This window comes from Anopheles moucheti, chromosome 2, assembly GCF_943734755.1.
Source record: "Anopheles moucheti chromosome 2, idAnoMoucSN_F20_07, whole genome shotgun sequence".
In the NCBI taxonomy this organism is placed as follows: Eukaryota; Metazoa; Arthropoda; class Insecta; order Diptera; family Culicidae; genus Anopheles; species Anopheles moucheti.
Genome location: NC_069140.1, coordinates 32,529,279 through 32,596,129, shown reverse-complemented (window position 1 = coordinate 32,596,129; position 66,851 = coordinate 32,529,279). Strand labels below are relative to the sequence as shown.

Here is a 66,851-nt window from a genome sequence, read left to right as displayed (position 1 = left end):
ACAGCAGACAAGGTTTCTAACCATCTTTTAGAACCTTCTACCATACCTCGATCGCGGCATTGATCGCAATATGAGCATAGTTTCGTACAAAGCAAAACATAAACGCCTCATAAAACCATCATCACGTTAATTGCGTCGAGGATCGTCTACATCGCTCGATATAAAACCATCAATTCCCTCTGCCTGCCAGCCTAACCAAAGCCTTCCCAAATAGGGGTGCCTTACATCACGCGCACTTCAATCAATCCTTTAAACGGTTCTACAATTAACAAGCAGTTCGTTTGTCGAGCGGATTCGCAAAACAGGCTAACAGTGAACCGAACAGTGAACGCACCATAAAACGCACCTTAACGACACCTACGACTTGACAGCTCATCACACCGTGTCCCAAAACGGCGCTTCCAGCTCGATTACTCCTCACCAGACACGGTTACACTCCATCGAACTCCCATTGCTGTCCGTGTGTTCGATGGCCTGCCGGTACATAAATTTCCCGAAAATATTGTCCCATAAATCGTGACATTTCGGTACCGCACTGTGTGGTTTGCCGTTTTGCCTATCGCCAACATCGCATACAGCAGCATCTTCATCCGTGCGGGTTTTGCGGCCACTACGGGGCGAGAAGTTTGCCAACAACCAGCAAGGGTCGTAAATGCGATTAGACGGTACAAATGTCAGATCGGTTTACGGGTGGACTGCACCCTAACGGCTTGGTGCAGTTACGGTGCAAACTGACCCGACCCGGATCCCGGTGGACAGTGGGGTTTTTCTACCGGTCGACCGGAAATAGAAAATGCAATGCATCCCGATGCCGATGGGAACCCAGATGGACGAAGCGCCCGCTTCGCAACATCGGTACAAGCGACGCCATGTTCACGGAACATGGTCTAAATTGGCTCATAAATTTCACCCAACAAGTCATCCTCTCGTCGGGTCAGTACGGGACACCCGGCAGCGGCAAGGGTTGGGGATGAACGCTAGCGCAGCGACCTCCGGCCATGCAACGTTCTTACATTCTTACAACCGCCCGGGACAGCATTACCGTTCCGATCGATGATACGCGGCGAAGTGCACCGTACACGGCACATGAAACTGGCCGTACCTAAATGTGCCTATGCAAATTGCACAATGCGCAATCATGTCTGCGTCTGCAATGCGATCCTCCGGCACGAACAAAGTATGCGCGGTGCGCTCATCTTCAGCGCTGCCCGAGCACAACATGGCACATAATAAAATGTCACCCCTCCTCCGAACGGTCCTGCAGCTGTTCTAGGCCGTAAAACTGTCGCGTGAGAGCATAAACTATGCCGAGGATATTGGCGGCAGGGTACCTATTTAACACAAAATAGCTACAAACTGCAGCTATCACTAGATGTAAATCACGACCGCCACATCGGCTGCAAGCAACGTCAGGTATGGTTAAGATCTTTCTTCCCCAAAAAACTGTATTTGATTGAAGCCCCTTTGAATTGTTCGTACACCTTTACGTTGACAAACTCACCCTTAGTCTAATCCCCTGGTGACATTTTCCAAGACCCTTACTCTCTCCCAGACCGGACCAATGGGCCAGGTGGGCGCGAGCGCTGTTTCAAAAATGCTAGCAATGCGCAAAAGCGATCCCTTCCATCGATCGAGCGCAAACAACAGTGACTCGCACCACACCCCGTCGTCCTCACACGGCGCCAGTCCCGACCGTCCCGAACGGATGGTGCATGATTTATGAACCACAACCGAGGACCGCGCGAGTGTGGGATTGGTGGCTAAAAGCCAATTCCTGCCTGCACGAGAGGCCGAAGCTGATTGGGGTCAACCTTCGAACCCGTGGATGAGCGCGCGTCCTAATCACCATCCGAAAAACCCACCCCAAAATACGAACAAAACTAGAGCACAACATCAAAGCTCCAAATAACAGTAACGCCTTTTTCTGTGGGTGGAACGTACGGAAAATGGGCGCTTGATTGTGTTGTTGCAAAATGTGATGTGTTTTGCGCAACAACCTTAGCACTCGCGCACTTAACCACCCGATGGACAACGGTCACGATCGGTGTGTGATAAGGTTGTATGGGCAGAAAAGCGCACGATCGATGCTTGTTTCTACCGAAATTCCAGCATGGGCACATTAAAAAAACAAACAAACACACACGCAAGATCTCCAGAGGACGCATCTTCTTCTGTGAAGGTCCGCCTTTAATTACTGACCATCAATAACGCGCCATTTTGGGCGGAATGGGGTAAGGCACATGGATGCGGCAGGTGAATTTTTATTATTTTACCATTCTACACGACACCACCATTATTATATGTCGAAAGTGATGAAGCAATCGAACGCCTCCGGGCTAGATCGCGGTTAGGTCTTCTTCCTAAACTCCTCTCGGTGGTTCAACCACTAGCCTAGCCGTTTTGCTATCCCACACAAAACCGAGGGGCAAAAACAAAACCAAAATAGCTTCTCACATGTAAGGGGAAATTGATTACATATCCTTTCGGCTTTCATTGCTTTGGCCACTTGGTTTGGGAAAACCTTGAGAATTTATTGTGCAAAGCATTTGGTACGGGATGGGTTCTTTCGAACGAACCCGTTCCCCCGTAGCGTAAGCGGTGAGGTCACGCGGGCTAAACACGCCGCATGCTCACAACCCACCGAAAATGCCAAAGGCCACCGTGAACCAGGAAATTGATAGTGATTGATTAGCCTGCTGATCGGCACGATCGGGTAAGGGCGGGGGTGAGATCGCTTGCCGAAAGGCTCACAAGTGCATTAGGTGACGAACCCGTTGAAGTCTTTCGTGTGTGCTTAATTAGAAGTGTCTATAGATGTGTGAATTGGCGACACTATTTGCGACATGATGCAGCCCAAACAGCAGTCAGGTGTTCCGCGAGTAAACAACACATTAAAACCGTCTGCTTTATGATCGCAAGTGTTTGTTCGATGGCTAAATGAGGCTTCCAAACACACAGGAGGTACCATTGATCGGGCGACCTAGCCTTTCCCCGCCAGTGTCTAACACTGACCTGCCAAAAAATGCACAACACAACACAAGACAGTGTTCGACAGCAGACAGCATTCCGTTCCTGCCAAACGACACTGAGCCCCGAAACCGTTTCGATGCAATAAAACAACATGATGGTAATAAATTGTTTTATGATTTATGTGTATCATAGGTCATGATACCGTGTGCCGAACGTCTTTTCCTCTCTTCGAAGGGCTCACCGTCTCTCGCTCTTTCCTACACACACACAAGATCACTCTACATTACCGTAAGATCTTGACATTTCTGTGGCGAAAATTTCCCACCCAAACAATGTCAACCATTTACGATCATCATCCGACAAGCGGGTAAAGGTTGCCGGTGCCCAATGCAACAAACGCAAAATTAACAACACTGAAAGCGCTACTTCAATTGGCATCAATCTAATGTAATGCAGCAGCATCCACACACACACACACACAAACAAACCAAAAAAAGACGCTCCTCGTGTAAATGTCAATGCCTGGGTGCTTTCGCCTCCCCCTTCTTTTTCCGAGAGACCTTCCGCCGTGTGCCCGTGGTGTGCTCTTAAAATTCTAGCATCACATTACCCAACACCATTCCATCGCCCCCCGGGGGGGCACACCAGGCCGACTCATCATTGTGCGCTGCACCGAGGTCAAGGAAACTGACCAAAGGGTGCTGCTTTTGGTTCCGTGCCAACAACAACAGGCACCAAATGATATCGCACGGTATATTAAAACATTCCACAAATACGACGCTGTCCTGCCGATCCATTCATTATAGACGGCGCAAGCTTGAACCTTTTGAACCCACACCCATAGACACTTTGGTGGCTTTTCGGTCGGGTTACGTTGGGTTTCGGGGGAACCATCCAGTTCTGCATGTTTTGCTAAACGCCCGTTCGGCGCGATATCTTCTGCTCGAACTATCGTAAATCTCACTGCACACTAACCCGGAGTCGAGTGGAGTCCCGGTAAAGTTCATCTCACTTACAAACTTTCATCCGTCTTCGTCCGTCGCACGGTCGTGATGTTATGTAACCGGGCCCGCCGTATCGCCGCAGTTCATCGTACTTTCCTTTCGATCTGCTCGTCTGCTACAGTGACGCACGCAACCCGTGTGTGTGTCTGGGGGGGGGGGGGGGGGGGGGGGGATCGCGGGGGAGGCCATTCTGCTCATCCCAACTGGCAGCATCTTACGCCGGTGGTACATCGAATTCACACCTGACCGGGAGTGCTGAAATGGTGGCTCTTCCATGCTACTTTCATGATCACTGTGCCACTGGGACACATCGAGAGACACACACCGTGCCACCTTGACATTATCGGCTGTCCTGCTGCCGGAGTTTTAGCACGATGGAAACATCACCGAAGCAAAGCACCGCAGCAAAAAAAAAATGGCCAACTCGACCCCTTTGAAGCCATCTTCATGCTTTTTCCCATGCTTATGCTGCGCACTGCACTGCACTACGCTTTCTTCGTCCGCTTCGAAAGTTCATTCAACGGGTCGCCCCTGCTGTGCTTGTAGGGAAAATTTGCATTGACCTCTTCAAACCGACTCGTCTCCATTCGTCGGTCGTGCAGCAGCAGATGGGTACGCATGTCATGCTCGCACCATCACATTAACGCATCAACGAAAGCAATTAATTTGTCTGGCCAGTTAAATGAGCTGCGCATTGCTTAAGATGCGGTTCTAATTAGGAAACACCAGATGTTTCCATTCGGGTTGCGCATTCACGATAAGCGCGCACCGTGCGTGACATGTGCAGCATCATTACAATATTCACGATGCTTCACGCGAAAGAAAAAAACAATTACAAAATCAAGCACTATTTTGGTAATAAATCAAGTAAAACCCCTCCGGATTGACTAATTTTTCCAATCGTGCGATCAGTTTTTAAATGCAGCTAACTGTGGACAGAAGGCGGACAACCTTGCCATCTCGCTATCTACCACATTATTCCTCCTGTCGCATGGCTGCAAATCCATTAATTGATTGCCCTTAGGGCATACACAGTGTGCCTAGTTGCGCAATCACATTCGAAACACTATGGATTGTTGTTCCTTTGAATATTGAAGAAGCTCCCCAAACGGAGCGTGATGTGATGTGTATGGCCGTACACTAAAACAAACAATGTCAAGCAAAGGGAACCAACCAAAAAAAAAACTCAAGCAAGATGAGACAATAATGATCATCAGTCGCTGAACTTCACCGAGGACCTCTGCTTATCTGATCCCGTATCAACCACGCGATCGGCGGAACTTCGTTCGTTCGACCGGGGGTGCGCCAAGAACACAGCGACGAAGGTACCATCTACCACCTAGCCGCTTCATTCTCAACGCGGCGCAATTCGCAAAACATTTACGATCCTTCGTACGGGCTGCGACGACTTTTGGTCGCGAGATTTATCGATCAACAGTCCTCGCAATCGTGAAGTTCCCAATCTTGGTACAGACACCCGCCCTGCCCCCCTGTTTTCGGGGCAGATGAGTCGGGTCGGGCCTCACTTGTTCCGTGGGGCGCTGTTGACACCCGGTGGTACCACCGCTGTGGCGGCCCAAGGGCGAGGCGAACGTTTCTGTCACGCGCTCACCCGTCCCCGGCAGAAGCGCTCACAATTAATTTGTGCCGCTCGATTGAAGTTTATCGCTTCGTCATTCGGATGCTCCCTAGCTGGCTTTTTCGTGCATTAAGTGATGTTCCTTCAACAGGCACGGTGGCGCTGGTCAGCTGCACTTACGCGAGACACTTGACCAGAAGGATTTTTAAATTATACACAAACGAACAGCAAACAGAAAAAAACGCCAAGCTTAATTGTATTTTCTCAAAACACTACTGGTTGTTTCGGTTTGAAGTGGACGTTTTTTTTTTCTCGCGTGAATTTTGTGATAATTTCAAACAACGATTTATCACATTGCGCACTTGTCAAATAAATTGTACGGGTTCGTCGCTTGATCTGTCACACTATCGCGTTGAAGTCTTTTGATCTAAGAGATATATTTGCGCATGTTTTATGTGTACAAATAAGCATTTTTCTACTAATTTTTCCTCAATCCGATTCATCTTCTTTTTTTGTTTGTTTATGAACAAACTTCCTCATATCCGACTTATCTAATTAATGCAAATAATCACCCCATTTGGCTACTAATTAATAGCCGATGCAAAATCTGAGTTCCAAAAACCACCGAAAGCAGCCGTTCCGGTTGTGCTGCAGATATAAAGCAAACGAAATGTAAACGGCTTCATCCTGACGGCGAGTATACAACTCTTCCTTCTGCAACCACGTGCAGCTCCCTGAATCGCCGGAACGGATGCCACTTTAAAAAAAATCGATTAATTACACCACATGAGCGGTGAGTTTAAATTTCCCACCATTTAATTGCACGAAGCGCCAATCTAGCCGATGACTGTAGCGAATGATGCCACAGCCGTGTACCGACCGGGCCCGATGCAAAGCAATCCAGCAGCTACGGTTACGCACTGTCAGCACCGTTCTAGCGATCGGTGCGAAAAAAGAACTCCGCAAGCAGACGCGCTCTTCCTGTTTTTGTGCCACCATTTCCGTGCGGTGGTGTTACTGGGCACGATGCCAAAGCCTGCCGACCGGCGGTTGGTGGGAAGGAACGATAAAGGAAAACCGAAAAACTAACGTCACTTCCAAGTGGCTGCGCGCCCAAACCCCTGGCTGGGGCAATGGACTGGGGCCGAAATGACAGTGAAGAATATTCGTTTCCATCTGGGCGGTTATTGGAAGCGTGAGAACTTGCGCAAGCATTGGAATTGCGTCTTAAGCCGATCGTAAGTACACAATCGAAGCGATTCCACAGTAGGGTCGGTTCTAAGCTTCGAGAAAAATATAAAGCATTAATGTTATGCACTTCAAATTTAGCGGTTAGTCGCAATTCGTTATCGAAAATTAACAGACTATTTTGTCATTAAGCATTTTTATTTCATTCCCCGGCAACGCCACATCCGTAAATCTTTACACGTGCTGCTTTAAATGTTTAATTTGTAATTGCACCAAAAGCAACGATCATCTACCCCATCGTGGATCGCTATCTGCATCTCGATCGTCCTTACCGGTCGTATATGCCTAGGCACGCTCGACAGCAAACAACCTGCTCCACCCGTTTGCCAACACACTAATCATTTAATGGGGCAAATTAATTCCAATTCAAGAATAATTATTTTTCATTCTTCGATCCCACAATCTGATCGGTGCGATCTGTTACACTACACGCACACACACACACACCGGTAGACCGGTTGAAAGATCGTCCGATACCGTGTACTTGATCATGGAAGATCGCTGGACCGGGCCTCCCCTCGTACCACAAGGACAGTTTTAGACGGAAAATCTACATGTACCGTTAGCGCCCATTTTCCACCCCTTCCCGATGGTTTTTACCATCCCCCACGCCCCTTCCCGCACAATTCAATGTCATCGAACTGGTCCGTTACATTGATCAGCAGACATTTTAGAAAAAAAAAACACTCCACTTGTGAGTTGAAGAGCCCAGGAGGTCGTGGGTGAACTATCACTTAAGTGGAGCAAAGCTAAACCGCTTCAGACCCGAAACAAGGTGCTCGACAATTAAGGGCAAAACAAGCGCACAAACATTGCGCCTCTTTCACAAGGTCATAACACTACCGTGGAGAATTTTCGTCGTCTGGTTGCTTCTTTAATCGGAACCGTGTGTGTGCGTGATTTTTTTGGCAACCGATCAATGTTGATGCAACGGACGGTCGGGGTTTAATTCACACCAGGGTGGCAGTGGTCGAGGGATATGATGATTTAATAAGTGGATAAAAGTACATTCCTCTTGTCCGGTGCGCGTTAGGGTACACCCACCCCGGGGCGCCCAGGTGTGTTCGATGGGGCGCAGCGGTGTTGGCCCGGAGTTGGCCTCAATCTTTACACACTAACGAGTGTGGTTTTGTCCAAATGTCAGCCCTATCGCGATCGTTGGCACGCGTCATCGTCGGGTGAAAACATGCGTTCTTTCGGTTGCTACATTCATTTATCATCAGCTTCCAACCCGGGTCAGCAAAGCATCTGCCATGCGCGAGAGAGATTATGCTTAGCACGCAGATAAGGACCGATGCGTTTATAGATGGAGCGGCAAGGCTTTTTAGCATTGATTTTTTTTTTTGTTTTTTGTCGAGCTTTGTGACCCACATTGAAGATTTCTTCACATTTTGCTAAAATGAGGGTAAAGAAAACGTTTAACTATCAGCTCTGTTACACTAACAAATCCTTCCATAAAACAATCCTTTTCTTGCGTTAGGATTTAAGTTTTGCCACCGCTTGTGCTGCGTTTTAATCACCATGTGAGGAAATCTTTGCAAGTTCGCGTCACATAGTGCCGCTTGATATTTTACATATGACAGTAACAGCAAAAAAACCTAAAACACCAATGCCTTCCAGTGTGGCATTTTATTTAATGCTTTTTCCTCATCGAAATCTATCAAACAATCAAACGACCCATCAAAAAACGGCAACAGAACAGGTTGGTGCACGGGTTCATCCCACCCCACCCCGGAGGTCGAACCGGAGCTTCAAGTGTGTGGCCAATTAGATCCATCCATATGGAGAGGTGTATTTTTTGTTTTGTTTGTTACACACGAGTTCGATAACGACGCGTAAACTTCTATCCATCGCCACAATCCGAACCATCGTCGATCGTACAGGGTGGTGTTGCAAACGGAAACGCATATCACGCCGAAGATGTGTGAGACCTTCAATCAACACAGCATCACCATCTGCAATGGGAGCTTTCAGGAACGGTGGAGGAGGAGGAAGGGGGAAGGAGGAAGGGGCGAGAGGAGTTTCATAATCATAAAACATCACTTGATCATCCCCCTTTGCCAGCAAAGTGTCTGCGTATCATCACAAAACTGACCTCGTTGGATTGGCTTTTAAAGGCACCGAAGTGTTCACCGTGCGCGTACGGAATGCAATTGTCACGACAGCCACCCAAACACCATCCGCAACGATTCTCAACTCAACCGTCAACATTAAGCAATCCGGCCACAGATGATCCCGAACAGCCAGGGATGCGACACCACCAGCATTGACACCGACAGACCCCAAAGTGTTCATCGAAATTAATTACATAATTTAACTGATCGAAAGATCGAGCATCGAGGGGGGGTGTGGGGGATTGTTTGGATCTCACGGTCCTTTTTTTTTGGCTGTTGCTTGGTGATGGACGGAAAATGGGTTGGGAAAAACAGCAAGCGGGAAGATGATCCTTCGCATTGCAACGATCGGTGGCATGCACACGATGTTCTCGGCAACATCAACTTGTGCGCGCGACAACGATTAATGTGTGTGTTCAAAACCAATCCACAACGATGGCACCGTTCCTTGCCGTGTCTGCAAACACACACGGGTTGAAAGGTTCACGGTGCGAAGGTTAGTGTGATTGTTGCGCGGTTACTCCTACGGTGGAACCGAACCGGGTGAATCGAACCCGATCCATGCTTTGCGCGAATCCACGCGCGTCTTAATTAATATTCGGATCGGTCGGACTGATAGTGGAACGTGAAAAGGAACAATAAGCATCGAAGCGGATATGTCGCACGGCAGAATGGGGAGACGAAGATTGACATTTTTATCACACAGCTCACAACAGGCCGATTGACGGTTGCGTAATCAATGCCCCCCCTCGCGCGGGTGGAACATTACGCGAATGGGAAAGCAAAGTGATGCGATGATTCTACGATACCCACCCACCAAATCCGTCCTACGAACCCCCCCCCCCCCCCCCCCCCCACCCCCGTGTTAGGGATCTCCGTTTGCATCCAGCCTCCACCGATGATCCAGAGTTCCTTTTGCACAATCTGTCAAAATACGGTCCCGCAACACCAAGCGGTGAAGTTACCGCAGATGGCAATAATGCCGATGATATAATCTCGCTCACTGTACACTGCTCACAGCTCGCAGTATAGCGACATTTCGTTGTCGCCCGGGATGTCGTCCCCAAACGCCAAAAAAGAACGCATCGCAGTGCATTGCGCGAGCGATCTATAACGATCGCGGGGCTTTGAATGTTTGATGTGCGGGTCCGGGGTTTGGAAGGGGAGATTGTGTACGGGTTTTTTTTTTAATGGAAAACCCATTGGCCAACCAAATGCGCCCTGCGTCTGGTCGATCTATTGTAGCTGCGTATCTATCACCGGATTGTAGTCTTGCAACAGGAGAGTAGTAAGCGGGAATACCATTACCGAGATGATCACACACCTTTTTTCACCCTCTTCGCCCGATTGAAGCACGAACCACTTTCTATTACTCTAACTCTGCACCACTTGTGGCTTGTGGCAGCAAGGGCAGGATGGCAGTTGGTACGATTGTCCAGGTTGATTCGAGGGGATGAATTAAATAATGCGCGCTGTATCCCGCACAATTGCCGCTCAAAAATCCCTTTCGAACGGCTATCAAAATGTCATTGCCCAATGTTTCCTGCCATTCCACTGACGTCACACCGTCATTTCCATCTGACGCGGGACTTGATTTTGCATATTACACCCTCGTCCCAATTGACGCACGTTTTGGGGCGCGGTTGACGGTTCAATTGGCCCACTTAAATGGCGCACTTTACGAACAAAAAAACGGAATTTTCCACCGAGCGGAAATTATCATATTTCGGGGGACATTTTCATGCTTAGGGGGGTGTGCCCAACACCCCCCGAAAAATCATCACGCACCACGGCCACGGCGTGGTGTCCACGGGTGACATTGCTTTGTTCTTGGTATTATGGTGCCTCATCCGTACGCAAAACGGCAGTCACAGCCTTCCCATCTCGGTGTGTGACCTCCGGCAACAGGTAACGCGCGTTGATGCGCGTTACTGTCAGCGAGCAACGGGCCTAGCCGCTTTCCATCCGCTGCGCCCGGTACCGCCCACATGGGGAGAAGGCGCTTGCTTAATTATGTGGTCGATTTCATTTTCTTGCCCTTGACTTTTTGCTGCGCCCGGTTCGCTTCTGTCTGGCCCGTGGACACCTTTAGGGCATTTGTGCTGCACTGACAGGAGCTTGATTAAGTCCGAGCCTTCGTACACTCGGTGGGATTCGATGGTTGCAGATGGACAACGAAATTTCCAACGAATGATTAACGTACCGTAGAAGCTACGATCTTACTCACCCGGCCACATCAAAGATCAATGACCAGCCAGCACACTGTCTCAGGGCATCGCTTTGTGGCACCCGGAAAAGGAAACCATAGACCCGCGTACGAGCTTCCATTGCGTTTTGGGTATAGTAACAGATAGCTAACAACAGCAAATTATCACCAACGATTCTCATCTTTTTCTCCATCTAGCCACCGTTTTTGCGATCACTTTGCACCTACGCCAATGATCGCAAGAATCATCACCATTGTTCTTTGGGGGGGTGGTGGTTTATGGGAACGCGGAACGAACGACGACACAAACAGGCGAACACAGCCCACCAAGAAAAGAAATGGCACAACATAAAACGATCAGCCCGCCGGGGAAGTTGTAACAAAAATTGACCATTTTCAAACGATACGATCGGTCCCGCACCTCATCAACACACTGCCGCCACGTGCTTGACGTTTTTTTCTGCCAGCGATGGGTTATTGTTTTTCGGGAACGGGCGTGTCACTACTGAGTGACCTATTTCGGGTTTATATTTTTCATTATTCCGCCTTCCAACAAAAATTAAACAGTGTGATCCACTTCCCAACCGCACTTCTGTGCTTTTCGGTATGAATTTGTATTTTTAAGGGTAATTTAAGATATGAAACACGTCTGATAGTTATGTAAATTGGTAGGTAGCAGCGTAGCCCGGTTGAGTAACACTTTGTAAAACACCTCAAAACACAGATAATTGTTTCGTTCGTGTTAGATACATCTAAATGTTTCATTGGTCAAGAGGAAGAAGTTACCTTATAATTATCTCACCGTAGCGCACATTAATATTATGTCAAAAATTTGTGTGAACCCTTATCAGCAATACACTTCATAAAGGTAAACTGTGTCACACGCACTAAATAAGGGTCTTTTTTATCAGATCCTCTTTGTCTGAGGCCTCACCTAGACGCTCCTACACTCCTATCCTTTATCAATTTTTATACTCCTTCTCGCTTCCTACGCCCCCGCTAACGATTCGCACTACGCGCTCCGCGGTTAGTCGTAACGACCCTTTAAATCATGCTATTACTTGCTTTAATCTTAAATTTCATAACTTTGATTTTAATTCATCTTTAACTTCCTTCCGGTCTAGGTTTACTTCCCAACGATACGGTTTAGTTGTTATATTATTAGCCATTAACTTAGTAGTTGTGTAGCCTTGTGGCAGAAGTAATTAAATTAATAAATAAATAAAAAAGGGTTGAATCCTCATTTCTCTTGGGTACTAGGTTAGCTTCCTTAATTACTTATAACCTTGCATTTCAGCACGTACTATCAAGAATTATTTGTATATTTGTATTTCACTAGTTCGCCTCATTGGGCCCCACAAGTCAGTTTCTTATATAGTAATATAGCGCAATGTTTCGCTCAAATCCAATGTCGGTAAATTAAAATCTTTTACTAAACAAAATTGTACAAACTGCAAATACTTGCTCAGTAAGATTCGTTAGCCGCATATGACGTATTGTGTATGGGCACAGAAAGCAAGCTTTTAGAGCGCAAATTCACATTTTTCGCAGCACTTTTCCAGAGATTCTAAACCTAACAATAAGCAACTAGTTGTGTAAGGCAAATCATTACCTGTTGACCATCTAAGTTTACTAATTGCGGACCGGGACATTTTTCTTTGGATGGACTCAATACGTTCTATCCAGCAATCGATGTAGCGACACCAAACAATCGTTCAATACTCTAACGTAGATCTTTAAGAGCTTTAATACTCAAAGGATCACGAAACTCGATTGTCATCTTACGAACCAAACCTAAAGTCCTATTGCCACTGCTTGACCTTCTCAGCGTGTTTGGTGTAAGACATTTTGTCGTCAAGTAAGATGCCACGATTATGTTTTCTTTGGAGTACTTCTGGTAACGAATGGACTAAACAAACGACAAACTTCAACGATTTTCCACCGAGAGTTGTTTTCCACTATTTTGTAACGTTAATATATAACGGCCGCTACTAAACCAGTAAGGCAATTGCTTTCAATGTTTTGTTGAAACTGCATGCGCCTCAACGAATGTCGATCTGACTTCTTTTATGCCTACTCCTTTCTTAAGAGAGGCTAGAAATGCCAGACTTGTCAGGTTACGGTGATAACAGCATGATCAGAAATTCTAGCTTCTAGAGGCGTTTGTGCCAAATTGAGATAAAATCATCCATCGTATCTTCCAGACTACCTAAGCATAATATTTGGAATTCTTTGCTTTTGAATTCCCGGCACGTTTCTTCATTTTCCCACGCACCTTTCGGAACTGTCGTCTTTTACGAAACATCCCTACCAACAAGCTCTGTACTACCTCCACTACGAACACACCAAACGATACCACCCAACCAATGCTAGCACAGATCCACACCGACATCAAATGGCCAAACTCTAACGAACTTTCCGTTCCGACGTGTGAGTTCTTGCTCGGTTGCAAATATTGCTCGTACTGTCGATAATACAGCCGCATCAGGCCAGCCTCATACATGCGCTGCAGATACACCGCAACCAAATCGGTCAAAGTTGAGCCACGTGCAAAACTGTACGCCAGATAGTTATAACTTGCTAGCATTTCCGGTACAATGTATGACCCCTTTCTACCACTAACGGTATCGACGTTAACGTTTTCATTTATCATGTAAGAAGCGTGTGCAAAACTGTCCAAATGAGCACACCGGCTGGTGAACTCGGCACACACCGCACTGTTTACGCCCCGCTCGACGATACGATCCCTAATGCGCGGTTCAAGGCCTGCTAGAAATTGGCTGTTTCCCTCCTCCAGCCGAATTGGAGTGTTCGTAGCGAAAAAGTCGTCTAACGTACGCGCATCCGGCAGAAAACGGTGCGTTAGAAAGAAGGACGTCACCTTCGCGAGATATGCCTCGATCAGAACGAAACACATTACCGCGAAACTAATGCGGTAGAACGATCGGATGGGGCTGTTGAAGCTAAGCTGCCGCATCAATGCCCCAACTAGGGGACAGCATTTCAATGCTTCTTTCGAAAGGTTTATCAACACCGCACACGCGATGATAAACCACCATACGTCGGACGAGAAGGGACGCAGCAGCGATTGCGTCAAATCAATGCGGGCAGAGCGCGGAGCAACCAAACAGTAGTACGTGTAGTCGGGAATGTACACAACCGGTAAGGTGCCGACAACCACGTGCCTGCGTGTGAGCATCGTGTCCAGCTTCATCCGGTGCAAACGACTCATAATATTCGCTATGTCTCTCTCGCTATCTACCGTTTGCTCCACGATGTGCACCTTCAGAACACACCCGATTCTCTCCATTACAGTGTGAAAGATGCTGATATCCACACCACGGAACTGTCCTCCACCTTCGCGGTGGGTGTACGGGAAGGCATGTATTGCCTGTCCGTAGATTTCGAATGTGTTATTACGCAGCAGTCCACGATTCCACTCAAATGCTGGCCCGTGGGTAAGTGGACTGGTCATGTAGTAAACTTTCGACGCGAAATACAACGTGTAGTGCAGTTCTTCCGTATGACGAATTCCAGTCACGCCCCAGTATACGATGTTGTGCGTAGCGAAAAATGAACCAAGGTTGACGGAAATGGCCACATTTCCCTGCGACAGGTAAGCATCATCAACCAGCACGAGATATTTGCCGTTTCGGATGATTCTGGTAAAGTCGCGCATCATCCTCTTCAGTGCAGTGAACATAGAGTCCTGAAAAGGAACAGAAGAAAAACGGACTGTGTTGATCAAGGGCTTTGCTAACACATACTCCCATCCAACCACTTACCTGTGTGCTACAATCTACGTATACAACCAGCAAACATGTCTCGGCTGGTGTGCCGATGGAAACGCCACTCTGTAGGATCACTTTGGGATAAGGCAGCTCGAGGTACCACCGATAGGGAGCGAGCCTTTCCATCCCAACTATGTACAATGTTCTCGAATTGTGCATAAAGCATTCGTGGATGAAGGAAACGATCGATTCTGGTGCTGGAGGAACGTGCGATGGAAGGCTTATCGTAGCTTTCGCTACAACTGCACCGACTAACCATGCCAGTAAAATGTTAATCCACCGCATTATGCGCTCCTGATACAACTGAGTCGTATTGAGAAACAACCCCAGGTACCCGTTACACCTGGGTGGTTACATGCAGCTAATTAATTCTACGGGGAATTTCTAATTGCTCTATCCAGTCTATTGACTTTATGAATTGCAGACATTTCGGAAGAAGATAATTTTACACAAACGATATTTAATAACCCTTCTGCTGTATTATGTATACCAGAGAGGTGAAAAATTGTAAGTGCAGTTCTTTTATCGTTGACAAAAAGGAAACACAATCGCCAGCTGTAGAAACTCATTTCCCTAACGCCCTCCACGCTCCAAAAGCTCCAACGAGCGGGGATGCTAATTGCAGCTGTTACCTGAATCCGTCTATTATTATGCCTTAGGATGTATAAAAACGAGGTGTTGATGTTGTAGGCGTGGGTGATAATGTATGTATGTAACAAACGCACAATCAAGCGATACAAATCTTGCTGTTGTAAGGATATTTGGCGGCGACACTTGATCGGTAAACGTAACGCTCAACAACAGGTCTAATCTGACATGCCTGATATACAAGTACTCCGCGCCGGAACCAACGGAGTTGTAGACAACGTATGTGCAACAGAGTAAATGTTCTGAGACACGGCCCTTGATATACGATAGTTATTAAGCCACTAAAGAAGAAGAGTAAAATGTACGATAGCTGCATCAAACTAGCTACCCCGATCGAATGAGAGTTGCTTTGGCTTTAATGAACGCTTTTTCCACAAGCAAAGCGATGGCAGTATCGTTTCAGCAACTCGATAAAAACCGGCAAAAGCAGACCGTCTTCTAGTTTGACGCACCCATCATGCGTACGGTAATGCTGAGGTAAGACGTTACGAGATTTGTAAGCAATAGGAACAGAAAATAAATGGCAACAAATAAAGAAATAATAACAAACCTGAAGAGGTTTGCAACATAGTGGAAAGCTGGATGTCAGTAGTCTACCAACTTCTTCAGCGGTTTCGGCGAACGATTCGACTGCCGGGTGGAAGCTACATTCCCGGACCCACTGCTACCACCATTCCCTCGGGTCGTTGGCCGCTCCGAGGATCGCGATCGACGTCCGCGTGATCCAGAGCGTGAACTTCGACCACGGTAGCGACTTCCACCACCGTAACCCGACTGCTGTCCCTGTCCGCCCCCACCGTAACCACCCTGGTAGCGATCGTAATCACCCCTCGTACGGCTGTAATCCGTTCGACGGCCTCTACCACTCGCGCCCGGATTTTGTCCCGTATCGCGCGATGTCAAACGGTCGCGTGATTTCGATCGCGTTCGTTCGTATCGCGATGCTGGTGGCGATCTTCGTCGATTACGATCATCAAACCGACTACCGGTCGACGTGGCACCTGCACCACCGCGGCGTAGATTCATCGACGGCGACATCCCGCCAGCCGCACCACCGTATCCTCTCGATGTCGATGTGCTACCAACGCTCTGTGCCGGTGAATCACGACGCCTCAACCGCCCACTAATGTCGCCACCGTACGAGCCAGGGCCGGTATGGTCGCCCGATTGTGTGCCGAAATTAGACGCACTGCGCAGCACCGGTTTTCGCTCGATGACGACACTGTTCCTGTAACCACCGGAACCCACGGGCGGACCACCGCCACCAGCCGGTAATGATGGTGGAGGCCGGGAATGCAATGCCATCTTCGGTGGTGGAACCGACGTTAAGGGAGGAACTAACAATGGCAGTCTTCGTGGTGATGTGGCACCATCCTCGCCGGGTGGCTGATCAAACCGTTGCTTTTGCTGCGGCTGTTGTGGCTTGCTGCCCGCATCTTCGCCCTCGTCCGAGCTGCGTTCTTCCTGTGAGCTGTGCGATTTGCTATGTTCACTCTCCGGTGTACCGTACTTGTGACGCAGCTCACGTTGCCGACGCCTCAGCTTCAGTGCTAGTTCGCGCATCTCATCGTCACGTTCCTGCTGCTGCTGAATCTGCCGCTCCACTTTCTCGGTTTCAGCCTTCTTGTCCGCTTTGTCTGCAGGAAGAAAGGCACATATTCCCATGATTATAAGGCAGTCGCAACTATGCACGTACGTCCAGCGATCGGTATCTCTGGGGAAGACGCAAACGATGTAATCTGCTGCTCTCGATACGAACTCACATTGTTTGTTCAGCAGGATCTGCATTTTGCGCTTCAGGCGATCGCGAGGGTTAATCGACTTCGATGTAAGACCGGCGGTGCTACCAGTGGTACTAACCCCCGTACCGACCTATAATGGGTTAGAGAGCGCGAATTTTTGCAACGCGTTCGTGTGGAGAAAGAAAATAAAACGATAGAATAGTTAAACGGCCACTGTACAATCGGGTGGTGTAGCGGGTTATGCGATGACATGATATAATGTGGTGACTTATGAGGAATCATTAAAATCTGTGTGGATGATGGGAAGTTGTGTAATGTGTGTGTATGTGTGTGAGTGTATGTGATTGAGTGTGTGTGTGTGAGTGTATTTGGTGTGTATGAGGTGGACATAAGGTTTCATGTGTGATGGAATGCATGATATACCACTTTTCACTACTTCGGATGATGAGAAAAGCCCTTTTTAGAGGTTTACCACTTAAAATGGATAATAAACAGCCACTAGCTCATCACCTAGATCTACATTATCTTAATTGCTATTTAGACTACGATTAAGTCTTTCTATATCAGGATAGATAAGATTTGGAATAGAATTTTCGACTAGGATCGTTTTATGGTCGACGATCACTTAAAACATATCTCATGCTTTGGGGAAGTTTAACCATTCCACAGATCGAGTTGGCATCAACTATGGGTAACTCAAGTCACAAATAGTCGAACATAGCGTTTGGGCTGATCTACAGCGTCATGCTTAAGTGTTCGGTCACGGAATTCACGAAAGGTTAAAACCGGAATGTCAGCTCGACTAGCCACCATTAACAAGGGTTCCTCCTTTACACTTAAAATACTTATTAAGCTCAGAAGCAGAAGTCTCCTTAGAAGATATAAGGAGGGGGCAAATCAGCAGTTTAAAAAATTATTGCCAAATAAACACCTACGAACAAATTAACCTAACACTTTGACAACGCTACGGGATACATTCCAGAGCCACCAAGGCATGCGCGTATCCGACGATTTCCCCGTCTTTCACCCACTCTCCCTCTTTCTCTCTCTCTCACTCTAGCCAGACAACGCCATACGATACGCCGCCAAAAAAAAACAATCACACACACACGCACGCACGCATCTGGTGGAGGCAGGCGGAAGGCAGTTTTGGTGGTGGTATTCGGAACGATTCGGATTATTGCGGTATCGATTTGAGTTATTCTTACTGACTTTGGATTCGGGAACGCTGGTGCCACCAGTGACCGTTTTACCAAACCTTAACGATGTGCTACCACCGCCAGCACCGGTCGGCGGTACACCGGATTGTTCTACAGGGTCCGGTTTTTCCTGCTTAATCTGCACCGTCGTGTCGAAGGTGGATCTGAAGAAAGATAATGGATTGTTTGTAAGAGTAAGCGCAACCAGGAGGACAGTCATAAAAGGTATGCAAAATGACAAACAAAATGAACGAATACGCTACACGTTACACTCACTTAATGACGCTTCCCGTGCTCGGCGTATCATCTGCTCTGGTAGAATCGGTAATTTGTAGCGCAGGTACGATTGTTGGTTTTCGATCGTCACCATTCGTATCCTCCCCAGATGTGCTCGCTTCATCGCTTGAGCTTTCATCGCCCCTTCTTCGCCCGTAGTACCGTTTAATAGGCACTTCCGGTTCCGGTTCAATCAGCGCCAGTACCGGAATAGGTTTCTTTTCATCCACCGTACTTTCCGTAGCTACCGGAAGCGGAGGAGGTGGTGGAGGCGGAAGTGATCCTAGAAGTGACGGCGGCACAACAAGCGATGGCTTTTCCTGTGCAACTATCGTAGCAGTCGGCATCAGGGGTATTGGCTTTTTGGCTTTACGCGAAGAATCGCTGTCCGATTCGGGGCCTGATCTTCGTTTCGCACGCGACGCTTGGGAACGCCGTACTGGCGTTCGGGAGCGTGATCGCGACGATGAGGTAGATGATGAAGTAGAAGATGAAGATCGGGAGGGTGTGTTCTTGCGTCGGTTTGATGATTGCCCAACCGGATACCTTCGTCTCGGACTCCAGCGAGATGCTTTCGAACGAGTGCGCGATCGAGACCTTGATCGCGAGCGTGACCGTGATTTCGAGCGCCTCCGGTATCGAGAATAAGTAGACCGAGCTGTACCACGGCCACCGCTTCTGGATCGCGATCGGCTTCTACCAGCTGCGGCACTTCTCAAGCGTCTTCGACTTCTGCTACGACTACGATTACGACTTCGACTACGACTGCGGCTACTGCTGGAGCTCCGTCGCCGGCGCCGACTTCTGCCCCGGCTGCGACTGCTGCTTCTGCTGCTACTTCTGCTACTTCGACCCCCCCGTCCCCCACTGGCCGCCGATCGCTGATACTGCACCGGTGGCTTACGATCGCTCTCCTTCGTTTGCTGTGTTTTCAACTTTTCCAAATTCTGTTTCACCTTGTCCGCGTAGCTCAACGGGCCACTCGCTTCCGCACCGGCAGTTCCCGCACGCAATCGAGCCGCCTTGGACGTGCCAGCAATTCCACCCAGCGTGCTCATTTCACGCGTAAACCCGAACGAAATCTTCCCATGCGGCTGCAGCTCTTCTTCCCCACCGAACGAGGTGATGTACGTTATCTTGCCCGAATTTACCGGCGAAGGTGACCGCGAGCTATCGTTCGCTTCAACAAATGTGCGCGGTACCAGCTCCTCTTTGGCCGCATAACTCGGAGGACTTAACGGGCGTCCAGCAACCTTCCGTTCGCGTTGAGCCCGTCGCTCCCGACGACTTTTACGCCCACTGAACATAATTTTCTCCTGCTCCTCTTCCCGGGCCATCCGCAGTGCGTCCGCTTCGTCGGCATCCTTCGTTAGAAACGAGTAGAAATCATTGCTCTTCATACCGTACTGTCGCCCGCATGCATTCAGCTCATGCGCCTGATTAGTGCCGATTTTGTTTATATCAATCGACACATCCATATCCAAATCCGAGTCCGAATCATCCTTCATGCACTCATCGAACCGAGCGGCTGCCGGTCCACTCGAGCTAGCTAACGGAGCTGATGATTCGGAAGCTTTTTCGATCGCTGTTATGGACTGTGCGAACGGTACGCTTGCTGTTCCGATACCACCAGATACAAGGCTCGATCCTGAGCCACCCGGGACCGTTTCCGTTTCCTCGTACGTATAACCGATGGCTGCACCGGCGGAAGATTTCTTTTTAGCTGCAGCAGCTGCCGCCTTCGTTTCCGCCTCGATCTGTGCATTCACTCCGAACTGTTCCTCGAGGTACAATTGATGAAGATACTTTTCTTCAACAATACCTACAAAAAAAAACAGGTTTAATAAAGATCAACTCGCAAAACAAGAAACGCATTTGGGTGTAATGGATGTGGCGTTTTCTGGATTCCTTCTTTTGGATTCATAGTTACCCACCGAGAAATTCGTTCTGTGCCAACACTCGGTATCGCTCATAATTCATCGCACGTTCGTCCGTATCATCCTCTTGCTGGTCGGGCTGTTCTGGATTGGTGCGTGGCACCGGCGGTATATAGTCTAGATGCGCACGCACATCAAACCGATCGATCAGATTATCCTTCTGGCCCTGCCACGGCATCCTGCGAACGACGAACGAAGCACAAAGTCGGACATAAAACAAACCGCCCCTTGTAGTGCCATCTTAATATCTTTTTCTTAGTCGCATTTTTAGCATCCCATCTTACAAGGATTCATTGCAAAGGAACAGGATAAGCGTTCGCTACAGAATATGTCTCCGTCCAATGGACAATTACGTTGCAATTACGCGATTGTGCAGGGGAACAAGGTAAACAGGAAATGTATTGCAGTTTTACTGAGGTGTCCCAGGAACCGGATGGGTGTGTGATTCCGCGGGTGGAAAAAAGAAGTGTAAAAGGAACAAGAAAGGGCCAGGAAATGCGGTACAAGAAAACGGTACAAAGATCCCAGGGAGAACCATCGCTCCCTGTCGCATTGAATATCACTTGCATGATTGCAGGATTCTCGGCAGCTGTCGCGACGCTGGCATCCAGGTGTATTTTGCCTTTGCGTCCATGCACTTGAAGGAACTGCGTCGGGTCGGCTTTCTGTATTCCCCGATGGTCCGATGATGGTGCCCCGGCGATAGAAGCAGCATCAAATGGAAAAAAGGAAAATGGAAATTCAATCAGTACAAGGTCAACGCTAAGAGGGTCGGAACCGGTTCCACGTCATACATACAATACGCTCGTAAAAGTCCTGCCTCCGTTCGGCCCTCTTCCGATAATCGACCAGCATGCCGCGGATCTTCTTTTCCTGTTTGCGCGCTTCGTGCCACATTTTGATGCTTTGCTAAGTGTGCTTCCTTTCTTTTTTGCGCAGACGATCTGTTCTTCCGCTTCCGGTGTACCTTTTCTGCCAAATTTAACCAATGCTAAATATCGTTCCTGTTCTTTGCAAGCAATTGTGATATCCACGTTAATTCCACGAGCGTTCTTCGTGTCCCAGTTACACATCAATTAGGAACTATCTACCTTATCAGATTCCCGTAAAACTTAACTGTCCCTGTCCCCCCTTTTGGCACAATATCATGTAACTGGGATTCTGTTTTACAACCCACTATCCCTAATCTACAACCGGCGTTTTTTTCTACAACTTTCATTCAGACTACGCGACACGCTGAGATCCACCACCGGACGCCGGCTATCCAATTCGATTGCTACAAACCACCGCTCCACTTGAGAACACCGATATGTTCACTTTAATTAAAACCATGTATTCAACACATTTTCGCGTTACATTTTGTCACGAGGCTAGGAAAAAGATTGTTTTTCAGCCAACAAATAGCGCACAGTTTTCTTCGAATGCGGCAAAACGAATGCACAACCTTTTTTGTTGTGCTTGCTTGTTTGACAGCCGTGGTTTGACAGTTCTCAAAGGCCTCACCTAAGCGATGGCAGCGCCAATGCAGCGTGTGGTGGATAATAACACAACTAGCAGAAATGGCGCCAAAACAACCGAAAAGTGCTGCAACCTCATGCGTGCGTTTTGCTGGCTAAATTATTCTAATTACACCAATGCATTCAGTAAATCGTGCTATACAGTAATAATTTAAGTCTAATGTAATTATTCAAATTTATTAAAACCCCCAAGGAACTGCAAGTACATGCATGTGCCAAAACCGGGCACCATTTACTTTACTTCCCCCGGGCTTAGCACCTCTCCCATATCTGAGTGGGAATGAATATTGATCGTCAAAGAGGAAAAGTTGGTGCCTTCACTGCTTACAATCTGTCCCGCAGAAGATACATCGCTTGTGGAATAAACACCAGCGGAGAATGAAGCTGACGCCACATCCGGCTCTGAATAATATTCGTTTTCGGATACGATCAGCGTGCTGTCTTCCCCGGCATCATCAGATTCATCAGACATACTTTTGGAAGAAGAATGTACAAGCCCAAGCGAAGACCCCGAACCGTAGCTGTTCCGATCGTTCAAATTTCCCTGTAATGATAGCAAAAACTTTTGAGCTGCTTTCTTCACGGTTTCGTCCCTGTCTGCTCCAGCGGACGATGGTGGTCTCCCGTTGCTGCCAAGTTGATAAATCTTCCGAATCGTTTTAGCGTAACGTGGATTATGTTCGAGTATAGCTCGCTGAAATTGCTTATGATCATACGGAGGACTCGTCATTGGCCGCAACGCTGGCTCCTCGAATGTGCTCTGACATCCAAAACATTCGCATGACCTTGATCGCAAGGATGACGATTCGGGGCAAGCCGGCCCACGCTGTCTTGGGAAAACGTCTACGCTTGCACCAATGTTATCGACATTCTGCGCTATCGTTGTTACCTTCGAGCTTGCCTGGGCAATCTTCGCGATGTTGTCCTTAAGCACATCTAGATTTTCGGTCAATTCATTGGAAATTTTCACGCTCTGTGATTGGACCTCGAGGGCAGACTTCCAAATGCGTAGATTCTTCAAAAAATTCCCCGTCGAACAAGCGTTGGAAGCAGTTTCGCCTTCAGATTCAGATGATTCGTCCTTTGCACGTCTTGAAGGTGGACTGTGAAGTGCCGGAATGCTGCATACTTCAAGCAAACTTCGTTGACATTGTACACTTGTTGGTAGTTGCTTCACATGTTCAGTCTTTGGGGACTTCGAGTCCGATGTTTGCAGGGTATCTTTGTTCACGTGTTTGTTCAAATTTAAAAGCATTCTTATATCGTCTTCGCCGAGATCATCTTCAGTATTAGAGCTGCTAGAATCGCCATCGAAAATATCAAATAATTCCTCAGTGCCCTGCTTAGACGGAACTCTCGGGCGATTCATATTTATGAATGGATCTAAATATTTGTTGGGTTTGTTGCTGTGTCTGATCAATTTACGAGCCGACTTCGGTACACGTATCTGAGGCAGCTCACGAGGTTTAGTTTCCCGATAACTGGAAGCTTTAGAATCTGAGTCACTTGTTTCAACTTCGAAACGGATTTTTGGATCATCTTCCACGCACGATTTTGACGATTCCTTACCAACTACCTTCTGCGCCTTATCCGTTACAATAGGAAGTTTTTCGTTTGGTGCAGTTTCTTTCGCGTGTTTTGCTTCTCCTCGTTTCAACTCCACGTACAATACGTTGCTATTAGGATATTCGTCGTATGGTTTATCCTCGTCCTTTAAAATCGCAATGTTTCCGGTGTTTTGTACTTTCAAATTTGCATCCCAACGCCCTTTAATGGAGACACCAGGCAGGACATGACTAGTGAAGCCAAGCGTTTCTACAGCACTATCAGCAGGCTCCGTCGTCTTCTCCGCAGACGGCGATTCTTCGATTCCAGGACTGTCTTTTTCAATTCCTCCGTCCTCTTCGGCCACATGTTCCAATTCCTCCGTCGCACGCTTTTCTGACTGCATCTGTACAAACCGCTCAAAGAGCAGCTTGAACTGGCTGTCCGAAAACGTTCGACCCGGGGCCTTTACTTGCTTACTGGGAGTTGAAGCAGGAGCTGTAGAGGGAGGAGCACGTGATTTCACCGCCGGCCGTGGACGTAACTCACCCGCACTCGAACACTTTGCTGATCGGGCAGTCGCTGGTTGGACAACCCGTTGCACATTCGTTCTCTTTGCCACGGTACGAGGCGAAACAAAGTTCACATTGGTTCCAATACTGCGAACTTCGGGTGCGGTTGCTATGGTGATTTTGTTGTTCAGTTGCGCCGCTTGATCGGACAGCACACACGACACATTGTCCGGCACGTCTTGCGTCACCGTAAATGCACTTTGATTTCTGACCGGGTGCACCCACGGTGCGTCTCGAACACTGCTCTTGTTCGGTTCCGGCTGCATCCAAGCCCTGGGAGTCGACACCTTCTTGTTGGAACGCTCAGCCGGTTCACACTGTACGCCATGCTCATCAAACGATACGATAGTTTTTCTCGTTTCGCGAACGAATTTGCGCGCGTACACAATCAGATCCTCGATGTCCGTCTTCTTGACCACGTTCGACTCATTCTCGCAGTCACGCGTAAACGATTGCACCGCAAGGGTCGCTTGCTCACCAAGAAAATCGATCTCATCGTAAAGCTCCTTAAATCCCAAGCGCAACGCATCGAGCGGGTGATCTTGCATGTTTTCGTCCTCTACCGACGGTGTGAAACACTCCTCTTCGTCTCGCATCTTGAACGCTAACTGCAACGAATGCAAAAGAGTCCTGTGCAACATTCGCCTGGGCACACTAATGACGGCAAACCAACCGGTTGCTAGGATACCCGCCCAAACAACGCGCGCTGTTCGCTATGCTTGGATGATTCGGTGCGCACCGTATATCGGGGGGATGGATAAATAAGAATTGCACAATGAAACACACAAACGAAACGCTTAGCTTGTCGATAGATTATGATCGTAGACTTTTTTATATAATGTTTATTTGTTTTCCATTTCGTCAATATATTGGTTCACTATTTACAAAAAAAAACGTTCGCAAGATCGCATCAATAGTTAGTTACCTTGCCCAATGTGCTGTCTAAGAACTTCACTTGCCCTACATAGTTTACAAGTGTTTCTGGGGCTTACATATCGCTACGGGTCTTACATGCCCGGATGGGATGAAGCGGTGTAATGTCTCAATATGTACCATACTTCCAATGCGCATCGCGGCCATGTTTTTACTCCGTACTTATAGCACTTGTGTCGAATATATGCTTGGGGTATTATTCCAGTACAATCGTTAATGGACGATACCGTAAAGAAGCTACAGGGTTCGTCACACATGATCCTTCCAATCCCAGCTATCAGGTAATCTTCATTGTCATCGGGACATACTCGCTAGTAAAGTCACGATCGCAATCGCGAACGCGGGGATCTGCAATCGTCCTTCGTCGGAACACTGCAACGGAAAAGCGCACACATAGGCGGCCAAACTTCCCGTACGCTTCCACAAAGGTGAACGATCGTTTCCCCTTTTTGGTTTTCTTTGTTTTGTTTTACAAGTATGTACAAATATGGCGAGTGTTGTGTTCCAATGTGACGAATGCGACGTGTCTTACGGTGGATGGATGGCGATCTTGTTCACACCAGATCACGATCGCACCTTCACGGCACGTGTCGCATCGTCGGTTTTGCTTAATTAAATGTACAAATGGAAAAACGAAATGAAACAACTTCATCTTGCACGGGTTGTTGCATGCACCCGTCCTCTTCCGCTCTCTCTCTCTGTGTGTGTGCACGCTGGTTTTTTTAATGGCAATTCTGAATTGAATACTTTCCGTTTTTTTCACAGGACAGAAACACGAGGGACTGAAACAGTGGATGGTTGGAAAATGCAGTACGCAGTGTTCCCGTTAACGTGAAGTTAGAGATTCTCTCCTTAACGAAACAAGTATGTCACTTCGGACGCTATAGGCTCTGTATGTAGTACCTTCGTGGTGTGGTTTATAGTAATGCTTAACGTGTTAACTGCTCCCCGTCCCATTGTTACTACTACATGCTGCATTAGGTTTGCTTGGCAACAAACAAAAAAAAAACTAACAAACGCTGACCACACACCATCCGGCGACATTCCGGTTTTACCGAATGCTACCCCCTGACGATCGGTCTGCTATTGGGTAACGAAAAACGGAACAATTCTTATACAAGGAGAAAGTAATACGCCACGCCATACAATCTAAAATTGCTGTCTAAATTCAAGGAAACGCATTGCTGTTCTATCATGTACTCTTCTATAGCAAAAACGAAACCTGCAAGCTGGTACACGATGTCACTTAGCGGATAGAGACATTTGCGGACGTTCTAAACCTTAACACAATACATAACTTCTGCTACACGATCGATTCGCTTAACTTCACGGGGCGCACGGCACAATTATATTTCTTATAGCAACTATCAAGTTAACGATTTGCATAAGGGTTCTAATATGGCTGTAGTGGGGGAAAGGAGAGCAGAAATAAAGGAACGGTCACAAGGAAAACATAAAAACTGCTCCGGATGTAACATCCCAGCGTAGTTCATTTTCTACGGTTATTACGGTATTGCATCTCACAGCTTGGAGCTATGAGAAATGGCCAAGAAGACGATTAGGTGGGGGAGAGAAAACGCTTTTTTTTCAACAAACAATTCAAGCTACGTATGCTGCCGTCTGCAGTATTAAACGGTTGATTTGGGGGAGTTCCTATGTGTTCGCCAATTCACTGTATATATGTCCTACTACTACGCCGTGTAGGCCGATCAATAAACTATCTAGCAAATTTTAAAACCGATACCGGTTGGTTGGAATAATTCTCTCACATGATGGTAATAACTCAAATCCATACAAACAATGTGCGATACATTTTCTTTTGTTTTTGCTGAACCGTTGTTTGGCTCTGTTTCACTGACTCAACGTTTATGCTATCTCGGGGCTATAAATTGCAAAATGTGTCCATTATTTTGGGCGCCTTTTATCCTTTTGCCAATTTCCATTTCCCTTGCATTATGTTCCGATACTGGGGGTTATGCGCTAATGCTAAAAGATTTGTCGTCTGACATGCCTAATATATGGAGGAGCACTACTAACTTCGCACTACTAAAATACATTCACCTTCAAATGACGCTAAATTGTGGGTTTCGTTATGCGATTCGTTATGGTTTGATTGTTTTCTTGTGATGTTTTCTTTGTTTTGTTTATTCCCATTTGCTTGTTTTGTTGCTAAATGTTGCATCATACTGCTTCCGTTTGTTGCTTCCGAGCCATTCAAAACGTCTGGTTACTTCTATATTGTTTATATGTAGTAGTATGCTAACGCTTTATATGCCCAAAAAGATTCGATTGCTATTATTCAAGATATTATTCATATCGTTCAAAGGTACTTCATCTGTGTTTTGGTTTGCTGTGGTTGGCTATCATCTAACTTCATATATGGCTTCAACCGGACCAAGCACAACAGTACACCCGACCCGGGTTAACAATTGGCAAACGTAAAAAAAAAAACAAATAAAGTAAAGCAATAGCAAAGTATAACAAAAACGCACTAAAAATACTCACCTATTCTCGGCGCAAACATTCAGAACCGAAACAAACATAAAACACACACACGCGCAAAGAAATAGAACCGATATTACAAAAACAAACAAATTTAACAAAACAAAAGTCTTATCAGAAGAAAATAATTAATTTTCACTGTATTTGCAATATTTTGTATTCCATTAGTACGTCTCTTTTCGCTTCACGTGTTCACGATCACCATCACTCGATCGTGTTTCCATTAACGCTTCTTCTCCATTTCAACCTGTTTTTTTGTCACGCGTTATATAATGCAAATTTAATTCTCTTCTCAATAGCATCGAACAGTGTAACTGATAGTAATTTAATTAAAAAAAAACAGTACATTACAATGTGTGTTTTGTAAAGAAAAAAACTTACAATGAACTTATACACTAACGTTCTCCTTACGTTGCGATCGTATTGTTCGCGTATGTATGTACAATTGCTGAAGGAGATATCTAAGGGGGAAGGGAATCGGGGGATGCTTTGTTTAAGGAAAATGTGTGTTTCCACTTGCAACTTGCGAATTCAAAACATTAAATAAACGATCATTCGTCAACTACAGTTATAAATACGTACATAATAAAACTAAAACTGTTCTGCCTTACTCGACGTTGCGCTTCCACCTTTTGCACTGTTTTTTTTTCTCTCTCTTTCTCTTCTGCTTAATGGTACAAAATTCTTCAATGAATGCATGGGTACTTATGCGTATGTATATAAAATTGCAAGTGAAGCATGCTCAACTTATAGTAAACTCGCAAAAATCGAGTTATAGCTCCTGCGTACCATTGTCCGTATGCTTCCGGTACATATCTCTGATTTCAAGCGTTCTGGGTCTCCTTTTTATTTATTCTGAAAAACCATCGGTAGCTACGCTCCTAGCGCTCCAAATGTGGTCTGATACATAGATAGCATCATCCGTTGCCAACCATACGCCTCTTTTGGCAATACTTCACTACGGAGCACAAATATGCTCCACAACCAAACCATTGGCGCGGCAATCAATCAAATGGGCTTTCACACAAAGTAATGAACCATCATCCTCATTCAGGTGCCATTTTCTTCATTTGTGTCCTCTCTGTCCGGTGGTGTTATACAGCAAAACGTCAATGATTCTTAGGACCGCTGAAGATCATCTCGAACAGCTCACAGTACACACATAACCAAGGCTTGCTTATTCTATATTTGCACAAAACTTCATCCATCGAGAAAGGCTTTTACACATCCAGGAGACAAAAAGGAAACCCCATCTCCCGTTCACTGCATTGTACGAATGTTTGCATGCAAGCGGAGTTCGATCCGCAATTCAAACACTATCAACAGTACCGAATAGTCGCTAAGGATGATGCTGCACGATATACAAGCACGCTCACACGTAAGAAAAAAAAACAGTTTAAAACAAAATCCTTTTAAAAACTTGAACAATCCGTGCTGTACACTATATCTCACATAAATCATTTCTTCTTTGCCACAAACTGAACCAATATCCTTCGTTCTTTAGCTTAAAATAAAAAAATGAAATATAACCGTTGTACTTTTTGCAGGAACGAACCCAACAACAATCCAATTCCTTTTTCCCTTCATTGAAGCAACAAAACATTGCCATCGAAAAAGAAGGGTTCTAGGGAAAAGGGTTTGGTTTGCTTGCGTCAGAAGGGTTGTTAGATCGCCTACGGAAAGAATCTTCCATCGCTCGCTGATTGTTAACGTTAATTGCTACCAAACAGTTCAAACCAGGGTGCTCCCTTTTCCTATGTCTTATTCATTTGAAATTGAAACTGTTCCTTCATTTCACGTTTGTTTCTACCAATGCTCAAAACTATTTACAATGAATCCTAAAACCGGGATGCAATTCACATGCCGTGGTTAGTGTGGGTCCAAAACATTTTTTTTCCCAGCCAGCTTCTTTCCGCGTACGGTCGAGGTTCAATTAAAAATAATACATTAAAAACTACCAAAAAAGATTACTGCTCCTTCGTTTGATGATGGCGCTACACACCGGCCAAACCTTCTTGGAGCGGAGCGGTATCCTCCAAAAAACTATCTACAATCCGAAGTTGTGTTGGATATTTCTTCCTTCGTTTTTATAAAACACAGAAGACAAAACAATGCTTTGAGCGCGAACGCGCGCTCCCGAGACGCCACATTCCGTTGTCCAACATTTCACTGTAGCTGTGCCCCCCGCCAGTGTGCGATACACCATGCCGCATTAGAAGGCGCATACAAAATAGGATACACCGTGTGACGTTCAACGCTGCTGATGCCGCAAGTGTCGATGCGATCGTAATTGACGATCGTACCGCTGCTGTGGGATCGATGATGGTTGAGGTTGCGATTGCTGATAGAAATCCGTCTCCCATGGCTGCTGTTGCTGCGGTGGAGCTGTATCAACCGAATGCGATTGCACCGTATGCTCGTTATCGCGCCTTCCGCCAGCATAGACGGGTACCATTGATCGGTGGTGATCTGGTCCCTCGTTCGGTGATACCCTACCGACCCGCTCGACTCGCACATCCATCTCATCATCCTCACACGCATGCACTTCATCGTACACATCGACGGACATCCGGGACGATGCGTAATATTCGCCGGATTCGCCAACCGAAACCGATGGAATGGGTCCAACGGCAACCGTGGACGTTGAACCGCCGCTGCTGCAGCTACCACTGGTGGTGGTGTAGGTGGTGTTTGTGGTGTATCTTCCCGTGCACGCAGGGCCAGCGACACTGTTGGCAACGGTGTACCGACTTCTCTACGTTTCGCGCTCCTTCTTTACCTTCAGCTCTTCGCCCAAAATTGTCGCGATCTCACCCTGCATGAATGCCCACGGTATCGTCGAGTTGGCCAGCGGACACTTTTCCCCACTCGGACAATACACTTCCGCACCGGAGCCCTGCATAAAATAACATAAAACACTGTTTAGTATGTGGTTCGACCGAATAGTGCACTGCTCGATTACCTACCTGTCGTTTGATGCTCTCCCGACTGCAGGGGAAGCAGAACTTATGGTGACCAACCGACGGACACTGTACGAAATGCGTGTCTTCGAGCCTTTCCTGGCACAGTGTGCATTTGAGCGTCGGGTTTGGTGCAGGTGCCGGTGCCGTGCCGGGTGGTGCATTGCTCGGTGCCGATCCGGGCGGTGGAGGAAGACCTCCCGGACCTCCGCTGCCCGGTCCGCCGGCACCTCCCCCGGGGGCACCACTACCGGGACCGCTGCCAGGTGGTCCGCCAGTGCCGGGTGGGGCGGGACTTGCATTGGGTCCACCGGGAGCATTCGCACCGGAACCGGCATTACCGCCCAGCCCTGGAGGAACGCCGTCCGGTGGTCCACCTTGGGATTGGGACTGTGACTGTGGCGGTGGTGGAGGTACTTGCTGGGACATTTGTTGACCCGGCCCGAGTGGACCCATGGCAACGGGTGGCGTGTTTCCGTTGCCACCATTTGGCCCACCGGCGCTACCACCGTTCGGTGTCGTCGAACCGCCACTACCCGGAAGCGAGGAGTTTGGTTGCTGTGCTTCGGACGACGTTACCGTCGTACTGGACACATGCCTAGAACCGGAAGATCTTCGGCCACTCGATGAACCTGTTGGTAGAAATAGATCCAGAGAAAATGCAAGATTTTAGTAATACTATCGAAAATGATAAGAAATTTTGTAGAATTTAAGATATTAACTGCATGTGGTTAAGTTGGAGTCATTTCAGGATTCTTCACAAATTGTTCCCAGTTGGTGGATCTTGTCCAAAATCAAAATCGATTTCTGCGCAACCAATTTCCTATTGCAAAAGCTCGAACAAAGTGGAAAGATCCGCTACATATTCTTCAACTTCAACTGGAAAAGCATCCAGAAATGACTCCACACACGCCACCTACACCAGAAACGCCTGTAAGAGTAAACAATAAATGGATTTTTAAGGAAGGTAATGGTGCCACTACAGGATCTGCGATCGTGAAAATGTTTTTTTTTAATACAAGACGGATGGGGTTTTGTGCAGGAAAAGGGAAATTAAACCGCCCAAGTTGGACAAAAACCCGTTGATTGTGCCCTGGTTCGACGTAAAGACGTTCACCGAAAAGAATCGAAGCCCTCTGAAAGGTGTTTCGATATCGAAGAGGACTATATTTCTACAAAATGTAGGATCTGTTCGCCGTCTGACTAAATACATTAGAATACATCCCCCGCATGCGTTCTACTCTACACACAAACCTAAACCTTGATGTACCACTATGCTCAAACCACACCACCGCTAGGTAACCGACGGAACCGGAAGGATGAAAATTTGGGACTTTTTTTTGGTTTTGGTGGAAAACGGTTCTAAGGAAACGAAACTAAAAAAATGAACAAAACCTACCGGAACTGTTCGGCGAATGCTGTGAGCCGCGGGACGCTGTCCGCGGTGGCGGTGGGCCCGGTGGGCTTGGCCCATTGCGGGGACTGCCGGGCGGAAGGGTCTCGGTGATCGACATTAGGTTCGCCATCGGGCTTTGCAACGGTGCGACGGACGGTGCCGGTGGTGTACTATCGCCGCCCCCGCCGCCGCCGCCACCACCACCGCCGCCACCCCCACCGACCCCCATCGATGCGGGCGCTATCGGTATCACGTTCGGATAGACTGAAAGAGATGGCGGGAAGAGGGAAGAAAAAAAAGACAAAACAAAGGTTGAGCATAGGCTGGTAAAACCATCCCCGTGTTTCACGTTCGGTCTGACACAGCACCCGCACACACATAAACAGTGTAGCACCCCGGAAAAAAGGTACGGACAAGGACAACGGCATCATACTAGGATCAGATGCCGTTACCACACAATATCTGCTGCACTTGATTGACCTGCTGGACCACAATGTTTGCCAATAGCCTTTCGCGTTGTAATCGTGTTTTTAGGACGCTCTGTCGGAGGCGACTCACAATCTTTTTTGCTTCTGGTTAGGTTCCCGAGCTTATCAAGCAGGCCTGACCAACAAACCTATCCCACATCTTCACCTATTGCCGCGTGTACTCCAATACTCATCACACGCCGGCGTGATAAGCGAACTCAACTGTAGACGCAAGATCGCCATCAATCATCAAGGCACTACAGTCGCATCGAGCGGCATCAAAACACGGTACAGGAACCGGCAAGAAGTATCTTTGCCCGGCGAATCCCAGCGTACCAATCGACTGCATTCCCATCAAAAAGCACAATTAAGACACACACGCAAAAAAGCAAAACAAAACACATACAACATGCCCCAGCAGCTGTTGTGTGCTCTCGTGCAACGTTGTTGATAAGGGATGCCCCCCTTTCCAGACCGTTAACAGTTCCGGTGTAGTAAATCGGAGCAGCTCACACACACAACGAATCATAGTGGTCAGAATCATAACAATATCATTCCACTCGAGTGTCCACCGGGGCGGCCCACGTTCCGTCGCCTTCCCTCTTATCAGTGCCCGCGAGCGAACTAACGCTCCAGAAGTCACACAAGCCACGATTACTTGCTTATCACTCGTGCGGTCCGTCATCATCCCGTCATGCGTGCGCGTGTTGCATCATCGCAACCCGATGTGATAGTGCACGCCACATTCGACGGAATTCAGCCCCGTCAGTGGCTGAACACGCGCACGATGCTTGATCTTGAAGACATTCGGATTGCGTTGGCTGCCTGCGACTGCTGATAACTACCACACCGGCGACTGCCACACACTGCACAGCACCTCTACCGGCACAGCAGTTCCGGAACGCAGCTGATAACAATGGCGGCCAGCAGCAAGCGAAGCTACCGTGCCCGCGGAATGGAGGTGAAATCGAAAACAAAATTATCACAGCATTATCAAAAAAAAACAGCTAAACTGCGCCACGAAACAAAAAAAAACCAATCACTGCATGCTACACCGAAACCCCAGGATGCACCCGGCGATGAATGTTATGAAAGACGTGGGGTTTTGTATGTATTTTTCTTCCCTTGGCCCTCCTTATCGACGTTCCAATGACAACGTAACCGGCGATCAGCATGCCAGCGCACAATGCACACACAAACGTCCGGAACCACTAGGAACCGGCTGGGGCTGGTTTGGGTTAGGGACCGATAAGGGTTAATGTTATCAACAAACACCATTTAAATCCCTGAGTCTAGTTAAGCCCTCTGAGGTGTTCCATTTGCTCTACCACCCCTTTTAGAACGCCAAGGCGTCATGATCACTGTACGATCACGTAGCATTGGAAGATTGCATTATATTCAGCGCATTTAGTTTAGCGCAATTCGCAGTAGATGGATGATTTACAAAACAATTTACGTTGTGTTTTTTGACATATTCGAGCAATATTTAGAGAAAACACCTCCTCATTAAAGCTTAAGTGACTGTTGGGATCAGAAAAGTCACCATAAGCACGCGATAACTGCGATAATTAACGTACTGTCCTGTTAGAGATCTCATTTGGTTCTAAACGAAAACTAAACTAACGACTAGTACTAACACGTTGTGTAAAGAATATCTGAATCTCAAGTCATTCTTTCGCTGCTTAGCTTTAGTTTATTGGGAAATTCTAAATACCGATTTGCCAAATGTTAAATGTTGAACAGGCGAACGTGCATGCATGTTAGCTTGGATCTCTTTTTGATCTTGAATATTGAAAAACAAGTACAATTGGCTCTCTGCAGATTGAATGGCCCAATTAAGCTAGTACTGTTGACAACACTCGACTCCACAACGTCGTTATAAACGTACGTTATAAACGAATGTATAGGCAAACCAGACAAAAATCCTTTCTCTGTTAATGTGAACGATCTAAAAGAACTTTACGGACTGGATCGACCGGTGTCATTCTCTTGACATGATCAACCCACCGGATTCCTGGCGAGTTTAATTCGCTGTACGACAGTGAGTTCGTCGTTCAAACTTCAAACTGAGAATGCATACAATTCTTAAAAACTATTTGGAATACTGAAGAAAATTAATGTCTTGATTAATGAACCTTGAGAAAAAAATTATTCATATTAAACATAAGTAAGGAGATCATTCCAATTATGAATCGATTCTACAAAGATTTATGAATCACTAAGGATTAATTAATCTATAAAGATTTAAAAAATCTCAGAAATTTATGAACCATCATAGATTCATCATCAGGTGTATCTTGTGTTCTTGGTAACTGTATAAAAACTCTTGTTGTGGAAATTAAAAATACTAATAAATGTGTAAAATCATTATCCCATGAAGATTCAGAGTCACTCGATCGATTCATTAGTCTGAATCAGATTCACCAATGACTAATTCTATTAGTCAATTACTTTGAACTTTAAACCATCTCGCTAACTCACCATCTACCTCTCCGTTTGATCAGTCCAACACAATCTACATCGAATGCAAAAGTAGCTAACCCATTAATGCTCGCTTCACTATCGATGACATCGGTGGATTTGTGCACATTGGCCAATAAACGCTCAACCCTGCCTAGACCCTGATGTTGTGGCATGTTTCCCACGTTCCAGTACCATCGGAGTCCAAACGGAGGCTGTGAACTACCCGAACGATGTCAAAAACGGAATCGATCCGCAACGGAAACCACCGCGAGCACCGGAGCATTCTTCATACGTGAACGCGAACGGACAATGGCGATGGTGGTGGCGCCATCGATGCGGACACATTTTTGCTACTGCGGATGTGAATGCGGGTTAATGGATGGTGCTTTTGTTGATTCGTTCCGTTAACAATCTCAACAATAGCAACACGATCGCCCCGTCGCTGGGTGGGGGAAAGCAATAGGAAGACTAAACACAGCTCCCAACCACACTTGTGGTCTGTGTAAAATCAATTTTCACATACACTTCACACCTTTACACCGACTTTGAATCGTCACACTGTCGCACTCGCGGTGAACTTTACAACAGTACAATATAAAGTTGATGCTAGGTAGACTCTAGTGACGTTGATTCCATCGTTGGAAAACGATTCACAAGAAGATAGCGAAGCAAATTCCTATTCCATATCCTCCTTCCATTCACCTAAAATGGTTCATCACATTCTCCGTTGGGTTTTCACATCTCGAAACCCCGAAGCTCAATAAAACACTGCAGCAATATCTAACATCACAAATCGATCATTAGTCATTAGGACGTTTTAGTAGCAAAATCGGCGCTTCGTATTATATTTACCTCGGGGCATTACTGGGGCGTTCACAAAAATCCCCACGTTTTGTTGCTTCTGGTCTGCAAGAGATTGTCATAGAAAATGTGGAAAGAAAAGAAAAAAAACATATATCAACATTCAAGCGATAGGAGTTGAGATTCGTGCTTGCCTTCTTTCATATCTTCCAAAACGTGTTAAAAGTAGGATTATATACTGTTGTAATATTGGGAACGGTAGGCGCCAGAAGGAGGATTAAAGTGCCAATTATTATAAAATGGTGGGATAACTAGAGCTACCTTCTCCCTGCCATAGGTTTGTTTTAATACGAGCAAATAGTTACTAATTATTTAGTTAATACATCTACATACACATTTGCCAAAGGGTTGGCTATACCAATTGGATCAATTCCAGCACAGTTAACAAATGCTAATGTTGTCGTACATCCCCCAACACCGAATATTATTCCATAAATGAGTTCTTTACAACCCCAACCGTCAAGGGTTTTTGTATCCCGGTTTCATACATTGCCACCACATGTGCCATCATTCCAGCAACCTTCACCTTTTTCTATGCCACTTTTACCGTAGACAGTGTTGGGTGACATTTGCGTGTCTTCATTGCCATCCACTGCCACTTTATTTTTGCCTACAAGGATTCGACCGGGTTTATACTAGCTGGCAACAGGAAATGCTCAATGTTTAAGCGTTGTCTCCGGTGGCGCTAACAGCCGGAACCATACAGGAACTTAACAAGGTCGTGAAATAAATTGAAGAAGAAATGTGCTCATTTTAAAGCAATATGCAAATCTCCAATAACCTTTTTATAGCTTCAAAAAGTAGTAGCAAAAATGTAACGTAAAAAAAGGATAAAATAAATAGGAATAAAAGTAGATAATAGAATAGTTATACGGTTGGTAACATAACTATAATACAAGAAGTATTTGAGAATAGGAAAAAATTACGAATTTGAACAGAAACTCCCCTAACTTCATTGTTTCCGATGTTAATCCTTTAAAAAAATCTCTAAAGAATAAGTAATGCATAAACTTTGTTCGATTGAACTTTTAATTAATAATTTCATTCGCACGAAATAATCACATAATAACAAAACAACTGAACTGTTCCATAAAAACTTTATGAAAATCTATATCACAAGTACACAAAAAGCGTGACAAGTGTGAGCATCCTGCTCGATGGAGGCGCATGATCTTTTTCAATCGGAATGCACGAAAACGATGCTGCCCACTAATTCCCGCTCAATCAATCTTTCCGCACGTACACAAATGAACAAATGTGCAAAAGCGTCCAGCAGAAAACGGAAAAACGTTATACAAAGCTCACCGGGGAGGGTGTTTTTTTTGTTTTGTTTTGCAAAGAAAGTTACATTTTACCGAACTACACCAAACTATCTCTTTCACTCCACACGCACCACACGCATACCTACTACAGTCTCCGACCAAACCACACTACAAACGGTGAAGGTCGAAACCATCAACCATCAAAGTAGGGGTTGCAACAATCCCCTCCCCTCATCTTACAACCCCACCCGCACACCCTACAAGCGTTTCCCATCAATCATAAAACATTTGGAAAAGGAAAATGAAGAAGCGGAAGAACAAAATCGAAAGAAATGTGTGTGTGTTTTTTTTTATTTGGATACCACGGTGAATCGCAACGGCAACTGGGGAAACGTAAAATAACTTCAGGAATGTTGTAGCACTAGAGAAGCATAGAAGTAGAAGAAGTAAGGCAACAACAAAACCAAAGCAGAAAAAGTGTGTATCTGTGTCGAGATTTTTTGGTAACGCTATTGGGGACGGCAACAAGGGAAAGAAATGGAAGAGAAGAGGAATCTGGGTACGGTTGAATGTCTTTACATAATCGTCGAAAGCGAACCACAAGATTAAGAGAAAAACGGAAAGAAATCATCAAATTGGTGAGTCGAAACACGGAACGATGCGTAGGAAAATGAAACCTGTGTGAGGCGATTATCGAAGCAAATAAACAAACGCAGCAGGCTGGTGTGTATGTGAGTGTGGCTGGCAACCAGCAAAGCGGGACGAAAGAAACCAAAAAAATAATAAAGGTAGGAAATAAAACAGTAAGCAGCAAAGACGATGAAGATGACGAAGATGATGATGATGATGATGATGTTTGGGAATGTACAGAACCGAGAGGAATGAAAAGCAACCACCACAAAACCGGTATTATGTATACCTTTTCCTTTCCTTTTTTTTGTTATTGGGACTACGGTACGCGCACGGCCAGTTCCGATCGGAGAAATTCAAGCATAAAGGGACAGCGAGATGAAGAAACGAACCCTCGCCTTCTTTCGTACGGTTTCGCGAATAAACCGGATGGTGTGTTTGGAACCGTCCAACAAACAAACAAAAAAAAAACAACCAGATGGCTAGCCCAAAGAATATGCTGCACAGGACACACACACCTGAAGAGCGCCGCCACAACATAATGTACAGTTAGAGGCCCAACATCGCACACATAGCACATAGTGAGCTGCCTCCAGCGTTCGGGTGAGATAGCGCGCGTGAAGGCGAGAGAAAGAAAGTGAGAGATGAATGAACGGATCATCGTAGTGTGCGTGCAGAGCAGAGGAAAGGATAACACAGGTAGCAAATGTAGGTTAGCCAACATGCGACATGCAACAAAACAACGCCGACACATTTCCTAGGTTTGTTGCCACCGGGTGGTTTGGTCTACTGAAGGGGGTGTGAGAGATGGTTGTTGAATCATTTTCATCACCACCACCATCCCCACGCGCCCATGGCACACGGAAAGTGTGCTGCAATGTCATAGGCGACTGAGGTAATAATTTCATCCGGCGTACCTCATCACACACACACGCGCGCGCGCGCGGGACCATCTGAGACGGAAACGGAAATCGGTGGTGACTGTGCGCGCAACGGGCGAATAGGTTTCCTTTCTGCGCACGTCCAGTGCCCTTCACAATGGGACGGAGTGTGTGCTGTGCAAGAGCTTGTCATACACTTCTTCCTTTAACGAAGCAAACCTTCGCGTATGTACTCACCCCGCATACATCCGGTTCAGTCGATCGATACGAGGTGGAGGCGGTGCATAATGTAATGTTTAGTGAATGTGGATAATGCATGAGTGTGTGTGTGTGTGTGTGTGTGTGTGTGTGTGTGTGTGTGTGTGTGTGTGTGTGTGTGTGTGTGTGTGTGTGTGTGTGCTTTTAGAGACAGAAACATCATTTTGTAACATTCTAGACGACCACATCAGCTTCAAAGAATTTTCATACTCTTCATACTGAAGAAAACGGTACACACACTACACGGGCCAATGGATGGGGTAGTGGTTGCTCCAGGGGCAGCAGCATCAATTCGAGCATCAACAAAGTTGAACGTGGGATGGCACACATTCCATTCCAAGCCATCCATCGTCGTCTATTTAAAATAGCCTTATGTATTAGGGAAAATTAAAGACACGGGTCGGGTCGATTTCTATCGATAGCAAACCAAAATAAACGATTACGATCGAATTCTTTTCCGCCCGTCGTCGCCGCCTCTACCGCCTAATTCTAACCCAGATGATTAGCTTTTGCTTTCAATTCATCGTTACCGTAATAAATGCGAGTGAGAGCGAACGCGCGCGATACCAAACAAAATAAAGCACATTTTTCCCCTCGATCCGAACCGTGTGCTTGGTTCGTTAAATCATTTGACTAGTGTACGGGTTTTTTTTTTATTTCTCTTTTCATCCTTCTTCTTTCCACATAATGAAACACATTTTAACTACATTAGAATTAGTTAGGTGCTCAAAAAAATCAACAAAAAATAGGGAGGAAATCGATATATGAATAGAATCGATTTTTTTTCTATTCACGGCGCGATGATTCATCCATTTGTGGTGATTGGTCCGAATGCTTACAACAATTAATCATGTCCAGCCAGTTTGTAATCTCAGAAAGCCATCAGAAAAGTGTGGAAAAATTCATGCTGCAGGGAGAACGAATTTGTTAAACAGAATAAAATGACGCATCGGTGGGACCAGCTTTTGCGTACGTTATTCTGAGTGCAATTTTGGAATTGTTTAATTTTTTTTTTGTTTTTTTTTTCTATAGCTATTTATGTAACACAATAATCAAAGTCACGTTTGAGTAACTCGTTTTCCTAAGTTGAATGAAGGATTTTCCTTTTGTTATGTTTCCTATCTGTCCTAATTGAATAAAGTTGAATAAAGTTTGTTTGGAAAGCGTCTTTCAATAACATCTATCAATACTTTCCCAGAAGCAATTCGACCAGTACGGTTGTGCGTTTTTACCAATCAATCGTATGTGTGGAAAATGGTATCGTTCAAATGATCATCTCGTACTTCACTTGCTGGCTGGAGTAGCCATGAGTTCCATTTTTTCATGAGTCTGGTGAATGAAACTGGTTTGGATCACAATGGTAACATAAATCTCTTTGAGGACATCGTTGATTTGTGGTTTATTGGCATATACCTGGGACTTTACAGTTTACTAGTTGATTAATTTACATATTTTCTAAACGCGATACCTATTCATAAATTACATTGCCGGCAGTATTAAGAGAACACTTTAGTGGCTAAATAATGCATTAATCAACAGCGCTATCCCTTCCATAAACTCATGATGCAAGTCCCATCAATTCCCTAGAAACCTCCTTTCGGTAATCTTGTACAGCTACTTAAAATCCCGCCCAGCACGTCCCACACAACCGACCAAGTGAATGAAAAATTACCCAAATAAACTACCAACTGGCGCGATGCAGCAACGGAAACAACAGTTGAAGAAATTGTTGTGAGATTGTACAGTTGAAATGGAAAATCGTCGACTATTTTCACCGACGGGCATTCCGCGCGTTGATCCACCAACGAAACTCCACCACTTTAAACTGCTCAAACTCACCCCCCCCCCCACACACACACACACACTTCCACCCACACGACCACCAACCAACCTGAAACGGGCTGTTTTACCGGTCGCCACCCGCAAAAGGTTTTCCTCAACGCGAACTACAAATCATTCACACGCAGCAAACAACACGAGTGAAAACATGGATGGAAAAACCCCATGGTTCTGGGGGGGTGGGGGGGGAGAGAAGAGACAGAGTGAACGAGAGAGGAAGAGAAAGAAAGAAAGAAAGAGAGAGAGTTACATTGTTACCGCACACACATAGCGATTCCGTTTTTGGGGGTTGCTGTGGTGCTCTATCCATCTTTCGCCACGCCAAACATAGCAGGCCATGGAAAGGGGTTTCCCTTTCTCTTTCGCGTCCGTGTGCCTTCGTCATCGGTTTCGGGTTAGTTGTTTATTTCCTTCTTTTGTAGGAAACTCGTGTCTCTAGCTTCGTCACACCCCGTCCCCCTTTCCCCTGCTCGCATCACTCCACACCATCTCGCAGACGTGACAGCGAAAACCGGCGTCACGAAAGGAAAACGGCCACGGTCAGCTAGCCACAACCCCCTTGGCAAAGCACCAGGTGGTGAAGGGAAGGCGGTGCTGTTGTTGTTGAACGTCGCTCCCCATCACATTCACTCGCGCAAGGCACGCGATGTTTTAGGAGCAAAGTGTTAGTAAATGTATGGTGCCGCAGCCAAACAACTGGTGTATAGTAAAATGTGCCACCCTGTGTCTGTGACTTCACCCTCTCCTCCCGCGCGTCCATCTACAAGCACGGGCCGTGGACCGCACAACGTTTGCGCGTTTCACGTTTTACCGTCCTCTCTTGCTTATACAACCACCCTGGCCGTCGGTTCCCGGCCGACCAGACATTGCGCTGTAGCTCCCCCTCGTTGTGAATGATGATGATGGCGATGATGATGTAATCCATAAACTTGAACCACGGTTTCGAGGGCCTTTACCGAATGAACGAAACAAACCCACACATACATACACACGCAGACGGACCAGACGCTTTACATTAGTCAGGGACGGGACCAAGTGAAAGGCAATCCGAATAAGTGCACGAAAACTTGAACCAACCCAGCTACTGCTCCTCAACGAAGGGCCCCCCCTTCTTCGCGATGTATACGCGCATCACGCAAATTTTATATCGAAGAAACATCTCAAACATCGCGTGCCGATCGAGAGGGCGCGGTGGAAAGAGAAGAAAGGGAAGTATCCGACACGACGGGGCCCAACAGGTTCTGGAACTGGTTTATTCCCCTCCCCCCCTCCCCCCCTCCCCCCCTCCCCCTATCCCCACCGGTACAGTTTACTGCTGCATCTTGGCCACACCGGGAAAAGGGGGCTAACGGGGTCTCATCGCCGATGTTTCTGGCCTCGATTCGAACGCACGAGAACCTGTACAAAACGCCCGCCAGTGGGTGCGCGTCTGGGCAGAATTTGTCCGAACTGTACTTACAAACAGGGGGAGGGGGACGGCCTCACAGGACAACAAAAAATGGCAGTGCAAAACGCAATTCTTGGGCTCCACAGCGGCGTGTTTCATTTCCAAACCCAAACTCTGGGGCGAAAACTGGTCTAAATTAGGCCAACCGGTGGAGACAGCTTCGAAGTGAGGTTACTCACGTCCGGTTAGAAATAATCGGAGAGAACGACAAGATTTCCGATGGATTCTTATTAACAAGGCAATAACGCAATGAGGAACATGGAATAGAATGTTGGAAGACACTGTTGTCCTTGGGTAGAGATCTTGCCATGTGTCTTTCACAATTTGGATCGATAAAACCCGATAAGATGCTTATGTTTAAAAAAGAGTAACCAAAAAATTCCAAATTCTCAAGAATTAAGATATTCGTGAGGAGATTTTACGCACCTATTTACGAACCTCAAACATGTCTAAACACACGAAAATCTTCCAAGAAAAAGATAATTTCTGCTCGCAAATAAACAACCATCTGAAACTGTTATCTTTCAAGACTTACTACACACCACCACCACAATGTCCGCCATCTGTTCTGGGGCAGTGATAATGAGCCTTGCTTGCGAATGAAATATACAACCCGCCGTGTGTCTTCGCATCTGAATCATTTATTGCCGAAAACAAAAAAAACGACCTCGCACAGAACGACGGCTCGATTTCTAGAAGAAAACTTTTCGTTTTCTCTTACCAAAACCTGTTTTCCGGGACGCACGTCCCGGAATGTCGCGATCACGCGAGGGGTTTATACAGCGACAAGGAAGAATAAACGTTGGCGCTGCGAGCCAACACATAGCGGTAAAACATGTACATCGCGAAGGGACGACAGACAACAACAAAAACCCACTCCACACCGCTACGGGTAATACTTGCTTTTGGGTTGGCTTTTTTTTTGCACGAATCCGGTTTATTCGCGTGGTTGGAAATATGGATGGCCACCTTTCTAAAATTCGTTTCTGCTCTCCTCCCTGTGTGTGTGTGCGCGCTTGTGTATGTGTGGGTTTTTGAACGATGGTTCGCGAAGATCGTACCGAGGGACGCGCGCAGTATGCTTCTGACCATCGATCTCCATTAAAAACAACATTCATTCTCGCGCAATTTTGGGTTATCCATTAAAAGCTCCCTAGCAGCAACGAAACAACTACCCACATTGTAAAATGGCGATGTAAAGCGCCAGTGATGTTGCCTTCACTACCACGGCTACTACGATATCCCATGTTGAAAAAGGTACCGCTAGGCAGCATTAAAAAGGTGAAAAAATACACCATGGCAACACTGCATTTCAATTGGCAATAAAAATCAGGGTAGGGCGATAGGGGAACAGGGTAACAGGGTTCTAGCGGGGAAATTAATATTGTTGAGTTAGAGCAGTAGTGTGTACACATATTGCAATCAACTATATAAATGCGGGTGTACGCGGCGGCTTGTCAACCAATACCCATCCAAGTTTGAATGCAATTTGTTTGTCCCAGGTGTGTTACGGGAGATGAAATTTTACACCGGGGACAAGTAGGCGACGACTCTGTAAAGCCCGTTACCATGTTATTCCGCATAAAAAAAAAACATCCACAATCATCCACCTACAGTGGTACAGGGTTGGTTTGAGTCAACTCTGACTCACATCGCAAAATTGCTGCTAATGTGCGATTTTCTGTGTGTATCAGTGTGTTTGGACCGTATCGCGCCATTGCTCACAGTTGGTCGTTGATGACTCGCGCTTTCAACTTTACTTGTTACTTTTTTTTACACAAACATGGAACACACAGAATTTCGCATATGGAACATTTTTGGCACTTCTTTATGCATGTTTATGTTCCCTCAACGGGTTATGAAAAAAAAGAAAAAAAAATAGCTGCTTGTACCTAAAACATTTCAGCTGGAAAGTGAACGATGAACTCTCAAGGAAGATAAACAAAACTTCTGTAACTTCAACTTCAACCACACGCACAGTATAAACATATACCTGAGATTTAAGAGAACCGCAATTAGATGAACCATAAAAAACAGCACTTTGGTAACAGTACTTCGCGGCAGAGCTACCTCTTTTGTGTGCCAAACGGTTTAAAACTTTTTAAAAGGAAATAATCCCTTGGAAGTATACCTGCGGAACATCACACACCCGAAAAGGTGTGCGAGAAAAAAGAACCGCACCATAATAAACGAAACAAAACAGCCCAACAAGGATATTTCCCGGTCGAGAGTTGTCACGTTTTCTTTCCCTTGGTTCTACTGTCTGCTGTCAGGGAAAATGTTGTCAGCTGATAGCTGATTGACGCGGTAACGGTGACCGGGTGATGCTTGTAACAGCTGCATGCGAAGGGTAGGGACGAAGGGTAGGGAGAATTGATCCGTGTTGCGGCTATCCTTTCCCTTGGCCGACGGCATAACCGTTAGGTCTGTCCTCAAAACACCCCCACGCTGGCGATGGTGGTGGTGGTGATGGTGGTGGTGGTTGTTGCACGTGCACGTCCTTGAACTTGGCCGGTAGGGCGAGGCGAAGTACGGAGGTATTGGTGGTTGTGGTGCGCTGCTGATATATAGTTTTGCATCATCGCACATTTTGTAAAACCACCTTTACCTGCACCTTTCTATGCCGTAACAGTTGCACGTATAAGTTTAGTGTGTGTATGAGTATTGGTTTTTGTTTTTTTTTGCCCCAAAAACTACGTCAACAAATCGAACAACTTTAACATCGAGCAAAAACTATCAAATCGTATGTAAAAAGTTTATTTAATGCAAACATCGTCCATACAATTTTAAACTTCTTGCTCAATATTCAATGACTGGAGGCGCTGGGTGTTGGTAACGGCTGGTAGGGCTAAATATTCGACTAAGGGGTAAAATAACTCGATACGGCCGTTCTAACGAAACAATAAATGACTGTAACCTGACGGGTACATTGACCGCGTAGGAGTTATTCCTTGAAGGAATGAAAAAACATGCTAAATTCATTAAACTATTCATTATTCTACAATACATTTACATGAACGTAGCAACTTTTTAATCCTATAAGTTCTTTGAAATTACTCTTCATAGATTGTCAAGTTAATTTATCTAGTTCAGCTATCTGAATTGATCGGCAATAATGTCAATAATTTCTGAAACTTCTCAAGTAATAATTTCAACACAAAAATTTGCGTAAGGAGTTCCTCAAAAATAGTGTTTCTATTTCTAAAATATTATTCAACTTGGAGAACTAGTTTTACATTAGAAAAAATAGTGTACAACTATTATAACATACAAAAAAAAATAGATTAATTCATGATCGACCCCGAATTACTTGTTTAAAATTGTGTATAATACAAAGAAAGGTTATGTCAAATAGCATATTGTAGTACGGATGTACGGATAGATATGTCTCAGTTGTAATATTTAGCTATTGACAATTTCCCAACAAATTTTCTATAGGTATTACCCCAATCACCTTTAAGTATTAGTTTATATATTACCTTATTATTTATTACCAACAACCAAATTAACGATTCTATCCAATGTTAACAACACTAAATCGATGTATAAAAAAAGAATCATAAAGAGCAGAAAAATTTTACAATCCAAGTGCGAAGACACACACATTTGCCCACAATTGTGTCCTTTATGAGATTCTGCCTGCTTTGCTATTCATCGACACGCACACCAACTTAGATTAACCAAAAGAAAACCGTACACCTGGTAATATGAAAAAAAGGATCCTTTTCCCTGGTTTTGCAAAAAGGAGGCCTTGAGTCTACGGGGCAAACCCTACTGCTAACGGTGAATATTACACCTTGACACACACTGTCACACGATTTTATCCATCCCACCGTTGCCGTTGTTGGGAAAAGGATTTGTTCAGGAGAAGCGGGCGCAATTCTGTGGCAACAGAACAGCATGTGCAAAGGGACACGATATAATACACATAACTTCTTCTCTTTTCACTAAATTCACCAACTACACTTACCAAGTGCCTTAAATGCGGCCGTATCGAACGATGCTGTTCGCACCGGATGTTTATCCTTGTAGCTCGGCTGACGGTCCGGCACGAACGGTACAGCCGGTAACGATTCGCCCCGCGTCAACGGTGGCCGCTGTATGGCCACGGTCGGATCATCTGCACCACGCTTCGCACTCCCAGTCGGACCCTCCATCTGGTGATCGTCATCGTCCGGCGGTGGCCGCTTAAGATTCACCGACAGGGCCGGCGGAACCTGCTGCCGGCCGGGACCGTGCGGTGCCATATGGTGCGGTGGAATATGCTGCTGCATACGGGCTCCAGCCCGCACACTGGCAATGTCGTGTGGTTCGTGCTTCGGCGTAAAGTCCACCAGTGTCGGACCCGTCCGGACGGAATAGTGATGCGGTCCGGCGGCCGTCGGTACGGACCGATGTGACAGTTCACCATTTTCGTGACCACGTTTGCCGCTGCTACTACCACCGCCACCGCCCGCTCCGCCACCACTAGCTGCCGAATGGATGCGCTTCATCTGGCGGGCTGTGTCCAACACCAGCTCGATCCGATCCGCGCCCTCATAGTTGACGCAACCGCGACACACAGCCTCAGAAAAGTCGTGTATCATGGCCCACGGCATCCGGGGCAAATCGCACAGGTAACAGTGTTGCCTTTTCGCTTGTACCGACATTTTGATAAGGGTTTTTTTCTTACGGTGGCCCGTTAACTGCCTTCAACTACTTCTGTTTACACACAAAATGTACCACAAGTACGAGAATTCCACTTCTACTGAACCAAATCGTGCACCGTATTCGCTACTGCTAGAGGATGTTTTGATTGCCAGGACAGTGTCATCGTTTACACCATCCCGTCGGTAACTTCGCTTCTCAATGCACGCAAACTATCCATCGGAGGCAGTGTTGCCAAACGGGAGAAACTCTTCCTTTTTACTCACTTCCTTGTTTACAAACCGCGTCGTAATGCAGTTTAGTGCACTATTTTACTTCTGATTTCTTTCAAACATCCGTCGGTAGTTGTACATTTACCTGTACACGCAAACACTGGGTTTTTGCACTCGAAATACATCAGAATTGGATATATTAATGCGATTCAATTGAGAAAACGTTTCTGTTTTCCTATTACGTTCACGAAAAACTCACTGTCATCAAACAATACGACTGTTATTTTTATGCCGACGGACAATTAAAAGTTCGTCTAAATTTGATGATGCATAAACGACGCAAAACTATTTTTTTGTTCTGACGACGTAAATAAATTTGTTTTTGAGCTTCACTTTCGCCTCACAATTAGCACCGCACTACTTTAAATTTGTTTCACCAAATTCGTATTCACTCCGCCACAAACATGTGCGAACATGGGCAGGTGAGCCCTTTTCTTTCTTTTTGGCACGAGTTGACTGTAAATTTTACACTTCAGCCACACATTTAGCTTCAAGGGTGTATTGCTGTACACGATTTAAATGGCCCTTTTTGGCAATCGCATTCCGTTATCGATAACTCGACGAAAAAGGATCTCACACACACTCGCTCTCTCACTCTCTCCACTTCACTCCACTAGTGCTACTTATTCGTTTCTTCTGCTGCCAATAACTGTACAATATAACATTTCCCCGTTGCGTATTACGCAAACACACACCCGTGTTGAACGATGATTTTAAATTTGTCAATTTCACAAAACGGTATGCTGCTCAGAGGTTGATGAGAAACTGTGTGAAAAATCACTGCGAGACGAACACGACAGCCAGGACGACGTTGTGCCGCGACCGACGTACACAAACAAATGGCCACCATTTTAGCCAACAACCATTTTACCGCCGCTTGCTCGCGATACGGAACGAACCAGGTGAGAGAGAAAACCGGTACGGACGGTGCGCGAGCGAGACACCCAATGCAACGGTAAAGTGTGTTCACCAACACCAACACACGGGCGCACAATGCTCGCGAGAGTTCTTCTTCTCTCATTTTCCTTCGTAGTTGGTGTTTTACTCTTCAGCGGGCGCTGACACAATCTCGCTTATGTGCTGACGGGTTTGCCGCGCAGGGTAGGTGCAAGAGGGATGAAGGGGTTTTATGCATGGGAGTGTGAAGGGGGATGAAAAGTGGTGAGATAATCGAAAGCATTGGCCCGTCACCCGGCAGGCCAGCGAGGCACACCACGCACACTCGTACGCACTTTTCCTTTCCGTTCCGACCGAACAACCGGCTATGTATAGGAGCGTATTGGGTCGTATCCGTGTGTGTGCGTGGTTTGATCGCGTAGTAGAGTAGGTAGAGCGAAATGAAAGCGAATGACGTAGGATGACGGGAAACAGGAAGGAATGGTACGAACCGGCGGTAGACGGTAGAAGGGTGGAAACAGACCGAAATAGCATAAGAAGCGGCTGTGTGTGTAGAGACGTAGAAGGTGAAGGTTGAAACGGTGGTAGTGCAAAGTGAACGAAAGAGGGGACGGTGTGTAGCGGAATGATGGCCAACATAAGAAAAAGCGGTCGACGGATGACGACGGCCGCACAGAGCAGCAGCATTGGGGGTTGTATGCCAAAAACATAAAGAACTAAAAACAACATTAAGCAGGCGCAAAAAAAAGCTGAGACCCGAATGAGCCGCAACGTACCGACACACACACACTCTCTCGAAGCAGTTGAAAATGATTTATTTTATTCATTCATATCGACACACACAGTGACACATGGGTTTTGGTAGTGGTGTATGAATCTGCCTGTTTTTCGGGCATGTAGATTTTTGCGTTTCCGCAGCACAACCGCCCTTAAACAGTGTGCATATCGCACAAAAATAAAAAACAACAAAAAAAACCCCAGAACCAGGAACTTTTGTATGCCTGGCAATTGGTGTTTCCTATCCTGTGGAAAAAGCAGCTATAATTTCTATATATTTGAAAGGAAAAAGAGCTCATTTAATTTGTGCTCTTTGCAGCAACATAAAAATTCCCGACGGGTTATTGAACATGAAGCTAACGACGCAAAAGATGGCCTCATAGTGCCGTGGATAGCACGATATAAAATAACGGAGTCGCACCCTTGCCCTTCAAAAGAGCATTTTGTTTGATAACTTCCGCCATGTTGACCAGGTCTTACTCTACTACGGAACGACAAAATCATTGTAAAACAGTTGGAATATATTATAATTTTATCAAATTCAATTCCAAAGTATAACGAACTATCTAAAGATACTTAAGATTCTTCTGGATATCATGTTGTAAGCACTGGAGCGCAACTCCATCGGGACTTTCTCGACTAATTCGAATGTGTAGGCTGCTGGCAAATTTTCTTCTTGTCCTGTCCTGTACGTGCAGTTCACAGCTTTGCATCTCCATAAGTAACCTCTTGTTAAACTTTCCATCTCTGCCTCGAATATGATATCGTTGCTAAGCTTTTGGGCCAACTTGTTCTGTTGTTTATTCAGCGATCGTAGCTTATGTGCAACCATATACATGTGAAGGATCAATTCTCAAGGAAGGCGTTCAATTTCTGCTGAATCAATTTTTCAAGAACATCATGTGAAGAAGTCTCAATTGGTGGAGCTATTCTGCATTACGTGAAACTCGTACGTTACCTTCGAACCGCTATCGCTGTCTTCTGTGTCATGTTGGTACTAAAAAACCAAGAAACGTCAAAACAATTCCACAGATAGCTGTCAAATGTGGGGCGTCTGCAAAAAAAAACATTTCACCACCACATAATCCATAGTTTGTAGCTCTGGATGCGTAGTTTGCACACAATCCTTCCGTTTAAACCACTTAGGATAATTCTCTAAGAAGTTAAACATCTCAAAATACCACAAAGTCGGTTGACGTTGCGTACCCGACTTGAACGGTTGCTTAAACAGCCTCAGCTTCCGGTAACTGGTCCGGAGTGCGTTAATTTTCCTCAGAATCGACTCCTTGCCTGCATGCGGTTCAACTTCACGGTACTTTTGTACCAGTGTCTCGTAAGTATTCTGCTTCTGTTGCTCATAATGCCGAACGGGAAACTTTATTACAGCTCTATAAACGCTTCCACAAACTTGGACTCACAGTTTTCATACGTTTGCATCGTGCGGTTTGCGATTGGGGCATTTTTGGCAAGGTAAAAACTGTTTGTCTTGCTGCCTGTGGAAGCTGGAACTGATCTCAGACCTTTTTCGTACTTCTGCTGCAAAAATTCTTCACGTACTCACACACCCATGCACGAACAAAACACACCCTATTTCACCCCCTGCACAATATCCTGCTCACTCTTTCAACTTCGCAAACGCACACACACTCTTACACGGCAGAGTGAACGGACTACAATTAAACTTTCTCATCTACGGCGTCTCGTCGTCATCATCATCGATTGCCTTTTTTATGTTGTGTTGCTTCTACCTCTTCTTGCCTGCACCATCAATTCCGCGAGCACGAGTTCGTATTCTTCTTCGCGCTACGAAACGGTGCGTTGTTTTCTGCTTGGCCGATTCTTCCGCTTCTTCTTACAAACTCGCGAACGCGTGACGATGGCGGCGCTATAGCGCACTTTCGTTGCGTTACAGTAGTGTTGGTGTGCCATGTCAAACAAACGCACACCACGACATTTTTGTGTATACGGCTCATTAAATGCACTTCGGAAAAACCTCCACCGTCTGCTGCTCACCCTTTCCCTTCGTTCCATAAACGCTTTTCGTGCTCTTCTTCTTGCTCGGACTCACGTTGGGCTTCGCGCACTTTTGCAGGGTTGTTCGTTCAATTTTTTTGTACGATACCGCCCGGTAGCGTGTTTTTTTTCTTTCTTTTCGTTCGCTTATTTTCCTCGCAGCGTTGTATTCCGTTCAACGGTTGTGTTTGTGAACGTGGTCACGAATGGGTCCGTGGTCGCGACGTTGCTGTTTTTTCATTCATACTTACCGTTCTTAGCCCGGAAAAGATGGGTTCCGTGGAAAGGGTTCGTGTCGTTTCATAAAATGCAGCGCCTACTCTGGTTTTCACTAATGTCGTTATCAGAATTTTAAGTTATCAAAGATTAAACAGTGGCTTTTACTAATTTAAACCCGTTCTTCGAAGGTAAAACCCCGTCAATGTGTATATTTTCTATTCACGTAGTTGGTATCTGGAAGATTGTTTAGTGTTTCATTTCACCTCACTCTCATTGTATGCTAATCAATAATGCTACTAAAACTAAACCCTTATGTGGCTCTCCCAAAAGGATTCATATTTCCATGCACATAAGCTTCCAGCAACGTTAAAACATCGAGCTATTGTGTGTGTGTGTGTGCGTTAAAAAGCTTCCCATTTATGTTGCTAGCTACATAAATCAATGAAAAGTATGCTTCTACGTGCATTAATCACAGCTTTACGACCTCTCTTTCCGGTATAGAGTGCAAGAACTGCATGCGTTTGATACAGCGCAAATGGCCACCAGAAACAGTAGAGGAAACGGTCTACTGGGGGTGGGACATGTTGCACACCACCACTCCACCACCCTAACGAACACGTCCGATAAAAGAATCTTGATAACGACGTGCTTCGTGAGCCGGGAGAGAACCTTATCGCCATAACCTCCGCCTCCATCTCGTGCTTCCGGTAATCTTGTCCAATGGCTAAGTTATTTAATCAAATTCACTACCAATCTTGACAACGGACCACGGTTGATGGTGGTAAATGGATGCAGCATAAAAAGAACCCCCAGGGGTTCTCATTACGCCCCGCTCTATTGCACCACGGGCAAGCTAGCATATAAGTTCCGTGTGCCTGCAAGCGAACCGTTGTATTTGGAAAATCCGTCCACAAAAGCAAGAATAAATGGACAAGATTAAGATGAAAAAGCGGTTCAATCAAAACGGTAATGGGCGCAACGTATTTATTTAGCCAATGAATAAGGGAAGGCTTTTTTCCTACAAACTATCCTCGATGCTTTCTAAAGTTAAGTAAAGGTAAGAAAAATCACTCATTTCAATGATTTGAATCAGAATAGAAGATTGGCGAAAAAGAGAGTTGCTCAATCTTTTGAGATTGACACTATACTAAATTATTGACACTAGTATAATATGATTCAGATTCAGGAGTTTGAACGAATCTTTGAACTTTATGAATGAATCATAAGGTCTATTTCATGAAATATGATATGTATCAGCCAAGATTTGCTCGTCCGATAAGCAGCCCCTCATCCACTCATCATATGATGCTACACTGATCATGCAACCACTCTTTCGTGATTCACTCTCTGCGAATTAATGGTCAATCACTCTTTTGGGATTCTAGCCACTAAATAAGAGTGAGTAATAATTAGTATATTAAGTAATTTTAAGAACAAAACATAGCAATGCAAGAGCAAAAGCAAAAGAAAGAGTTTGAACCTTATTCAATAGTCAAAGGATTCACTTACAGGAATTAATTCACTCACTCTTACTCAGTGTGCACATCGCTAGTCTATAAGCCACGAATCAGTAGGGAAAACAGTTTATACATTGCAGTAAGTAGCCGATAGTAATCAATGCTTAATTTTAATTTTTAAACATCATTAAGAAATAAATTAGACTGAACATTTATTTGTTATTATAAACAACACAATTTTTACCAATTATCACTAATATTGTTCGCTTCACTAGTAATCCACCATAAGAAAAACACTCTGTTGAAAGCTTATCCAGTGCTTTTTAATGAGGCAATTTAAATTCTGTTCGCAGTTTCTTATCGAAGCGCAAATTATGCAAGCGGTACGGTACTGCGCGAATAATTTTATGTTTTTCCACACCTTTCCCTGTGCTTTTTTGCTGTCTTTCAAGCAGCAATTAATCGTGCTTTGTGGCGTTGTTTCTCAACCAGCAACTGTATTCAAACGATAGCACTGTCTTGTAAGGAATTCTTAAAATTATCTTTCTTTTTATTTGGACGTTTTTTTAAACATTTTTAATAAAATACACAAATACGAACACGAAAAAAACTCCATTTTACAGCATATTTATTCATTTTTGTTTGATGAGCAACAAATCAACGACTGTTGTTGTTGTACGGCGTCACAAACCGTCAGCTATCAATAGTGCCTGATAAGTTATCGCTGTGTTACTCTTTCCCCGCGGTAAGGAAACGCTGACCAAACAGCGTGTCGTTGCGATGGACAAAGTCGTCGTCGACGTTTCGCTTATCGCAAGGAAAGCTCACCCCTTTGCTCGTCCTTGTCCTCTTGGTCACACCTTCCCCCTGCGACACCCCCGAGTTTGCGATTTCATTCGCTATCATTCGCTTTTGCGGTTACAGCAACTCGTCACCCTTATCGGTCAGGACGGTTAGATTAGGGTGTCTGTTTTGGTGGTGGTGGTGGTGATGGTGATGGTTGTATGTGGACATATCACTATCAGAACCACTCAAGAACCTTAAGCAGATGGCCCGATCGAATGGGAAATTTAATCAATATTTCTCACACCGGTTGGGCGGCACAATCGAAAGCATCGAAGCTTGTTTTTTTTTTTTGGTTATAATTGTAATCTGCAACCGAAAAGAACTCAAAACATTGCTCACATTTCCATTATGCATCCGGTCGGAAGCAGATTAAGCACACATGGAAGTTCGCGAATGAAACTAAACGCATCAACCACGCTGGGTAGACCCCGCTGGAATTGGTTCCAGGCAGAGGTTATCATACACAGAGAGAGGGAGTGAAGGAATGCTTTAGGAAGTTACTGATTAAAACACGACACCAAAAAACTGCATTTGCTTTTGTGGTTCACTTCTCATGCTGTGATAACAAACGGAGGCAAGGATGAGGGCTCAGCTTGGTAGGAACTGTCACAGAGCAGTAACCGAAGCTTCTCGTATACCAGAACACGACCACCGCATCAATCTGGCAGAAGAAAGGTTCTAGTTCACGGCCTCTGGTAGATTTTTGCATGCCTGGAACGACCTTCGTTAGACTTCTCCGCTTAGTTGCGATAACGACAGCGAGTTTGGCCTAGTAGCATGCATATATCAGGTCTGGTTTTTGGTAGTATAAGAACTGGTTACCAGAGCTGATAAGCCATTGTTATTGTAATGGGTTTTTTTTATACATCGCAGCGATAATTTGTGGACGTTCTTTTTTTTTCAAAATCAATCACGATTTGTTGCATTAAAACCCGATTCGTTGGTGTTGTAAGAGCCTTGCATACAGCAACAGCAGCCCCATACTTAAGGTACGTGTTCCCACGAGTGTTGGGATATTTTATTTTTAGCCCCAACGGCTTCCTGGGTCTGTCGTGTTCCAGCGCTTACACGTCACGTTTGTTGTCGTAGTCTGACACGGCGAGTGAGTCGTCGGGACCGGCATTCTGACCATGGCGGTGCTGTTACCTCGTTGTTTGTTCAACAATCAAACACGCACACACACACACACACGCATGCACAGGGAAGTTATGTAGTTGGCGACCTAAACTCACAGGAGCAGTCTGCTTAGACAGTGTGGGGGTAGATGATGGGGGGGAAAAAACATGGCGTGGTGGCCGATCCAAACGACTCCTTCATACAGTCGCCGGAAGGTCTCCGGCAGATGGCCGCCCGTTTTGTGCGCGACACCGGATTACATCACCACAGCGATGGCGTTCATCGTAGCATGCCACGGTTGTTTGGTCGGCTACGCTACACACGTAAGCATTTATTTATTTTCGCTTTTATTTACCTTCTGCTGAGTGAGTATGTGTGTGTGTGTGTGTGTGTGCCTGTTGTTCCGCTTTTTAAGTGTCAAAGTAGGCGGCTACACTACCACCGTACGACACCGTCACGGTTTGCCGCCATTGCATTTCCGATTGCACCGACGGCGACGATTGGTTCTTGGGGGACGGAAAATGGACCGTAGTTTTTCCATGCCATAAGGATGTTTCCTCCGGTAGTGGAGGTTTGTGTGTGTGTGCGTGTGGCCTTATATACAGGGACAGGAATTAAGGGCAGAAATGTGGATATCAGTTGTATACTCATATAAATTATCCCAGCGGGTCGAGCTGCGAGGTTTGAACAGCACACAACAGGCTAAATGGGAAGGCCACCATCGGTTACAAGCGGAGCGAAAAGCGATTTCATTTTCAACCGGCTGCTTTGCTATGTACTGTGGAAAGCGACATGGAGTGATCATGTGACCCAGAGCGATGCAGCCCCCATGTGCCAGATGCGTTCGTGTTTCTTCCGAGAAATGTGAAGAATAAAATTTAAAAAAAATAAACACACACACACACACGCGCGAAACATTACCGTACCGTGAACTTTATGTAGGAGGTGCTTGCTGCAACGTTGTGCATTTCGGCCTGCTGCTCTGCTTCGGTGTGCAGCCACTACGTTGGACGCCGGGAAGAAGTATTTCGAGGATAGCCGGAAATGCATTCTTTTTTTTTCGTCCCACTCGGAAAGTACGACTTAAACTGTTCGTGCTTGTGGTAGTGGCCTTAGAATTTCAAGGAAGCAAAAACGGAAAGCGAATTTTTGAGCTCCATCTTGGAACCTTTACCTTCTTGCCGTACATATAAGAAGCATTTCCGGGTGCGCATAATGTACATAAGCTTAAGCCATCGTTCCATGTGCACATAGTGTGCTTCACAGCTCGCTGAGCTAAAAGTTGAAAGGACTATTTTTTCTTATTAAAAATTTAATACCTTTTTTAGCATGGCTTCGTTTAGCATGGAACGCAGCGTAAATAATGGGAAACATAATAATTAATTCAATTTCGACGCATTCTGAAGCATTCGGCCCTGATATTTCTCCATTATTGCCATGATTGCTAACAATCGCATTCATATCGATCGTTGTTTTATTCACGATTAAATCACGTACTTTACTGGCCCAGGGATCGCCATCTTTAATTCAGCGGAGATCGTTCCGTACCGTTAGACACAGTTTCGTAGGTGATAAGATAAGGCGCCCAGGTGAAAACAGGGGGCACGGACTTTCCATACACACCGGGAAGTTGCTTTCGTGGTGACGGTCCACGCATGGTAAGACGTAAAACAGGTATCTTGCAACCATATCGGGTGGATGGGGTTTGAGCCAACCTGGAGTTTCCAATAGCTGATAAACAGGCAGCAGGGAACGTTCACGTTTGCTGCATGTCGCATGTGCTCGATAGCGGACAATTTCATCGATAACGATACGATCGATCTTATCGGTGGTGTCTCATTGACATAGAAAGGTTTTGTTATCCTGGCCCAACCAGTTTCCCGGTCCCAGGTAGTGACGCAGCACGACACACTGGTAGAACAGAGCACCATTTGGTTGATAATTTACTGATTACCGTTACTATCAAAATCGTACACCGTACGCTGCGTTGCTTTTTGTTTACGCGCAGCTAAAAATGTGGCAACAGTCAAACAGTTATCACAGTTATCATTCACTGATAACGCACACGAAAATTAAGCTTTTGACCTAGTGTGTTGTGTAATTTTAAGGTTGTTTTATGTTGTTTTGTTCTCTCTCTCCCTATCACTTTCGTTCTTTTATCAATTTGTGAAAAAATAGATATTAAAGACGGAATACATTCCACCAGCGATAAGAAATCACGTGTGCTCACACATCGGGCTATACAATGTACTTGATGTCTAACAGAAATAAAACATTCAATATCGAAATTGGCTATAAATAAATAACATTTGCAAATATCTGTACCAATTCGTCGCAAAGCAAACATGCAATCAATTATGGAAAAATAATCGGAAGAAGTATACAAAAAATAAACCCCTCACAATCGTTTATTGCAATTATAATTAAACAACGAAACCCCAAAAACAAAACAAAAAAAAAGATACAGAGCGTGCCATGAGAATCTGAAATTACCAACGCCTGTGGTTGCCATGACACGTGCTAACTGTGTATGTGCGATAATTTATCGCACAGTGCGTGCTTTTTATCCCACCGTAATGGAGACGCATGGTGGTTCGTGTAGATTTTCATACTCCAGGTCGGTAAAGCGTGGTAAAATAAATTGGTCCATCCCCACACATACACGCACACACATTTGGCAAGGGCACTCCTTTTAAAATGGCCACAAAACGTCACGCTTCGCTTCAGTTCAACTTTAAAGCAATTGACTGTAAATGATGGAAAAATCACGTTTCGTCAGGGGGGTTGGTTTCGGATACTATGTCCCCAAAAAAAAAAAAACAAACAAAAACAAACAAAATCCATTCGGGATTTATTTCGCTCCGGCTGAGCTTCAGGGAAAACCCAACGCGTAATCGCCCCGGGAACGGTGGAAACCGTGCGCCTGAGATGTAATTCATTCAAATGCATTTTCCGTTTGGCACATACCTTTTTGGTTGTTGCTGCAGCTTATTTACCGGCGCCCGGGATAGGTGCATGAAGATAGGGAGTTCAGCGCGCAAAAAGGGCAGGTTATGTTTCCAACGTCGACCCAACGGTTATGTACAGACGGTCGGTTCGGCTCTCTGTTTGGTGCGAAACGCCCCAAAAGAAGCCGAAGCCGAATCGAGTCCGCATGGAGGCAAAGTAGAAGAAGACGAAGAAGAACCGGAAAAGGTCTGGTTTTGCACGGGGCGAAGAACCGAGATGGTTCCGTTTTTTTTCCGCCCGGAAATTGAATAGCGTTGCTATACGTGTGCAAAATCTTGCACACCAATACACCCCCGCCAACCCTTGGGTGGAAAACTCATTTCGTCCACCAAAGAAAAAAAAACACACACAAACGCCCTTGTCATAGATTTGTTTACTCTTGCGCTATTATAGCGCAGACAATGCGCCTCGCTCTATATACTGCTGCTTTCGGTAGTATGTGTGACGCCGGATGTAGCCGGATCATGCCGAGAAATGACAGCATGAGTCCGCAGCAAGGACTCGACGTGTTTGTGTGTGTGTGTGGGACAAATCAGGGCAGCCCAGACCTGAGCATCGAATCGATAATCGGACTGGCCTCGGTGTATGTGGCATACCAGCTTAGGCACCAGCCACCGGCACTACTACCAACGTGCGCCGAACGTTTTCGGGAATTACGTCGATCGAGACAACGGCCACGACGACGACGACGACGACTACGACATGAAGTTGGCCAGGGTCTGGGACGAACATATTTTTCTCGGCTAGCGGAAAAATCGATACAATACCATTTTCCGTGCATTCTGCCGAGGGACGGACTGCTGCTTTCTGGCGGAAAACAACATATTCGTTCACCCGGTTTCCTGTTCCTGTTCCTACGCAAGGGGTGTGGTTCTTCTTCTAAATGCTCCCAGCTTGCACGTGCACGTGATTGCGATGCGCTCACTCAAAATGCTACCCCCCCCAGTAAGGGTTGTGATTGTGTAATTGTCAACCTCAATGAAGCATTCCATTAATCTCGCTGGTTGCGGAACTGTTTTTTTGTTGTTCCTGTTGCTTCGTTTAATGTTTGCGCAAAATTTAAATAACCTTAGAAAGGAAACGATTTTTCATTTCCACATAATTTCGCCCCCCGGTTTTGTTTTTCCAGTTCGCCAGGTTCAGGCCAGTCTGCTTGTGGAATTAAGGAAATCAAATTTACGCCCAAAATTGGAAAACAAATTTCATCAACCGTACCGTGCTCGGGCCCGTCCCCCGGCATTAGCGTTATGTGCCAAGTCTTGTGCAAATAATCACCCCCCCCCCCTCATCATCCCCATTCTCCCTCCCACACCCCCTCCCGGTACACTCCGTCACACACATTATCCGTATCGATTTTTCCTACCAACTAGCAGGGGGACGCTTTTTGTGACTGTTTTCGTTCAACAAGAAGAAGCAGCACGGTCACACCACTACAGTGGAATGGAACTCGCCCCCCAAACGGGGGATACAAAAAAAAAAACACTGGATCGATATACGCACTTCCGAAACGTGTGGACATGCTCGGATTTGTGCACCACGCTCACCGGGAAATGGTTGAGCATGGTGGCAGCAGTGTGGGGACACGTCCCAGATGGTTGGATTGTCATGTTGTTGTTTATGGGGAGATTCCGGGCGAGAAACCTCCCTGCGCTGGGTTGGCGAGGATTACCGAAGGGTGGAAAACGTGTGGAAGATATTCCGGAGCAGCGATGTATTGCAGCCATTTTGGCACGGTCCTCCAGCTCGGTCTTGTCCAAATGTATGCTTTTTCCATTAATGTTTGTACGTGAGCGTGGAGTGTATTATGGCAGAACCTTTAACGGCACGAATTGTACGCATGTGCCACAGTTTACGGTAGCGATACAGTGACCGACAAAAGCATCTCCGGTTGTAAAATACGTAGAATTTCCTTACTGTACCAAATTCAATACATTTCCTTTGATTCTAAACGCTAAATTCCTGTGTAATGGACAACAGTTTGGTTAAATTTCAACAACAGGAAACAATTTGGTTTTCTCCAAGGAAAACTGTTTTTTCCACCCTGGATCATGTTTCAGTATCGCGTGCACGTATTACTACCCCCTCTTCCCTCTCCGCCGTTTCGCATTCTGACCCGCACCCGTTTCCCCCTGTGGCGCAGCACCTCACACTGTGGCCTTCAGACGTGATTAATCGATAGCATTTTCCCGGCCGACCGCTGCTGTACACCCTTCGGTACAGCGGTGTATATCGAACGAACTTGTCCATCCGCGAACCGTCCCGCAATCTTCGGCGTACGAATGTATTGGTGGCGCACGTAGCAGTGTTCGCCGTGCGGGAAAAAGTAGAGCACCGAGCACACACAATCCCTGCAGCACGATTGCGAATTTCCCGGGATGGCGGGCAAGCGGAATGGCGTGACGTTGCGGTTCGTTTTGATTAATGTTTGCCAATCTGGCCGGTTCAATAACGGCCCGGTTCGGAGTGGATGATCCTTGAACGGCACATATATTAATGTACTTTTCTTTCCGCTATTTTCCGCGTTTTTCCATTTCGCTGGGGCGGAGGGCGCGCGTACAGCAATGCTTTGCGCGCAATACAACGCTAATGGCGTGTCAGGTTTCGAGTTTGCTGAAGAATTCCAATTGCAAAGCGTTCCATTGTTCCGCCCTGACCGACCGACCGACCGGGTGAAAACATTATCGATCGGCCATCGAACTTCGCCGTGTGTGGGTTTTGGCTGTCCATGGGCCTGGGAAATGGGAAGCGACTATCGCGATAACCGCCGTGTACGCAACACTCATCAGGTATGTGCCGGGATGGTCGGAACGCCCTGAACGTGACTTCCATTTCCGACTGGCGCACGGAGTTTGGATCCGCCGGCCGCCGCCGTATGTAAGTTTATTCCTCTCTTGTGTGTTTTTTTTTGCTTCTTCCCCGAGTCCTCCATTACGACTATCATGCTGATACTGGTTGACTGGAATACTAACCAGTCTGCATGAAGTAGTTTTTGGGTAGTTTTGTTGTTTGTTCGTGTCGCGATCGTTCTTTCTGCCTGCCGTGGTTCGTGACTAACGTGCCAAAACAGATGATGGCATCGAGAGCCACGACTGGAGTCGCGAATCAGTCAGCACGTCCATTGCCCAGTCGGTAACGTGTCAGTTCTTTTCACCCTGCGAGCGAAACGACGCAGCCCCTTCAGCCCTCCGGGGCACGTTCCGGGTTCCGGAGGTTCCAACAGTCCGTCCCGCCCCGCATGCCACTCGACACCCTAGTGTGTGTGTGTGTGTGTGTGTGCGGTGTGCTTTTATACGTGTGTCATAATCACGCACGTTGACACAACCCAGACAGGTCTGTGGCATAGGAACAGGTTTGCTCGTTAAACGGCAGACGGACGGTTTTGCTGACGTCCGGCTTTCCGGTCACCGTCACCATTCGGTGACCACCGACCCGGACCACTCCATCCCGCTCTTAGTACCGACCGGAACCGGTTTACCTTGATCCAATGCGTGTGGATTCCTCGTTCTGACTTCGGTGCGCGATCGCGATCGTGTATAGATGCTTCGTGATGCCCCCCACTCGCTCTGAGACGCAACAGATCCTGGCGCTTTTCGCGCGCGCGCCCATACACACACAAACGCGCAACTCGATCGTCTCGTGTCGGACGATGGGTGAGAAATGGACATACACTAAAAGCACCACACCGATGTGCTTTTTCAAGCGGTGGCTACGTGGCACGCGCACTTTATTGGTCAATAGGCACCACAGGTCCGGAGTGAGGGCCCGAAAAGAAACATCCAACCCGGTTTGGGTTTAAAGGTGGGGAATTTTTTAGCTTAAGTTGGGGCGGCTTGCAAAGGTGGATGGCGCAGGGATGTCAACAAACGGGAATTTTTCGATGCCGAACTGGAAAATACTGGTATGTTGAGGATCGTTTATAGCAACTGGTAACGCTTGTAGGAATATATGTGGGTTGATAGATTTCGAGAGGTTGCGGATGACTAAATACGGGAGAAAAAAATTATTTTTTCCGTGTTTTAAAGGGTGCAGGTAGTGTTAGTTTAAACTTAATATTTTAGAAATCTTCGTTAAATAAACAACCACAAATAAACGAATGCATAAACAAGATGGTATGCCTAACTTTAAAATGGTAATCAATGTACAAAAGCTCGTTAAACCTTTTAAGCAATGTAAATCCCAAGCTTACTACCAGTAGGAATCTAAAATTTGTTAGAAAAGTGATAAAATTCTAGACTATTGTGTAAAAAAATAACTCTATTTTTGAAGTCAGAAAACTCTAAAATAGTTGTATCGTGAAATTCCAATGTTGCACGAATCGAATTCAGATTCATGATACTTAAAGCTAAAGAAATGATTTCGAATCTTTTAAATGAAGTTCATGAATCTCCGACGATTAAATCTCGACAGATTTACGACCCTCTGAAGATCTCTCAAGAAACTCTGAATATTCATGAAGCTTGAAAAGTTTATATATCTTCAAAGATGGACTATAGGAGATCCATTAGAGATTCAAGCAATTCTGAATAGCTGAAATAACTGGAAATTCTTTGTATAGTTTTTTTGTGAAAATCCTTACTTAAAGTACATGAAGTAGAGATGAAAGTAATGAATTATGATGAAAAATTATTTTTTCTGCAATCGAAGGCCAGCAGAAACGATACATCATATCTAAACAGAACTTGACTGTAAAGGCTAAAAATAAAAAAATGATCAATTCATGACCCTTTTGAGGTTCACAGATTTTGAAATATTAATAAATCTTCAGAGGCATTACTTTAAAAATCTTCATTGTAGGTTCACATGAACTAACAACAGGGCTATCCCTGACAAGTTCGGTGTTTCTCACAATTGTTTTTAAACATTTATATGACTTTCCATTAAAAGCCCTCATAGTTATGTATAAACCGTAATATATTTTGGACAGGTTTACAATACATTTCAGTTCGTACTCTTTACAATAGATATCGCAATGTACATCTAGCTCTAAAGATTTTAATTAATTAATCACACTTACACCAACTCCAAGTGTCGCAACTATTCAACTATGCACTATCCGAAATTGTGCGGACGTGCCAGTCGGCCGATTAATTCTGCCACTCTACATTAAGAGTAGAAACATGCACACGGTAAAGAGACTGCTTTTCATCGACAATCTAAATGAATTCACGGGGTTTACCATTGGCTAATTAAATTCCCCCCCGAGGGTGTACTAAACTTTTCTTTTTGTTTTGGCCATTTTTGAAACAGGCATTTCGGATTTCGGTGTCAAAGTTTTACATTGCCACTCGCACGCAACCAGCGACACCAGCGTACGGTGTACGGTGGTGCAAAACGGTGGAGAGTGATTTGAATTTTTTAATGAAAATTTTCTACTTCCCATCTTGTTGCACAATGGCGTAGTCACGATTCACAGCACGTTTCCTTCCGCGGGGAAAGCAATCGCTACCGGCACATGCCGCGGCCTAGGTGTGTATGTGATTCCTGATTCGTATATAAGCTCCGGGTCGCGTCCGCTACCTTTTGATCCGGCAGCATCCCTGATCAATGCACCACAGTGTGCAGCCCTATGTAGTGAGGTTTTTTTTTGCGGAATAAATAGGAAAGAGCGAGAGAGCGCGAGTGAGTTGAAGAATGTATAAATGAGTGAAACAAACGGTCACTACTACCAGACAGCGCACTGGTTCTTGGTTGGAAAAATCGATAAGTTTGCGAGAAGGATGGAGTCAGCCAAGAAGAAGAAAAAAGGCTTTTATATAAATGTGTGTATATATATATACATACAACATCAACATCGGTTCGACCCCCATTCCGATCGATAACTGTTCGGCTAGCATCAACCTGGAAGAGAGAGCGCGCACAGCATCAACGTTTCTACGCTGGCAGCGTACACCGGCAGGGTCCGGGTGTCTATGTGAACCTTGGAAACAGCGCAGAAAGGGAAAAGGGAAGCCATTTTCCCGTCCGCAAAACCCGCAAACGGGCAACCAGCTTGGTGACCAGGTCGATATGAAGAGAATGTGTGTTACACGGGTGTCTCTCGAGTGTCATTGACAAGCAGAAGTCGAAGGAGATCACCAGCAACAGCAGCAGCAGCCCGGAGCAGCCTGCACTGGAGGTTTTACGTATGGATGCTTAAAACTGAAGCACTTTAAGTAAATATTAAACGATGCTTGCTGACTGGTACTGGATGGTGCCGAGGCGCGTGTAGCAGATATTAGATGCCAGTTTTAAGGGGACGTTTTTATCCCAAAAACATAAGCTACGTGTGGAAGTATGCCCGTGAAGTTTGTGTCTGTCGAGGGTTGAGCTACGACATATTTATTGCTTTTGATAATTTTGTTGTATCTTTTATAGAAATTAAGACTTTTTTCCACTGTTTTTACATCTCAAGGAAAACGATGAAGCATTTTGACAGCTATCTTTGGCTTGGATTTCACTGTTTAAGGAGAGATATACACTCTCTGGAGCTCGGAAACAGGCGACTTTCGTTATTTTCTAACTTCCTCATTTGTTGTACAGACACACATGTTTTGATGTTTTAATAGCTTTTGTACCATCTGCAACCAAACATTGTTGAAATATCAAAGAAAATGCTTGAACTCTGTATGTGAGGAGTTAAATTTTGAAAATTGAAAACAATGACAAAATGGCGGCCGTTTACCGAGATATCAGAATGAACATTTGCGAATATTTTGGCTGTAAAACAAAACACATTGAATCTAAATACAAAAGCTCCAGTCAGTTGCTAGTGAATTGAGTATAGGAATACATAACACAGTGAACTAATGTACAAGTTATTAAGAGACTGATTAAGGAGCTGATTTACTAAATGTTGTGTTTTAGGACATTTTGCTTGAAAATTATACATACGAACTATGCTTTAGGCTCTAACTTCATCAAGTGTTGGTAAATTGATTTGAAATTTGTTCCAGAAATTCATATGACTTCCACAGGTTGAGGTTCGTGAGATTTTTGTATATCTCTCCTGAAATTTCCATTTCGACCACTAACATAACTTCGGCGTAATAATGCTTTTTTATTGTATAATACAGTTTCATTACACCAGCAGGATTACCTTCACACGGCTCTGTAATCGAGTACCGAGCGTGTCTGCTAACCTCACTAATCAAATCCAGACGACGAAAATCGATTTACCAGAAGCAGCAGAAAGGGAAAAAAAGCAAACGCTTCACCAAAGGTCGATTTATCGATCGATCGATGCCAGGCCAGCGGTTAGCAGTAGCCTCAATATCCAGATCCCCCCTCGACCCCAAAATTCACCGATTGTAGCGCGCTTTGGTACTTGCCCCAGCAAATAACGAAGCACGACACTGTGGACCAGTGTTTGTGTTGCGAAAAGAACCCCGAAGCGCGAAGAAAAGGTACCAGGGGAACGAAACGTATCGAGCGTGTGTGTCGTTTTTTTATCCACAATGCCAATCAGTCCCAGGGGTTTGAAGGGGGGGAGGGGGGGGAGGGGGTCGCTTTTGGAGTGGATTTTTCCGTCAGCACAGGCCATGAAGGCTGATGACGCTCCACCGATCAGAGCAGGCGGTAGAATTTACTACCACACTACCACCAGCATGAAAGCAGCGGTGTTGCGATGTACAACGCTACTGGTTGCATCAGTATGTGTGTGTTTGGTGGGAACGAAGGGGAAGGTGGGGGATCGGGATGGTACTTTTTGTTTATGTTTCTTCTCACCACCCGCTCAACGCATCCCGGCAGCACCAGCTCCAGTCGGGCAATCGGGCTGTAGTATGTCAGTAGGGGTCCGCGCAGAGGTAACCATGGTGGATTCGGCCGAATCCGGTTTATTTTCCCGCATGAAGCATGCGAACATAACTATCCGAAGAAAAGCTCCCACAACCAAACACACACACACACACGAAAAGGAGGCCGAACGGCGCGTTTTCCTCGTGTGCCTCGAACACAAATCCGTTCCATTTGCTTGCGTTACCAGGGGGCCGGTTCGGAAGGAAGCGCACCATCACCCGCCCTCCCCCCCCCCCTTCCCATCTCTCCTATTCGCGTTCCGATGTGTTCCGTCCCGGGGTGCAGGAACCGGTTTTCCTCCCAAGCCTGCTTGTTCTTGTTTACTTCTTCTTCCCATCTTTCGTCCACGGTTGCGTGTCTTTCGGTGCGCGACTTCGCCAAACGATGAGTAAAACTCGCCATTGGCAATGGCGCGCGCGCGTTTCAACCCCCACCTTCCCCACACACACACACACTCACACACACACCATGCCCAAGTCAGCCACCATGCGTCTCCACGGTCACGCGCATCAGCCGCCCAACACTCCTACGCGCTAGGGGCCGCGCTCGCTTCGCTATCTTCTGTCGGCTTCTTTTGCCTTTGTGTGTTTTTTTTTCTTCTTGTTGTACCATCGCTGTGTGTACACACGCGACGAAGCTGGCGTGAAAAGCAAACCGGTGGAAGCAAGCGCGCGAAAAAAAAAAACAACAACAACCACAGCATGGGCAAGAAAAACGCGCCAGACCCGCCCCGAACGTGGCCCGAGCGCGCAAAACGCGACCAAACGAACGAATCGGATAACACCGCCGATGATGATGATGATAATGATGATGATGGTGGTGGTGTAGTGACGGTTAATGACAGTGCTCCGTTTTATGTGAAGCGCGCGCGCACACACCCATACACGGCGTAGTATATTTCCCACCCACTTTACATAGCCGTACCGGGTATGGTGCGTGTGTGGTAGTGATCCGGGGTGGGTTTTGGAATGTGTAGACAGTTTTGCATCGCAGCAAACCCACCCCGGCACACCGTCGCCCGCCGTCGTAGCCTGCTGTGTGACGTCACATTTAAACGGCCTGCTCGTCTCGCACATTACACACTCTTCCCTTATTCCTCTCGTTCTTTTTTGTCGATGGTGGCTGCTCTTACTCAATTTGTCGGTTGGTGTGCGTGTGTTTGTGTGTGTGTGTGTGTGCTGTTCTCGTGAGGGTGCGTGTTTGTCTGTCGGGGGAGGAAAGAAGGGGTTTTAGGGGAGGGGGGGAATATGGGGTAACCGTAGTCGGTCAGTCGAGTCCAACCTCTGCACCCTTTTACCAACCCTCATAAAACTCCCTCTCCCCCCTTTCCTCCCTCTCCCCTCCCTCCACCAAACTGTAACGAACGGATCGGAACGCGTCAGCATTTTAGCTGTTTGTGTGTGTACGTGTGTGTGTGCGTGTGCAATCACGCTGAAGAATGTGAAAGAGAGATTGCTTGTTGTGTGTCGTCGCCTGACGAAGAACAAGAGCAGTACAAGCCACAAGCGCAAGAAGAGAACCTGACCTGAAGTAAGAAAATGAGCGCGTTCTGCTGCTGTTTCGTCGTCGTCCCCA

General features: G+C 45.9%; 3 protein-coding genes and 1 pseudogene across 5 annotated transcripts; all 4 read right to left on the bottom strand.

The window, feature by feature from the left end:
• Positions 1-13,330: 13,330 nt before the first annotated feature.
• Positions 13,331-15,197, bottom strand: LOC128307415 (uncharacterized). The gene is made up of 2 exons (XM_053045285.1): positions 14,907-15,197; positions 13,331-14,830 (listed from the first exon to the last, which is right to left on the bottom strand). Exons 1-2 carry the CDS (start codon positions 15,195-15,197, stop codon positions 13,331-13,333), a joined length of 1,791 nt encoding a protein of 596 aa, XP_052901245.1.
• Positions 15,198-15,392: 195 nt separating this feature from the next.
• On the bottom strand, positions 15,393-21,830 carry LOC128301862 (CLK4-associating serine/arginine rich protein-like). 2 transcript variants are annotated; one of them, XM_053038527.1, is made up of 8 exons: positions 21,513-21,830; positions 21,282-21,379; positions 20,712-20,893; positions 18,778-20,599; positions 18,515-18,665; positions 17,324-17,432; positions 16,111-17,197; positions 15,393-16,032 (listed from the first exon to the last, which is right to left on the bottom strand). In XM_053038527.1, exons 1-7 carry the CDS (start codon positions 21,609-21,611, stop codon positions 16,146-16,148), a joined length of 3,513 nt encoding a protein of 1,170 aa, XP_052894487.1. In that variant the 5' UTR covers positions 21,612-21,830; the 3' UTR covers positions 15,393-16,032; positions 16,111-16,145. The 2 variants fall into 2 exon arrangements, with proteins under 2 accessions (XP_052894487.1, XP_052894478.1); XM_053038518.1 differs by having other exon boundaries at positions 15,393-17,197.
• A 6,070-nt stretch (positions 21,831-27,900) lies between these two features.
• Positions 27,901-47,858, bottom strand: LOC128310733 (interferon regulatory factor 2-binding protein-like A). 2 transcript variants are annotated; one of them, XM_053047443.1, is made up of 5 exons: positions 46,218-47,858; positions 35,922-35,975; positions 32,143-32,403; positions 30,750-31,375; positions 27,901-30,679 (listed from the first exon to the last, which is right to left on the bottom strand). In XM_053047443.1, exons 1-5 carry the CDS (start codon positions 46,894-46,896, stop codon positions 30,539-30,541), a joined length of 1,761 nt encoding a protein of 586 aa, XP_052903403.1. In that variant the 5' UTR covers positions 46,897-47,858; the 3' UTR covers positions 27,901-30,538. The 2 variants fall into 2 exon arrangements, with proteins under 2 accessions (XP_052903403.1, XP_052903405.1); XM_053047445.1 differs by lacking the exons at positions 32,143-32,403; positions 35,922-35,975.
• Positions 47,859-49,316: 1,458 nt separating this feature from the next.
• LOC128307337 (uncharacterized) lies at positions 49,317-50,277 on the bottom strand (annotated as a pseudogene).
• Between the last annotated feature and the right edge of the window lie 16,574 nt (positions 50,278-66,851).

Bases quoted from the DNA above. Each gene is read 5' to 3' on its own strand.
- LOC128301862 (XM_053038518.1), bottom strand. From the start codon at position 21,611: ATGTGGCACGAAGCGCGCAAACAGGAAAAGAAGATCCGCGGCATGCTG. The intron at 20,894-21,281 runs GCAAGTGATATT...CGTCGTTCGCAG, and splicing joins GCCGAGAATCCTGCAATCAT to GATGCCGTGGCAGGGCCAGA. The intron at 18,666-18,777 runs GTGAGTGTAACG...ATCTTTCTTCAG, and splicing joins AGCACGGGAAGCGTCATTAA to ATCCACCTTCGACACGACGG.
- LOC128310733 (XM_053047443.1), bottom strand. From the start codon at position 46,896: ATGTCGGTACAAGCGAAAAGGCAACACTGTTACCTGTGCGATTTGCCC. The intron at 32,404-35,921 runs GTAAATATAATA...CATCTCTTTCAG, and splicing joins CGCCCCAGTAATGCCCCGAG to TCTATCCGAACGTGATACCG. The intron at 30,680-30,749 runs GTAGGTAATCGA...TATTTTATGCAG, and splicing joins GGGAGAGCATCAAACGACAG to GGCTCCGGTGCGGAAGTGTA.
- LOC128307415 (XM_053045285.1), bottom strand. From the start codon at position 15,197: ATGCGGTGGATTAACATTTTACTGGCATGGTTAGTCGGTGCAGTTGTA. The intron at 14,831-14,906 runs GTAAGTGGTTGG...GTTCCTTTTCAG, and splicing joins ACGTAGATTGTAGCACACAG to GACTCTATGTTCACTGCACT.